Source organism: Corvus hawaiiensis, chromosome 2, assembly GCF_020740725.1.
Source record: "Corvus hawaiiensis isolate bCorHaw1 chromosome 2, bCorHaw1.pri.cur, whole genome shotgun sequence".
NCBI lineage: Eukaryota > Metazoa > Chordata > Aves > Passeriformes > Corvidae > Corvus > Corvus hawaiiensis.
In genome coordinates, this window is record NC_063214.1 from 102,477,789 (window position 1) to 102,549,877 (window position 72,089).

At 39.9% G+C, this 72,089-nt stretch overlaps 1 long non-coding RNA gene across 1 annotated transcript; it reads right to left on the minus strand.

The window, feature by feature from the left end:
- Positions 1-20,113: 20,113 nt before the first annotated feature.
- LOC125321951 lies at positions 20,114-28,911 on the minus strand. The gene is made up of 3 exons (XR_007201781.1): positions 28,817-28,911; positions 27,452-27,667; positions 20,114-20,561 (listed from the first exon to the last, which is right to left on the minus strand). It is a non-coding gene; the product is annotated as an uncharacterized LOC125321951 (long non-coding RNA).
- Positions 28,912-72,089: the final 43,178 nt, after the last annotated feature.

Sequence of the window (72,089 nt, forward strand, 5' to 3'; positions counted from 1 at the left end):
AGCCCTCTTGGGGCTGATGTGCTGCAGCTGAAGGTGGAAAGGCCAGCTGAAGCCAGTGAGGGTAATTCCAGCCTGGTCCCACTCTGAGGGCTCTGGTAAAAATAACTAAAAATGGTTTGGCTGGGGCACACAATCAAGGTTCAAATACTTTACAACATAAATCCACCTATGCCATTCTGAATATTTACCTCCTGAAGTTGGTTGAAATAGATAAAACCATGTGCAGGTTTTGTTTTTAAAAATAAATAAATAAATAAGTTTCCAAAACAGAAAGGGCAAAATCCAGGCATATTTTAGTAGTTTAGGAGCAGAGCCAGGTTCATACCAATATGACTGTGAGTTCCCTGTGTTCTGTTTCAAAGCCTTTCATGCCAATTCATGAACTAAAACAAAAATCTCAACATAACTTTAAGAAATTAATTTGAGAATACCATAACAGTTGTGTTTGCAAGAATTTATTCATCTAATTATTCAGGTCAAAACCATGGGTATCTCCTGTTTTGAAGAAACAAAACTGCAGACTACAGTCTGTCTCCCAGAGGCAATAAGGAAAGCTTTTCTTACATCTGTATTGGAGGAGTTTTTACCTTTTTCAACAAACAAATCAGATCCACTGAGAATACAGATCAGTGGATATGGTGTTTTATTCTAAGCTCACATGTCCTTGACAGATAATCACAAGAAAGATGACATTTCAAACCCAAAGTGTCTGCAAATGAAGAATCTGCCTTATGAGGATGTCTTCAAATTCCCACCAACAGAGCACACATTTGGAGAATAAAGAGTCTTTCAGCTTGTAAGTTGTCATGAGGTCTCCCTTCACAGTTCTGCCAGCCCCTTTGTGTGTTCAATTTTAATGTCTCAAGAAATTTTCCCCATTTAGGACCAGACCCATCAAATACTTTTAGACAAGATTATTGTTATCTTCAGCTGTGACAGGAGGCTACAATGTCATCCCAGAATTAGATTTTATTTTGTCTCATGTCATTGCATAACCTGACACATCAACATGAGTTCATTCAACTTGGTTTATCCTTCACTGGTTTGGAATGGATATTAGCAGGAAGTCAATATATATTTTTCTATTGTTGTCTTTAAACTCTTCGGTTCTATGGTGCTGGTTCTGCCAGTCCGGAAATATGCAGTCCCTTTCAAATTTTTGATCAGTTTCTAAAACCTTTTTTGATTCTTGATGAAGAAATCTGGAATTTCAGGCTTCAGCCCTTAAAATTTCATCAGATGTTGGTATTGAAACGCTTATTAGTTTTTCATTCCATGGAAAATGTCTCATGTGCAGCTGTAATGCTGCTATCACCCTGTATCAGGAGCAATCCAATAAAATCACTCTTGCATTTTATTTTGTAGTAATGCAGTTATCAAAGAAGACAACTTTACAACAGTCCTTACAATTCCCTGTAATCCTTCAAAAACAATTTCCAAATGTATCCAAGAGACAAAATATGAAATAAAACTGTTTGAGCCTGATACTGCCCTGACTGTACATATGCACCTCTCCCTTAGAATCAAGAGTCGGGTACACTTGCATTAGACTTTCTTTCATATTTTTCCCCCCTAAAAAAAGAGAATATTGATGACAGAACTACCATCATCAGGGCATGAGCTTTAATTTTCAAAGGGACCAATAATTTTTTCACATCTATATAAACACATGAATAACTTTTTCAGGTACATGTTCTTTGGTCAGTAGTCCTATAGGAATCATTTTGCTATTATGCAGTTTACAAACCTCCCTGCTGATTTTATAAAGTTAAATAAGGGATAATTTTAAATACCAAGCAATTTCAAGCTAACCCTGTGAGATATCCAGAGTTTAGAGAACTGTATCATACACCATCAGCAGTTTTGGTGGCAGTTTTGCTTTTTGGGGGGATGAAAGGAAGTACAGAAAGGTCAAAGACTAAATCACAGGGTTGCAGAGGGAGGTCAGTGGGGTCAGAAGGATTTGCTGCTTTCACAAAGGACACTACAATCAGTAATCTGCTGTCATGCTGCATGTACTGCTCTTTAAGCACATTTGACACTGATGCATGGGAAGCAATCTGAGTAGGGAGCTAAAAAGGCAGTTACTTCAAACATGAATAATGCACAGGAGTGATGATGCAAAAATAGATTTAAGACCAAAATAAACACCAAATCAAAAAAGAAGAAAACACTAATTACCACTATAGATGGTGAGCCACTTATACAAATTATGCTAGAGCAAACTTACTTCAATTATAAAATTAGTATCATTAGTCTCACCACAATCCAAATGAAAAGTTGGAAAATCAAGGAGCTGCAGACTTTGCCTGACTACTGTCAGACGCTGCCTACCTGAACAAGCACCCACCCATTTCATTTGATTCATTTATCTAAAGACTTTGCCTCCTGCAAGCCACATCAACCCTAAAAATATTAAATATATAGTTAGCAATGGTGTTTGAATAAGTAACTATGAAAGGATATGAGAGTTCAGATTTTGAGCTAATCTATAGAACTAAAAAAATATTGTGGGTTTATGTGGTTGATTTTCAAATGGACAACATTAGACCAGTCACAAGGGCTCAGGCTTCCCCCAGCCCAGCACTAATTGCAGCCCTGCCATTAGGGTTTTAATTGAATGTCAGCGATGGGGGAGGAGGAGTCAATGCCTCCAGGAGTGGCACGCTGAGTACCCTAGCCTGGCTCATCCTTGAGTCCCTATCCAGGTGGGCTTGTATCCTAATGCAGCTGCTTACTTTTTACATCACAGACATAAATACTCACCTGAGCTGAATTCATCTACCCAGATGAAGCCCACTATTTAAACAACAATCTATCTGGGCATAAATGAATCAATTTTACATTCTTCTCCTTTTTTTACCTCCATGAAGTATGAAATATTTTCAGACATTTGCTCAGACTCCCCTGTTGACACATTTCTCTACCACGTGTCACACTAATATCTTGCTGTGTTGATATGACTGTTGTCAGAAGCATGACATGGCATATACAGCTGAGAGATGACAGTCGATCTGAAGAGATGTACATTTGCATCCTTTGAGACGGGAGCCTGAGAGCATTTCCCTTTCATTTAGAAAAATGAAAAAAAAAAAACCCTTTAAGAATGTACACAGAATTCTGTGCTTATATATGAGAATATTACATGAGTTTTTCAACAGAGTATTTATGGGGGTTTTTGTTCCCTTGTAAGAACAGTGAATGTGCCTGAAACCAGCCCAGAGCACAAGCTCAGACTGCTCGAGATGCCCAAAGGTGAGTGCCTGAAAAAAGCCCTGGAGACCTGCCCCTGGGCATGTTTCCCACACGGAGTGTGAAGGATGAAGGCCTAACTCCACAGGAGTCACTGGTTTTATTGGGGATAAGGTTTTCTCCCTGATTTCTGCAAGCAAATTTACCAAGGGTTTATTTTAATCCTTTTATTCTTTTTTGATTGTAGTAAATTTCTGACTTTTCCAAGTCCCCAGGCGTATTTGCTACTACAGACTAGGCTGCAAGCTTTAAAGTCAGCCAAACCAGATCTCTATTTTATGTTGGCAGAAGCATGGATGCCTTGTTTTTCAAGTCACTTTCATGGCTTAATGCTCCCAGTCAAAAGTGACACATCTCACTCTTCCGGTCACACAAACAGATTTAAAAAAAGCTCAAAATTGCAGCAAAGATTTGGGAGGGGGAGGGTCACTCTACCTCATTGTCTCAGAAAAAAGGATATTTGTATTGATTCTGTCCTTAAGAGTAATTGAATTAAAATAATTTCACTCATCCCTATTCCCTCCCTTGTGAGCCCTATCAGGTGAGACATTTGACACTGAGAAATGCACTTTGCCTGTTACTCAGCAGCGCTCAAAATGCCTAAGAGTGCCAGACTTTAGCTGAACATTTCAAGGAGCCATTATTACTAATGGGATTTTTTATTAGAAATCAAATAAAAATGGTAGAAATTTAAAGTGCAAGGAAGAGAGGCGCTGAAGTTTGTTAATAACATTAAAGAATAATATTACAGATTTATGAGATACTTTTGTCAGGTTACAGCTCATCACAGAATAGGCACAGAGAATTTTCAAAAACATCCAAGCATCTCAGAAATACAGTGTAGACTTCCAAACTGAAATATGGCTTTAGCTGTCTAATTTAAAGTATCTGATTAAAATACACTGTCCCACGATGCAGTCTTACTGTTAAGTGTCAGGAGAAAATGTAAAAGGCTGGGAACAGAATCCAGTGAGGCTGCAGCATCCCTTGAAAATATTTATCTGTCAATACCTACATTAGGCCTCTGCTAAGGGATCCCATCTCGGGGTATAGCCTCACCCTCTCAGACACGGCATGAACACCCATGAGGAACCAGCTCTCCTGAAGGGAGGCTGAGGCTGAGGCTGAGGCTGAGGCTGAGGCTGAGGCTGAGGCTGAGGTTGGTATCTGAATGTGCACTGTTCACTTTTGAGTGCCTAAAGAGTTTCAGATACATTATGTGCCTGTAGTCCCAAATCACTAAATACATTTTAAAATTTCATAACAAAAGGCAGAGATGCTTCACTGCAGTGCAAAAAAACAGAGCTGAAAGGCTGTTACAGCTTCACAGTGCTGCCACTCATGGAGCTGTTAAGAACTAAATTATACAGAAACCACTCTAAACCTCCCTAGTACAGATGAGTAAAATAATACTCTCTTCAGTATAGCCACTTGCATATTTCAGCAATACCAAGAAAAACAAGTTCTTTCCTGTCATTTGTTAAAATTTGTAGTGAACCCAGGCAGAAATCCACATTAAACAGCAGGAGTATGTTTACCAGTACACTGTCACTGTTGCTTGGACAATATATGCAAAAAATATTTCCCAAGAATTTACAAGATTTATGTCAACCTGCTGCCTATTTTCCTTCGAAAACAGGAGGGAAAGCTCTACTCTATTATTACAACTTCTTCGTCATAGGTGCAGGTATAATTATTGGAAACAAACTCACATTTTCACAGCCACTCTGCAAATGCACGTCTTCTTGTCATTGTGAATACATATGATATATATCAAGCTGTATTTATATTCTTCTTCCTGAAATTCAACATACCTACATAAAACAGCCTACTGCAAGGATGTGAGGAACTTGTAAAAGTAAAGGAATCAGATCCATCCTGGCTGTTTAGAGACCCATGAACCCTGCTGGTATCTGGAGAAAATCCAGTAAGGGAAGGAATAATGAGACCTTCTGCAATGTACTCTTATTCTCGAGAGCGAATATTTACCCCATCTCTTAACTGGGAATCTCCAACACATAATCTAGGTTTCTTTAGGTCTGTGATTGTCTCAATACTCTTATCAACCCTAAAGCCCTTAAAATCAGTATGTACTTCATTGACCTAATCTTTGACTGGGGGTACTATGTACTTTTTTGATACAGCCACAAAGGTGCACACAGCCAATCTCGTTTAGGTGCTCAATCAATCCCTTCATCCCTTTCACATTATTCTGCTTACAATATATAACTTTGAAAAGCAATTAGAAACTGTACCATGCTTAGACATTTTTAGATGCAAAAGTAGCAATATGATGTCTAATAACAGGAACATTATGTGATCACTAGGTGCAACCAAACAATTTCACAATTAAGAAAATGTCATATCAATCATAAGGCTTTCTCTTATCATTTTGCACTGGTAAGTGAATCTAACAATTCTGTGTTAAAATAAAAAAAAAAAAGAGGAAAATAGCTACTGATTAAATAGCGGAAAATGTAAAAGGCAAAATAGATTTGTCACTTCTAACATTTTCATGGATATGTTCCCATATAATCACCAACTCTGCTACTAAGTTTATTTTCCATAAAAATCAGGTTTTTGTCTTGCAAAGGTGAAAGCTAAAGTATTCCTGAATCTATTTATCCTGCAGATTTTTCAGATGTTCAGGTTTGTTTGTTTGCTTCCTCAGGTGGTGCTGCATTCACCTTCAGTAACTTGGGTACTCGGGAAAATCTAACACAGGCTACAATAATAAATGTTGAAGAGTTGATGCCATGCATCTGTTGGGTTGCTTGGAATGGTTCTGGGCAGCTGATGCTGTGGCTGTAGGATGGCTCTGACTGTACTGATGTACAGGCCACAGGAACAGCTGCAGCAGATGAGCCACGGTGTCACCCAGGCTGGGGACCTGTCTCTGGCAGCAGCAGCAGCAGAGAGTAACTAGGAAAAGTCTGCTACATATGAGAGAGCCCAGAGAGGATGTGGCCTCTCAGCTTGCAGCACCCAGTGTCTAAGGGACTGTGTTGTACATGCTATATTGAACAATTGCTGTAACCTGAGAGTGATTTTGACCTCCACAGATACCATGGAAGAGTTACATGGCATCATTTCATCTGGTCACTAAAAAAGTGTTTTCTTTAGTCATCTCAAGAGACATGGTAGTTCTTCCTCTTCTTTGAAAAAGAGTAAATTGTTACTGCTCATTAACCCTCTTCCTGCCCTGTCATATTCCCTTTGCAGTTGCCTTTTCCCAAGCCCTTCTTCTAGGACTCCCCAAATGCAGGTATGGACAGGGCCTGTTTTTGGTTTGCTCAACAAATAAAATTTCTTTTACACATGCAGACATTAAATTTTATGTCATTGCACTGATCAGTAGAGTATATGTGCACTCACTGCATGCTATCATCTTTCTGTTACTCTCTGAATCATCATCACATTTGATGTATCTTGAGACTGTGGTGACACTTTTTTATTAACAGCAAACTTCATCATCCCACTGTTCATCCCCTCTATGGAAAACAGGGAAATATGTTGAGAGAATACTCCTTCCATTTACAAGACTGGCTGTTTGGTTTCAAGCCAATCTCCTAATATAACTACTCTCCCACACTGACATTTTTGGCAGTATAACTAGCATAGAAATCAAATGTGAAGATCTGTCACCATTATGTTTCTTGTAGCTATACTAGACAGCTAGGAGGCTTTTTGCTTCTTCAAGGAAGGACTCCAGAAAGTCAAGGCCCTTTGGTTAACTTCTTGCAAGTGTAGAGACCTTCTGTTTCCAGCCTTATTGAGTGAGAACAGAAGATGCTCATCAGTATTAGAATATTTGATATTACCTGAAGTCAGCTGTCAAGTCTAAGGCAGTCATTTAGAGGACCTCTATCATCAGGAAGAGAATGGTTTCTTCAGAAGACAATTCATTTCACCCTTGGACAGACATGGTGAATGATCCCATGGAACGACATACCCACCTTCACTGAAATAAAGGGATCCAGATAATTTGATTAGAAGACTAAACTGTAGATGAGTAGTGCAATGATTCTCCCCATATATACTTGCAGTGGAAGAAGTATCACTGGAGATAGATATAGCAGCATCACCTTAAAGCATAATTTGGAGTAAAAGGAAATCATGCTAGGAGCAGCAGCTCTAATACAGGTGAGTGCTGCTCTGTGACCTCACACGTCTTCCCTCCAGTGTTCTTCTGCAATGTACTCTTATTCTCAAGAGAGGGAACATCTACCCCATCTCTTAATTGGGAATCTCCAACATATAATCTAGGTTTCTTTAGGTCTGTGGTTGTCTCAATACTCTTATCAACCCTAAAGCCCTTAAAATCAGTATGTACTTTGTAACTGTTTTCCCCCATCACTCTCTGCCTCTTTTTCCCCGACTGACTGAAATGCAGTCAGGGGAAAAATTGTGGTATCCTATACCACAATCCACACATAGCAACTGGCTGGTCAGTATGAGCATGTTGTCAGGTGACTGGCACAGTGGAGAGAAAGCACTGCTCTTGATCCTAAACTGATGTCTTTCCTTGTTGGAATTTGTTCCTTTTCCTCTACTCCACTGCATAGTTTTGTACATAATTAAAAATAGTAGGGAACTCTTTGTTCCCATTTAGATGAAACTGAAGTTATCAAATGGATTTCAGAGTTACGCACAGTTAAATAGAGTTACACAGTTGAATAAGCCTTATTTCCTTGACTGGAAAGTCAAACAAAAAAAAAGTATGTCTCAAGTGTAATAAACAACATATTTCCAACATTATCTCTCATGTATTCTCCTTCCATCATTTTCCTATTGTGCCCTCTTTTCAGAAAGCCAAGAGGGGTGATTGGCTAGCAAGCCTGTAGAGATTCTATGAAATACATCTCTAAACTGAGAAATAGGGTCAAGTTTGATCTTGAGTTTTTCTGATAGAGACTGAATTATTGAAAGGCTATTGTCTGCTTTAGAGTGACATTCTGTCTGAACATATTGTACTTTGCACAGTTCATAAAGAAAATCAAATAAAAATAGCCCCATCTTTGAAGCTGCTAACCCTGTTCATTTGATAATGTTTTATCCATATTCCATTTTACTGCTTTCACTACATAATTAGTCAGTCAATTCCCTAGTCTATGTTTATGGACATTTCATGCTGCAGCAGAGAATAGAAGATATTTAATATATACTTAAAAAAAAACAAAAAAGCCAATGACAGATGCAGTTGCTGTTAATATAAGTTGTATTTTATAAAAACAATTAGTTTTCAAATAGAAGAGGTCTTAAAGTGGTTTCCTCCTCTTTCCAACTTTTTAAAAGCTCTTCAAAACACAATTAGCCAGCATTATTCTCATGACTGCAAACTATAATATCTTAATAAACCTTTCTAATTGATACAGGTGTAATAAAATAACATGTTACTTGGAAGATAAGTTGATTTCTCTCTCTTCAGAAATTTTTTATATACAAGGAGAGTTTTTTTTGCTTTCTTAGAGTGTCTGACATAATATTTTCACATACATTTAAATAGATTTCTCTGAAGGAGAAGTGAACAGGAGGAAAATATTAATTTGTAGACTTTTCCTCCCATGATGCAGTAGACGGTTTTTGTCACTTTTTAAATATTTTTGCATATACTTTATTTTTCCCTTTACATGTGAAAGTTTATGCAATTTGGATTTCCTCATCAGAAAAGAAATTATTGCGGCATTTCTTGTGTGTGTGTGTGTGTGTGTGTGTATGTACTCTGTGACTGATTGGGGGTTTTGTTACATATTAAAAATCAGGCCCAGATTATTTCTTGCTCTGGAAGAAGATATGTGCATGAGCAATGAAATTCAGAGTTTAGGAGAATGTTCTCCTGAGTCTCAGAATGTCAGGTTCGCACCATTTCTAATGTGGTTTTCTAAAATTCCCCATGCATAGTGGGATTTCATTTCTCCATTATACATGTGTTGTAGTGGCATAGTGGTGTTCTGTCTGTCTTACACACAAAGGAAAACCCCCTGCCTGGCTGACCTACCCTGCTGCTTCAATAACGATGTGCCATCCCAAGGCTTCCCCATAGTTTCAGCGCTGGCAAAGACCTTTTGTCACTCCCTACATTGTCACTGCTCCTGCACTCAGCATCTGCAAACTGCAGGCAGCATAAATGAGGTCTTCTGCAGAGTAAGGATCTCTTTGCCCAGGGAGAAGAAATGAAGGTTCAGAGATTCCTGGGGATATACTGTTATCACAAGGACATTTTTGGAAGCCCTCACTACTGGACTAGCTGCTTGACATCAAAACTACAAATCCAGTTTACAATGCCAGTGCTGAAAAAAAGTTTCAGAGGAAACTGCAGGATCACAAGGAATTATTAGATCATGTGTCAATACCACCACCCTCACATGTGACTCACTGGAACAGGTTGCCCAGAGCAGTGGTGGATGCCCCATCCCTGGAAGTGTTCAAGGTCAGGCTGGATAAAGCAACCTTGTCTATTGGCAGGTCCCATGCCTATAGCAGGGTTTTTGGAACATGAAGAACATTAAATCTCTTTCAACCCAAACCATTCTATGATTCTACAATTTCATGACTATTACAAGGGATTGAGCAGAATTTAGTCCCACAGCAGTAAGAAGCAGACATAGCTTCAGCCTCCAGAACTGGTAGCAGTTCAGGACGTCTAGAAACAGAAAGGAAGAAGTAAAACCTTAAAGCAGTGCAAAAGCCAAGCAGAGACAAGTAGGAAGACCAGGTGCTGCCATGGACACCCAGCCCCTGGAAAACTTGGGCCTCCAATTCTGTAGATACCAGCACTAGCAATTTGCAGATGAGAACTGCTCATCTGAACTCTGTTCATTAAAGTCACAGTGTTTATTTTAAAAAGAAAAAGGTACTGCCTGTTGTGACATTCCCTTGGCTTTATTTATTTTTAAGTGCATGTGAGGTATCATGACATCTAAGGAGCTGCCATATCTGAGTTTCATGCACACTCCCTTCTGGCAAAAATATTGACCACAACGGGTGACTCTGTCTCAGATCAGGTTCCATGTGTGCATTTGAACATTCTCAGCCCTCCACCAGAAACCGTTGCAGCTTCCAGCCCACCTTGCAATCCTTCCCTTTGAACTCAGCCCTGTGACTACCTCAGCCTTTGCACACACATTCACGTTAGAAAACCTTATCATGAAAACCTGTTGGGGGAAGAATGTTACATTTGACAAAGGCCAGATACAGCTTGGCTACTACCTATCTCGTAGGTTTTCCTTTTTTTGGACACCACAGATTTCAGGTCATTTTATTAATTGCCTTTAAAAGCATTCCACCTTCAAATACATGGCATATTTTACAGTTGCATTTTCAAGTACTAAGCACAGGATTTCCATACAATTTAATTTGCCTTTATGGACACACAAGCTGGCTGAATGCCATTAGGAAATAAATAGGTTGCATCACATCAGTAAGTCAGAAATATGAGATATTGTCAGCCTTTCAAGCTGAGAACTTTATGCATGTCTGCAGGAGTAAAAGAAAATAGAAACTGAGCTCAAAATGCCCCATGGGGGTGTTAGCATTCCTGCACAGAGCTGCCATGCCACCCACGCTCTGCATGCACCCCAAAAAAGGAAAGGAGGGCAGTGGGGAGCCTGAAACCAGTGTGTCCTGTGGGACTCACAGGATATTGTCACACCACTCAAACCAATAACCCCCTGCAAGACACTGCAGCAGTGCATTGAGGGATGTGGTGTCAAGAAACACACAAGGCAACATAAAAAAATAATTTATCATCTTTATGGGTTCTCCTAAGAATGGCAGCTTGAAATTGCAGTGGACAGAGCAGGGCACAGAGAAGAGGGATAAAGGACTGGAAGAAACCACACAACTTCTGTGTTGCTCTGTCTCCAGTTTTGCAGGCACTGCTCTTCCAATGGAAATTAAAAATTATTTCTGAGATGCCCTTTTCTTGCTCCAGCCACGTTGCTGTCCCACTATTATAGCTCTCGAGCTTTCTAAAGGATAATTAGGCCCACATTTTTAAAAATCATAGAGTTGAAAGCTTTAAGGCAAAAAACTACATGTATTTTTAACAAAATACTCTAAAGCACAAGAGTTTGAAATTTTAATTTCAAATATTTTCACCGTTGTCTTAATTTTCCTTTAGCCTTAATGTTACTTCTAACATCTTCCTATTCATGATATCACTGAGCTAGAACTTTAGTTAAAAAAATAGCTTTACCCAGTGAAAATATATCTTCTAAAAATTTCCCTAGACAAGCTTGACATAATGAAAAACTTCAGGACTTCAGAACTTCAGAAATTCAGAAAAAGACTTCAAGGATTTTTAAGATTTGATATTTTCAGTACAAAACAATACCACTTGAAACATTGCCTCTGGCTTTAAAATTCATCAGGAAAAGTAATATTAAGACTAAAAAGTATAGTATATTTCATGAGGAGACACATCGTATGTTTAAATGATTGTATGAAATATTTCATTAATTTATTTTCTAGATTTTCTGTTAAAAATGCATGAAAAGCTGCACACAACATAAAACACACACTGCACATAATGTCACAGTAAATATTTAAAAATTATCTCCATTCACCCCATTAGAAGGCATCTCTTATTTAGCAGCCATTCCAGAGCAAGTCTTCTGCTAATGTACAGCAGTGAAAAGAAACATTCTCCAGTCCTTCCCTAAGCTCACTTCCACCTTTCTCATACTCTCTAGCCTTGCTCTCAAAGGTCTACAGCGCAGAAGCCTCCATGGAGTCTCCTTGGCACACACTTAACAAACCCCTTACCTATCACTGGCTGTTGTCAGGACACTAAAGGACCCATTTGTCAGTCCTCTGGGAGACTCTCTCCATTTCTTGGCAGATGGTGTTCTGTGCACACTGTGCAGCTATGATCTGAGGCTGACTCTGCTCAGCAGTCTCCACCTTGTCAGAGAACTTCACCACCTGCTCTCTGATGTCCCCAAAGCACCAGTGTTTCTGCAGCTGCTCTGACTTTAGTGGAAGAGTTCATTCCTTTCTATCCAATTCTTCAGTGAAAGTTTTCACCCATCAAGTGAATTTTTTTTTCTGCAATCCTGCAAACTTTTTTAGCTACCTTGAGGTTCATTACAGTCACTCTGGAACAAAAACAGTATTTTTCATTAGACAGATAAACTTTGCAAGTTCCTATGGTGTTGAACATGATGAAAGTTGAAAAATCTACCAGGGGGGTGAACTGGACATAGGAAAAAGTCTGTTCTTAAATCGAGTAGCCTTTTCTAAGAAGAGCCAAAGAGCCTGGGCTGGGATGGGTTGCACTGCATGGCCAAGGGCAAGGGAGAAAGCCTCATGCATCAGTCTCCAACAGCCTTCCCAGGACAGCAAAAGGTCAGAAATACACCTTTATCTCAATGGCCCAAATAACCTATCTATTTATACTAAAATAACTGCTGAGTGATGACTTTCAGCTGACAATGTCCACGTGTTCCTGCCTGGCATGGAAAAGCTGGAGTGCTGACTTGGCAGGCCTGTGGGACCTTTCACAGCTTCCTAAGAAAGTGCCCATTGTCACCAGCCATGATCAGCCATCCAGCAACTGCATCCCAGTCCTTTCAGCACCCAAGCTGAAGTCTGAAAAGCCTGGAAATGGTACTGCCCTGACTGAAACTGAGCTAGAAAAATGGCTTCATATTCCTTTTCGTTCTTTTCCCCTTCACTATTCTTCTCCCAGTAGGTCTGCTGCAGAGAGACTGGTGGCACTGCTGTTTCAAAAACTGCCTGGTAATGGGGCTGGAATTATTTGCTTGCGTGAACCACAAAGGTGGAAACTGAACCCTGAGAACAACTCAGATCCTGACACCATCAATGCTTCAGTTTGACCTTGCCACATGCTCTGCAATGTACTGAGTGCAGTGACTAAAAATGAAGCACATAACACTGAGGCTGTTCCTGCAATTTGGAAGCACTGACAAAGTTACCATAGAGCAGATGTCAACTGTACTCTACCAGTGTCAGCAGCTTCAGGAGAAAGGGGGCATGTGGTCCTCAGCATTTTATTGAAGAGAACATCTTGTTTTCTGTCCACTAACACTCAAAGTTGTGGCAGCAGAAGAAATACATGGAATAGCCATGGGCCAGGTACAGTCATAAAAAGAATAATCTCCTTCCTATCATCACTAAAAAGAGATCATTAAGACATTTTTAATTTTCTTGGCAAAGGCAAAAGGTTGAGTCCTCTGACAATATATATCATTGGTACTGACCAATTTACAACACCTTAAGAGAAAGTATTTGGCCAGGTCAATAAAATGTACAGCTGTCAAAGATGTAAATTGGGAATTCATGGAGCCAGCGCTGCTGTCAGGGAAGGTAGAGAGTGCGGGAAGTACTTGGCTGGCCAGTGTTTGATTTCCACACAAAGTGAGCTCTGCCATCAATGTGCCCTAACAATAAATAATGGTGTTTGTCGATACACATGAGTAGAACCTAAAAGAAGTATGAAGTCTGAAGTCATTAAGTGATATTGTGTTACAGAGCACAGCAGAGTGCATACGCTTCTGTATTTATATTTCTGTCTACAGTCAATAAATCAGAATCTGTCACACCTGCATTATCCAAGCCATCTGCTTCACCACATTAAAAAAAAAATGAGTAGGTGGGAAAAACTTATGATAGCTTCTTCTTTTTTCCTCTTCCTGTTGCTAGAGAAACCAATTCTTTAAAGTATTTTCTGATGTCTGAAAAGGAAGCTGTCATGCTCCCCTTCCCCCGCAAAAAGCCTGAAATGGTCTGTGTTTTATGATAGTCCAATAGCTGGTGGAAGAAGTGGAGAAGAAATCAAAAGCACTGATTTTTCCACCTCTTCAACTGACTTCTTGACTGACCTTGGGCAAATTGTTAGGGGCTCCTGCGAGCATAAGCTATATTAGGGAATCATAACAAGAGAAGAGCATAATATTGGAAGCAATGATGCCCTTCAGAGGTTGACTGAAGTTGTAAAGCAGGGCATTTATATGTTTTTAAAATGTCCATGCTGTCTTCAGCTGCAGAGCTGGGTGTTGCTATCTTTAGTGGGGTTGGTTCATGTCCATTAAAATATTTTGGTCCAAACAAAATCAAATTAATTAATGTTGAAGAAAACAAACAAATTAAAAACAAAACCAAAAAAAATCAAAAAAACCAAACAGCAAAAAAAAGAACAACAATACAAAAAAACACCACCAAAAAGAAAAAAACCTCAAAACAAACCCACACTTTCCTTCCCTCCTTCCCAGCCTGTGACAGATAAGATTATTTATTCCCTTTGTCTGTTTTTACACAGACAAATAGGGCTAATAGGTGTACTAATGTTGCAGTGCTAGGAGAAGAGTTAGTTGTTGTTGGCAAGTCCTTGGAGCTCCATCCATAAATTTGTATAATTGCAAAATAATATAATTGATAGTGTTCTCTTTGGAGTTTTTTGTCTAACTCCTCCATTAATTTGTAATGATTTTATGTAAGATGGCAGGATGCACTGCTCAAATGACCTGTAAAAGTGGTCACACAAACCCAATTAATATTTCCAACTCTTGACTACTGTAGCTTTTAAAATTTGCTATTCTTAAGTTTCAGCCACTATTTATCCCTCCTCCCATTACTGCAAAGACCATTTTTTAAATGATTAATCAAGTATTATCTTATCTTGCCATTAATCTGAGATACGGTTAACAAAATATATCAATTCTGTGAAACCCTTTTTTTTACTGTCATCTTTACTCCTTTAAGTTAAAAAAAAAAATTAAAAAAATTAAATAACTAAATTTTTAAAAAAAAAGAAAAAAGAAAAAACAACGGAAGATACTTTAGCCAAAAAGACCTGTTTCAGCCTATCCTTGTACAACAATTTACTCACTTATTTCAGGACCATGTGGAGCAAAGTTTTGTATTTAAATTTGTTCTGTTTTGGGAGACAAGATTAGAATCTGCATCATATTAACTTCGCAACCTAAATAGGTGCCATACAGAGAACTGATTTTACCTTCTAACGTCCATGTGATACTCACTAGCTTTTCACCATGCAAGACTTCAGGATTTTTTAAATTCTAAGAAGAATTCTTCACAAGCTTAATGACTCACGATTTTCTTCTGGAAGCTGGGTTAGATGGGATTTTTGTTCCCAGTCCAGATAGATCTTAGCCATATAATATTTTGGCAGAATTTCTAGCTGGAAAAAAGTGAAAGACAATTCATTTGATAATCCTGTTATAGTCTTACTGTAGTTATAGCTTGCTATAAAGCACATGCAAATGAAAGAAAACCCTAACAGAACACAGTGACCAAAGAAAAAGACATACCACTCCTAATATAGCAACACACAATGCTTTACTGCATTTTATTACCATTCATATTTCCTTTTTAATTTTTTTTGTCTTGAGAAAGATTTTAGGGACTAAAATCTGTGCTATATGTGACATTTAGGGATCGGTGAGCGTGAAAATGAGAAAGCTGAGGACTGATTTCTACTAACCTGAATGGCTGCAGAGCCAGTTTATAGGATTGTCATACGGCAGAAGTTTTTTTCTTTATGTCCCATAAATGTGTGAAGGTGCAGCAAACAGGTCAAGGAACTTTATTCCCTGTGCCTTTATTTATTTGCAGTAAAATTAAATGAAAAATTTAAGCACATTCAGAGTTTTCTCTGTGTGTTCATAGGTGTACATGGGTATGTGAATATGTGTTCATACCTGCAGTTTCTAACCAACGCCCAGAGCCAAACAGACAGATTGAAGCATTTCTGAAGAGTGTATTGCAGGGGTTTTTTTACACTTTAAGAATGAACCTACACTAATTATACATCATCTAAGTCATTTGCTATCTGAAAAAGTTTAAATACATATATTATTTAATTCTTAAAATATTTAACATATATTATCCAACATTATAAAGTTCAGTATCCTGAGAACCAAGGCTGACTTCCATAACAGAAAATATTATTGCTTTGGGAATTAAGGAGAAAAAATATCCTTAGTTGTCCCTGAATATGCTTTGCACCACAGTTTGAGATTCTAAGGCCAAGTCTTCTTTCAATTACCCTGAAACAACCTTAATGGAGTCTATGAACATGAAATAGCCTAAAGGGATGCAGATTTTGCCCCTTAATGTCTACATGAACCTCATTTATTAAGATTCCTCACTTTCACCAATATTGTCAATATAATAAGTGAAGTCTGTTAAAAATTGTTGCATATTCTCATTACATAAAATGAAGCTGTCTCTTACCCTTTTGCCCTGTATATATTGGGGGAAATATGTTCAATATTGCTTGAAATTGGTGTTAATCAGAATGAAATTCAGCCTTTGTGGTGTGGATTCAATTTTGACCAAACCTCCTAATAAGAGAAGCACTATACATATTGCTGCACATATTTAACCCAGCTACTACACCTATAAAGTGACACTGTCTGTTCATTTGCAAATCCACTGTTGCTTTCTGAAACACTCCAGCTTGTGACTTTGTAAATTAAGTTGAAGCTTTCAATTTCCATTACATTTTCTAGAACACCTGGCTGAGTGGTGGCATTACATTGAGCATATTTGACAAACTTAACCTCTTTGTCCTGTTAACTAGTCCCTAAGACAAGCAATACTATAAAAATCTATGTTTTTTCACAACTAATCACTGAATAATCCACATGATATTCATTTCAGATGCTACATTGTGAATTATATTGTGTCCATCTGCCTGCATTGCCACTGATTTACTGGTATTAATTTATTACTACTATTCATTATAAGATTCCCCTGGGATATCTTTCGGTTTTATTTGGTGCTGAGGAGCACACACTTTTCCTAAAGACAGCGAAAAAAACCAAAAGTGAACCTTTTATTTCCTATGGAGCTGAGAAAATCTTTTCCCTTTTTGCAAAGGAACTGTACACACATGTGGCTACATGCAGGAATGACACTTTTTAAATCACTCCCTGGTGTTCGGGATGGGCAGGCTCAATTGCTCTGCTCACCACAACCTGCTGTAATCGTGGGCAAGATCCTTATCCCACCATTCCTCCATTTGTCATCTGCTAGACAGGTTTTATGACAACCAAATGCTATGAAGTACTTGATAATCTTATAATTGCAGCCCTCTCTAAGTTCTTAAGATGGAAGGAGAACAAGCGAGTCCCTGACAGAGAGCTCCAAAAACCAGAAAGTATAGGAGCAGTTCTGTATGGAAAGGCAACGGCTGCTTCCCATTCCACCATCTGTTCAATGCATGTGAATTCCACTGTGAGGGGTGATTTAGGGATACCTATGTATTCTCCTTTGGCATAGGTGTCAAAACAAGATATACCTGGTGCTACACATAGCAGTGGCTCATTAGGGTGGATGCCCCCAAGTGCCCATCATCCCAGTAGGCTTTCAACTACAAGGTGGAGACACAGCAAGAGTCTCAAAAAAACTCACATGTAAAGGGAAAATGAGCAAGTGAGTCATCTCTTCTGTTTTGACTTATTCGATGAAGTTAAACTAGTCTCTGTGAAGACTTCTTGGAGATTTTCTTAACTGCTTTTTGTTTCAAAATCTTCAAGTTTTCTACTTGTAGCTAAAAATACATGAGTATTTTCCACAAATGGAAGTGGCTTTGCTTTTTAACACAATTTAACACAGTTTAAATGTGGATTTATTGTTTCACTCTTGCGACTTCATCTAGAAAGTTCTTTTTTTTACATTAAACATTTTCATACAACACATACAAAGGGTTTTTTCCTGGATCTGGAAAAAAATATGCATGTCATTTGAATCTCTTTGCAAGATTTACTTTCCATTTTTAAAAATACTTAACTATTTAATTCAGAACCAGCTCCACTTTTCATCTTCACTGACTCCATTTAAAAATGTTAAAGCTACTTAATACATTCTCCCTTGTAGTATTTGTCTCTACTGAAAAGTATAGTCCTGACTGTTGGCTCATGGTTGCTGAATATATTTCACTCTTTTTTTATTAGTCACTGCTTTGTCGTGAATTGGTCACTGTTTGATTCTGAAATGTAAAGCTAGTTTTTGTGGATACAAATATGCTGCTAGCAAGAATTTCTCTTGCTTCTTTCCAGTCCTGTGAGATATTTTTCTCTCTCACGGAAGATATTAACAGAGTTCTATAAACTATGAACACCTGCGACCTTGCAAAGCCTTGTTTATGGTACAGTAGAAAAATATTTTGACAATGGATGTTTGAGGATTTTAGCCAATCACCCCAAGGGGTGGCTGATCCTTTGGCCAATTAGACTATGAAGAAAAAAATCTATAAAAGAGTTGTAAAATAATTAAATAAATCAGTCTTGCTGCACAATTCCTGCCTGCTGGATCTCTCTTCTCCTCCCTACCACTGCGGGATACCGCGATAAGTTTTATTATTGATACCTTGGGTAGCATTTATTTGGCAAAAAGTTATGCCTCTAGCATTGACTGAACTAGTTAACCTAAGCTCTGTCAATAATCACAGAACAATAGGATCATTAAGTTTTGAAAAGACCTCCAAGGTCATAAATTCCGATCTTTGACAAACTACCACCTTGTCAGCTAAACCATAGCACTAAGGGTCATGTCCAGATGTTTCTTGAACACTTCCAGGGGTGGTGACTCCACAACCTCTCTGGGTAGTTCCTATGATTAACCACACTTTCAGTGAAGAAATTCCTCCTGATATCCAACCTGATTCTCCTCTGGCACAGCTTGAGGCCTTTTCCTCTAATCCTGTCATTGGTTGCCTGGGAGAAGAGGCCAATTCCCACCTGGCTACCACCTCCTTTCAGGTGAAGAAGGAGATAGAGGCCACTTCTTTTCAATGAACATTTTAATGGTGTAATCAGCTGCCCAACAAAGACCTTTACAAGCTGAACTTTGGTCTTGGCACTTAAGATCACTACTAATGCACAAGGCATTGCTATTGTTGCTCTGTACTCCTCAAAGAGCCACATTGCGGAAATAACTAGTTAAGAACAAGGCTATAAAGGCAGATTTAAAAACTTTTCTAGCCTTTCTATAGCATTGTATTTCTTCATCCCTCCCAGTTTTAAAAGGTTTAATGCAAAAGAAGTGGACAAGGTGCAGAACTTCCATGAAATAGTGTACAATATTCTAATGGTGGGATTTTGGTACAAGTTTCCTTAAGTCAAAGGAAGCTAGAAATTTCGGGTATAAAATCAGTCAGCAATTTTCATCTTGTGTGTTGTCATCGATTATGATCCTCTCCTGTGTTTGTTTAATGATTTTCCTTTCCTACTTTCAGCACAGAGCTCTGATGAATGAGGCAGTTTGTTAAACAGGAAAAGTGGCATGAAGAGGACCATATGTAAGATTTATAAGGGACACTCAAATGTAAGTTTCTCCCTCTCTTCCCCTTCTCTTCATAAGTCAGAACTCACCACAGATAATAGAACTATCAGAGAAATTTTTAACAAAAACCTCTACTAATATCACCACTAACTTAGTCTTGACACCCAAAACTCCCTCTTTCTGCGTTCCAGGAAAAAAAAAAAAAATTAGTTCATTTATTCAGTATAATAAAAAAAAACTTCCTGTTCCAAATAACTTCACATTATTTCCTCCCAGAGTCACAGGAATGCCAATTTTAAATATTATACTTTGGAGAGAGAGAATTGACGAGAATAACAGGTTAACTCAACCTTACTTATATTTTGCATGATTGTCTCAAGGTTTTGTTTAAAGTGAGGTTTTCTTTGCTGCTCTGTCAACATAGGCTCTTCTGTAGGGTTTAGTCTTAACCCTTCCTGCCTTTCACTGAATCAAGAATGGGCAAGGTTGGAAGGGACCACAGTGAGGTCATCAGGTCCACCCTCCCTGCTCCAGCAGGGTCCTCCTAGAGCACATTGCACAGGATTGCATCCCGGTGGTTCTTGAATATCTCCAGTGAGGGAGACTTCACAACCTTTCACACAGAAGCAGCTCTGTGCCAGCTTCACCAGCCTTGCACAGTACGTTTTTAGGGCAGGTTAGAGTAGAAAACATGGGCACTTCAGCACAGCATAGACACCAGGACAGTCTCAGTGCTTCCTGCAGAATTCTGGCTTCCCGCTCCAAGGGATGCTGCAAGTCAAATGTCTCAGGAACTCCAGTTTCAGCCAGATCTCCCTCCTGCTGGGGCCTCGATTGAACATGTATCCCAAGCTGTAGTACTTAACACTGCAGAGCAGACTACTGCTATTTTCTAGGTCCCTAAGTGCTGATGGCAATGTCTACATCTGATACAGGGGAGAGAGAAATATCTGCAGCAGAGGCAGGAAAGTGAGCTCAAAATGTCTTCGTACATGATCTGCTTCTTTTTCTTTGAATTCAGATTCCTCTTCCTTCACCTGTAAAGGAAGCAGATTGCAAATGTTAAAACCACTTGCAAACTTCCACTTATTGGAAAACAATTAGATGGTAAACCTTTTTTTAGCAGTTGTTCCTATTAAATTATGCTAAATAAGCATGTCTATTGAAGTAGTGAACAGATTCACAGACACATAATGTGTCAAACTCTCAACTGTTTCTATAGGATAAACTTAAGCACTTCATTTTGCTCTATACTGTGAAAAGCATCCTTTTGGGTATTGAGTTTTAGTGTGACAAGTCCAAGTCTCATAGAACTTCACATCTCTTTGAACACTAAGGAAACTCAAATAGTTTTTCCAGCAGGAAGAAGCAAAAATGGATTTTTCCAGGAAAGGGTATTTTTCCTTCATGTCTCAGTCTGAGTTTTAATAGTATTTTTAATGCTAATAACAAAGAATATATTTTGGCACATGGCGGCTGGAGGGCCTGACTGGCAGTTAATGAAAGATAAGGAGGATTCATTGCATGGAAAAAATTATTATTGAACGACTGAAACAATGCTTGTTACACCTTGCCCTTCCAGTCCTAATGTAAGCCAAATGTGACATCTCAATCCAAAAAGCATGCAGTATTTTACAGATGTCTAAGGAAATAAATTGTCGTGTATATCAATTTTCTTGTGGCATTTGCTCTTACTAGAAATTGATCTGAAACCAAATGCATGTTACAGCAATTAAGCTGACAGAAACAATGTAAATGTCTGGTGCGTTCAGAGATTCCCATTCTTCCAGTGTGGGACAAAAAACCCAGAGTAGTGCAATAAATCAAATTCCAGCTTTCCAAATGCTGCAGACTGGGCATCTGCAGTTTGCTTGACAGCATTGGAGGCTTAAAGTGTTAACAAATACATGAAGGAATGCTCCATCTCTGTTTTATTGAATACCTATCTCATAAATTAAAGTAAGGAGCATCTTGCTAACATAATTATTGTTTGTTAATGTGAATGAACACACGGAAGGGAAGGTGAATGCAGTGGCACATAGCATCCATTCTGTGATCAGCTGCTTGTCAGGTGATTTGTACAGTGTGATTTGCTGGGCTTCTGTGTTTTTGACTGGTGATGAGAGAGAAAAGGAACGGTAAACAATAAAACCTTCAGTATTTCTATAAATGTAAGCAAACCTGCTTCTGTAGGAAAAAAAAAATCTGAATATATACACAATTTATCTAGAGAAAAAAAATGACCAGAACTTAATGAAGTGTCATTGCAAGCAATGGGAATATTTTTCCCCCATCCATGAACCAGGACCAATACTTTCATCCAACATTCTGTTTGCAGCATGAAAAAGGTAAAGACAGTCAGGAATTTCCAAAGGGGTATGAAAGGAATGCTGTAGTCCACATTTCTGTTTCTGCATTTAAATGTTTACTTTACTGTGCTATTGCCAATTTTCGCAGCTCATCTACCTCCAGCTTTTGTCCTCAGTTCTGTAAACACTCCATTCTCATGCTTAAATTTCTACATGTGAGGAACCCCTACTGAAGTCACCATAAGTGCACAGTTATACTTGCAGAGAAACGAGTGGAGGCTCAGGGTCTTGGAATGAAAGACGCAATGAATAAATGAAATACAAGTTTGCAAGAGAAGCAGTCATGCCTACCATGATTGCAGCTGAGCAACTGCTATTCTGCTCATGTATAATGGATGCTGCACTGTAAAAACACATGGTGCCCTGTCTCTGTCTTGCCATCTCACTCAGCCTCTTTTTTTCCCCTGAGAAATTTTAAGATGACATCAGAAAACAAGAAAATATGTCCAATAGCATATCATTGTATTACTTTAATATGGTTTTAAAGAACATTCTCGTAAGCCAGGGACTATTTAGACAACTTACTACATTTTTTTTTTTAAGTTCCCCCTCCAAGATGCTGCCCAGAGTCACTTTAGCATATCAAGCTGTACAGTCAGAATGCCTGCAAACTCCCACATGGTGCACTGTCAGAAGTTAATGTATTTGCCCTATGGATATCACACAAAAAGCAAAGTCAGAAATTATTTTTCTAAAATACAAAAAAACTCCAACACTGTCATTTTGAGACCGCCATTTAGCAGCAGCTTTAGTGTTTTAGCCACCATTCTCTCTTTGAGCCCAATTATGTAATTGCACCTTTAAAGAAGATATCTGTGAGAAGTGTGTCTTTTTGGAACTGGACAGAAGAACTGGACCCAGTGACCCCAAATGCAGCTTCTGAAACACAACAAATTAACATTTGTCAAAGCACCAGGGGATCCTCACTGTGCGGTTTTATTAGATGAGAAAATACTTATTTTGATTTGATCTTCTATAAGAACTAACTTTGGCATTGATATTAGCTTTTCCATTTATATCACCTACATATGACAGTGCAATTTTCTGATATTGGGCTGAAAAGGACCAGGATTTCACCTTGCATCTCATTTGTGGGGAACATGGCAATGAGAGAGACTGCTTTCAGATGGAAAGGGAAGGTTGTCAGTAAAAGATCTGTTTGAATACTCACATGTAAAGCTTTCTTGCAAGTGCATTTGGAAATTTGTTTCTTATTAAAATAATGAAATGGTTTTAAATGTTGGGAAATGCAAAGGTCATAAAAATGACTAGAATATACTCATAATTCTTTCCCTTCCTAGCCAACTGCAAAAAAATAAAAATGCCTTCATTGTTCTGAAATTTTATATCTGTTTTTCAAGACTTTCTAATGGTATTCATTTTCCACTGTTGGCTTCTGAAATTCTAGGTCAAACCTATTAACTTCTGTGAGGTTATGTGTGGCTTAGAGATGGTTTTAGGGAATGCAAAATCAGTGCCTCAGATTGACAGTATTTTTAGAACAGAGCAGATAACTGTACAGTTACATGTAAAGAAGCTGTTCTGAAATAATTTGTCATGGTAAAAAAAGTAAAGCTGAAAAGATTTAATCAAAAAACTAATACCTCTTAGAGAAGCAAATTATAAGTCAGTCAGTGATGAAAGGAACAAGGAAAATGTCTCTCTAAGGGCTGACACTGGCTTTTTCCAATCGATTTTAAAGAAAAGCTTTCTTCATTTCTATTGTGCTTGAAACTGGCACAACATCGGCTTTTATTTCAAAAGGGCTGTTTATCTGCTTTCAAAATAAATGATATTTTTTATTCCTTTATAGAAGTTATACATGTAACACATTCATTTTCATAAATTACAATAAAATCCCAAGAGATTTTAGGCAAGTGTTATACTGAAAGATTGAGTATGCACCCATGCAAGTGTGTGTGCATGCACTTAGGGTTCTTTTGTCACACAAGACATATTATCTAACATTACACCAATTTTTCTATAGCTTAAGTAAGACAAAATGATACAGTAATACTATATGAAAAAAACATGACTCTTGAAATTTATTTCCCTCGAGACAAAAAAAATATAAAATAGTTGCTTAACAGAATTTTTCTATCCCGACTATAGAATCTTGCTTCCATGCTGGATTCCATCAAAATTAATTCATTATGGCACAGATACTAATTCAGATATTATTCAGATATTATGCTCACACATTATTCTGTGGGCATAAGGGGCCCACAGAAATTCAGATGCAAGATCAGTGCTGTAATTCTCTCTTCAGCTCTTTAGGATAACTAAATGATTATCAATTCCACTTGTACTCAATGTTACAGTACTTTTCCACAAGGAAAAGCATTTATTACACAAAAACTGATGGTTTGGTGTTGTTGAAAGGGTTTTTATTTATTTAGGTGCACATATTAGTTGTATTAAAATGGGTCACAATCTATTACAAAGGATAAAATACAACCCAGAATGGAAAGGCAACGTACCAGCTGGCATTTTACTCCATGCTCACAAGGGGCTGACTTGATTCACATTTGATTAGGTCTCTAGAGATTCAATATTCCCCAATTTGTCATCTATTAAGTGTTCTATTTGTCACCACAGAGAATAAAATCAACCTTTCATCCCCTGTCCTAACTACTGCTAGATATATTCACATACAGCATGGTAAGAAGGTAAGCAGAAATGACAGCAGCAGTGGGGAAGGTTAATTTTATTTACCAAGTTTCCTCTATGGGTGATTCTTGTGGGTGTTGTTATTGTCCCAAGTCAGCAGTTCTAGCTTTCTCAAGGCTAATAGGCTTTATTTACAAGTTCAGTCATTCAAAAAATGGACAGAAACACAAGCTGTTAAACAAGCTTCTCACAGAAGAGGGTTATTTTCACAAAACATTCTGTTGGTCACCCACCTTTCCATATATTCACGTTGGCATTCCCACCCAACCTCACTGAAAGCAAAGGAGCTCCTTACCAAAACCCTTTCTCCAAAAGGGGTGTGCACTGAGGCCCAGTGGTCAGTACAGTCCATGCTCCCATTTAAATACTAAGAATTCATTGCTCTTTTGACGTACATGAGCATAGGTGACTGCATCTAAGCCCCAACGCTGCTAAACCTGCACACATCTGCTGGCAAGTGCAAAGGGATTCTCACCTCTCAACATGCACCCCATGTCCAGGGACACTGGAAAGAGTGGTGTTGGTAAATATGACCCTACTGACAGACACAGATTATTTTTCAACAAATTGAAATTATTTGATTTATACATCTATTCTAAAATATTACATATTAAAACTATTTTAACAATTAGTCTAATTCTAATGGCTCTTTCAACAAAGGATAGCTAAGACAAATTCCTTTTTGCCTGGATCTTTTCATTATTTTTTCTCTCATAGGATAATGGATATGCACTTGGTAATTGAAAGCCTGCTGGAGCTGCTACTGTTCTTGTGAAGGTGTGAGAAAAGCATGAAAGAAACCCTCCTTAAAAGCCACTGCGTGTTCCCTAATAATACATCCAACAGGCTACTGCTTGTCTTCCCAATGCTGGGAAGAGGCAGACTGTGTAAGCCACACTCACACTGGACCCTAACGAGTACTGCCAGACTGTGCAGAGGGTTTGCAAGGCCTGCAGCCTGTCTAGAGAGAGCAGCTACTTCAGCTTCAACTTTTCTTCTCCGTCCCTTCACTTAAGGTCAAATTTTAGAACGTTGAGCTCTCCATGCATCAAGTAGATTTGCTCTAATAATACCAACTCCATAGAAGACCAAATACTAAAAGAGCAAACAGCAGAATTTGTCAGCATGATATAAGGCTTTTTTTTCCTTTTTTTTTCAAAGACAATTTGTGAAGTATATTTTAGGGAAGGTAGTGTGGGGGAAAGGAAATTTTATGTTGCTGTGGCAACTCAAGCGAAAAAAAGAGATTCGTGCTGCAACACCTATGTTCAGCACAGTTTAGTTTTAAAATACCATTGATTTCCTCAGTGAAGGAAAGCAATCAGCCAATTTTACAGATGACTTCTGCTTCCCATCCCCATGATGTCAAAAGCTCAAACTAAAACAAAATCTTCTCAAGCAGAAGTAGGTTTTCAAAAGACGAGGTTTGGAGGTTTTCAAAAGAGAAACCAGTGTGCATCTGGCCAATGCACACTGTCTTGGGTATATTACTTGCAACATCTAGCTTTTGGTCCAACCAGTAGTCCATGAAAAATTCTGGGAAATCCCACCACTCTGTTTATACTTGGATGCAGCATGATCCTTTTTAGTCCCTCTGGCTGAACTTCAGCCTGCCAAACACCTCCTCCCCTAAGTAAATTGCAACCAAATCAGTATTAAACCCAGAAACGAAGGAAAAGCCAGTTCTTTCTCCAGAGAATCGTGTTGGTAAGGAGACTGCAATACAAACAGCTGTAACTGGAGAAGTATAAAAAATTCTCAGTTAATTACACAAGGGATTAATTAAAATAAAGACTTCAAGGGGAAGAGATGGTGTCCCACTGATCAGTACCAAAAAAAAAGGGTTTTGATGAGAAAGAAAATCTGAAAACTAAAAGTGGAAAAGGCAGATGCAAGGAGGAGCAGGGTGCAAGCATGAGGATTAAAATGGGAAGTCAGAAATTGAATTTTCAAGCGAATTAGAAGAGAATTGTATCAACCATATCAGAGACAGCCTAGACAATGTGCAGACAGGTTTTTAAATTTGATGAAAAAGATTGAAAAACTACTAAAGGGATTTGGAGAATTGAGAGGTAAAAAGGTTAGGGCGGGAAATACAGAGATCCTTGTCAGCAGCTCTTCCATATATTGAAAAGAAGATAACTAGAAAGTAAACAGGGTATATGGAAAGGACCGCAGTAACTCAAGGAGGGGTAGTGAAGATGGAGACTTGCATGCTTCAATAGTTTCTTGTTTATAACAGCAGACTCTGCAGGCATGCTTGGTATCTGGCTGGAGACTCATCCTCCAGGCACTAAGGATAACAGCTGCAGAGAGGTATGAGCAGGAGCTGCTCTGGCCAAATAAAGCTTGCTTGGCAAAGCCGTGGCCATGTTTTGGTACATTTAAAACATTTAGAAGCATAATTGCATGTTTAACAGATGCTGTAAAAGATACAGACACTCACCTACCATAAAATACGTGCAGTTCTAAAACTGAGCTTCACAATAACAAAAATCAGGCATGCACACTCTGTGGCTTGGAACAAATGTGCCATGGAGAGAAACTCATTGTTTCACTTTCCAAGACTGCCAGAGTTCAGGGTTGCTTTTTGCTTTGCTTTTTTATTTTCTGAGAACTGAGAATGTTGTTCAGTGTAAAGAGCAGGCAGCAGGCAGGCCTCATTCTGCACTGACACTTGAACATGCCATTCCTGAAGCACAAACTGCTTTCCAGAGAGGAAACATTCTCGCAGCTCTCTCACTCTTGCTTTCTCCTCTAAATACATTTCACGGTATTTGGCTTTTTCATGGTATTTAGCTTTTTTTCCTCTCTTTCAAAAACTTGCCTGGAATACTCCATTACATGTAGCTTTATTTCTAAATTGATATTCATTCACAGTTACTTACCTGAGAAAAATTTGGCATTTATTACAGGGAAAAACCTTTTCTCGTGGAATTTCCTTTTCTTTCTTGGCTAGAATGAGTACTGACAAATAATGTGGCCTTTTCTGATGAAGATCAGCTGTTTTTCACTGAACAATGAGCCATTTCCAGTCTGCATAGTTACTGTTTGAATTTCTTCTACTGTTTTGATGATGTTGTTGGTTGCACTTAATTATATCCCTGTGGAAATAAAGAGATAACATCCTCCTTTCTCAATATATTCTCTCTCTCACACTGCTAGGAACCAGCTTCCTAATTACCAAGTAAGGCTACTGCTAATGACAACATAATCAAAATGTAGGAATTCATATTTAAAATGCATGAAAAAACACCATCTGCATGCATCTTTTAAGTGAGACATTAAAAACCTGACTCCGTCTGTTCTGTGGACATTAAAAATGTGTAAAAATTAGGATTTTCCCTGGTGTCTTCAGCGAAAATCTCTCTTTTACCCACAATTGCTCAGTCTGTTCAGTTCAAATTATTCATAACACTACCTCTAATTCTTCTTTCTTTAATTTCATGTGATTACATCTCCTGACATTCCTTCTCAGCACTTAACCCTTTCCAATACAGATTATTATGAAACTCATTTAACTATGATTGAGTTAAGCTTGGTATATTTCATTATCTTTGTTTCAGTTTTTTTCTATTTTTCTTCTTTGTCTTCCAATCACGTTCCAAAAACATCTTTTTGGTAAAAAGATGCTCAGCAATAAATTATAATAACCAAATAGTTTCTGTCTTGTCACACAGGGAGAGGGACTCTCACTTTTCTCTCATATCTCCAGATAGCCTAAAGGTATTTCTCATCCCTTTTATTGCCACATCACATAATATATAAATGAGAGGTAAAGTGATGTCTCATTTGCTATTCAGCGTCACCTCTAGACCTCTCTGTTACCTCCAGTTCTTTCCAAGGCAGCATTCTGGACTTTCCCTTCATCTGAATTTTACTACCTGAACTGTCTCCCTCTTTGTCTATGTACTTATATTTTAAGTTAAATTCTTCATCTATTTTTTCCTCTCTGTATTTTCCACTGAGGCCTTTATTTTTAGCAGTTTTCTCTGGTTTTATTTTAACTTCTTTTTCTCTCACTAATATTTCTATTTATCACAAATTGTTACAATCTGAAAATTACATTAATAAATTTTTAAGACTGGTCCTAATTGCTTGTGCATCTGCCCTTATTCCCTGCTGATTATTTGTGCTATTGCCTAATGCTTTAGTAAGCATTCAGCCTATATGAATATATCTCAGTGAAGATGACTTTGGGGCAGACACTTTTCTGTATATTCAGAATCTGCTTCTATACACACTGAATTCACCTGAAATGTTTGAAGTGACACTGATCTTTTCCAAGTCAAAAGAAGCAGCACAACTTCTGGATTATCACATTTGGGCTGTATGCCTTGGTACTAAAGCTCTGAGCAGAACAGTCAACAGGAAGAGGCAGATAATAGAATCAGAGAATTATAGAATGACCCAGGTTGGAGGGGACCATAAAAATCATCTAGTTCCAACCCTCTGCCATGGGCAGGGACACCTTCCACCAGAGGAAAGACTTGTAGAGCATTGCAGAAGCATTTGGCCGAGCAGCATCAACTCATCATGAGATGAGAGTTCCAGGCTACCCTGGAAATGAAAGAGATTCAACATGAGTATATTTTATTAACAGAAATGCCTAAAGGAATAACACTCCAGCTACCAAAACTTTGACAGTCCTTTTCAATGTTTCTCTTTGAATGGAGCTACATCTGTCTCTCAGAACTTTTTTCAGCCCCTCTAGACTACAAATTGATTTGAAGAATAACCAACAATTTCACACAATACACTCCTAAGAAAATTCTGTACCCAGTGGTGAACACTTCATAATGAAAAGGAAAAACAAATTGGGTTTTTTTTTTTGCTTATATACAAAACCGATCCTTTTTCATGCTGTACTCTGCCTTCTCAGCAGCATACCAATGATTTCTGATTTGCTGTGTTGTGATTCAATTACATTACTAAATATATCCAAGAAAAGACAGATAGTCTAAAATTAGGTAATTAATATGACACTGTATTCTTATTAATAAATACATTTTTTTCATAGCAGCAATTCATTATTCTCACAGCAACAGAATTAGGACATTTCTTAATTGTTTGGAATTGTCAGTGGGAGATTAGCAGTACTGAGATGCTAAGGAACTTCCTGCAGGCTGTAATTCCATCACAAAAGAGGAGAGTTGAAAATAGCAAGGAAAAAACAGCTACTCCTGCACATGAACTCAGTGAGCCAGGGGGCACAAAACCACTTCCAGAAAAAGACAGTTTTCTATACTTTTTGACACTTCAGCAACAGCAGGAATGCCTCCTACCTCATTCAGGGAAAAATTACTGGTCTCGGTATGTGGAGATACTTAACGGCAAAAATAATACCTCCCTGAACTTCAAAGAATCAATTCTGGCAGGGTTTAAATGGCAATATTGGTCAATAAGTGCTGCTGTTGGGAGTTTGTAACATTTTTTAGATCCACTAACTGGGATGCAATTTTGCAGGGCACAATCTATTTTAAATAAGCAGATAGCTTGTGTTTGTGAACAGGCTTACGAGCTGTAAGCCCAGCTCCCCCAGGTGTGTGGCAGCATGTGCTGGCTCATCTGGGATCTGCAACTTCAACTTGTGTCTCAGATTCTCACCATGGAGAAAACAGCAGAGACCAACAGATTTGTCAGCACCACCAAAAAGCAGATTTGGGGTGAACACACAGCCCACTGGGGTCCACTGCTCTCCATGTCTCCAATGCTCACAGTTTTGAGAGACCTATTTGCGTTGAAAAATAAGGGACAGAGAGCAAAAGAGAATATCATTATGTCTGTTTAGTTAAAGGACAGATCCTTTAGTCAAACATGTCAAAAAGTCACCCAGAAAGAAAAAAAAAAAAAAAAAAAGAAGAAGAAGAAGGAAAAAAAAGTGAACTTTTTCAGATGTAAGCCTAACCCTGTATCTAAATATTACTTAAGGCCAATAGAGAACCCAGGGTCATTTGAGAAACTTGAGTCTAACCAAAGTTTGTTATCTGTATAGATTTTCAAAGTAAGCTTGGAAAACTTGTGGTAAAATTTATTCCACTCATCAAAAGAAGCCACTTAAGAACTAGAAAAGATATTGTATTGAGAAGCAGTTGTGAGAAACCATTGAGAGTTGCTTTCTCATGGATCTGTGTCAGGTAGCTGAGGACAAGCCTCAACTGCAGCTTCTCCGCATGCGGTGGCATTCAGAAAACACAGCAGAGACCAGCTTCTCTGGTGCCTTGTAAAAGCTCATGTAGCTTTTCTCTCCAACACAGTGAGAGGTGCTCCTTACTCTATCCAACTACGTATCTTCCAGTAATTCCTAAGGTCTTCAGCCTTACATACTGTTGCTACACGGAACCCGCAGACCCAGTCATAGCAAACCAGCTATAGACAATTGTTTCAACCAGGTTACAAGCAGCACTCAGCACAGCATTCCACTGTGGTTTTTCTTAGGTGAGTGACAGGTGGTATAGTGGGTTGGGGTTTTTGAAGGCACTGAAAGATGTTTTCAGAACTTCTTTTCTTTCCCCAACCACAGAAGAAATGGTAGATAAAAAGGGGAGGTGGGGAGAGGAAATGGAATCATGCTTGCTTCCATTCTGTAAATCACTCTTTCTCTCCTGTCCCACCTGCACTGGCACATATCTAAAGTAATATGCTTCTGCGTATCTGTACATTGTAAGTCCGATTTTCTGTAGAGAAGGAATGTAGCTAATATAAAGATTTTGGATTAAGGTTTTTAAATACTAAGGCTTTCACATCAGGCTTCATTCATTGCTACCCTACACAGTAAAGATTGCTGCATCAGCAGTGGCCTCAGTCCGAGCCATGGGGGATTTCCAGCTAACAGAGGATGAAACACTTAGTTCTTTTCCAGATCTTCTCAAACAACCCTATGATAAGCATGTGCCAAAATCATGTGCCACAAATGAAGGATGCTCTTGACTCTTCTACCTTCAAGTCATATTCTATAAGTCTGGTTTTGCTGTTTGTTTAAATCAATCCACAGTTGACCACCTACCAAAAGAAAGTGTTTCTCACTCTTCTCCTAAGTCCAATCTATAGACTTGAGCCACAGGTTTGTGTCAACACCATCATTCATCCACCAAGCTGCAGCAACTCAGATCTAGCTGAAAATCAAGACTTAACCCATCCCCCTACCAAAAACTTCTCAGCCGGATCAGATCAGATCCCTGATCTACACCTTCATGCAATCACATAACTGCTCTTGTTCAAACAAGCAAGGGCCTGGGAATGTACAGATGAAAGCAGGAGTGAGGGGAATTACTCCATTCAGCAATGCCACTGAATTCAGTAAGCTGGATGAATTCACATTTCAATCACTCTGCACCGGAATGAAATCCTATAAACCAAAAATATAACTCTTATTTGTGTCGGTTTTACTTAAGATGAGAGCTAAGTGACATTCAGAACAATAGATATTATTATGCTGAATGCTAACTTCACCCCAATTTTTGCCTAACCCTAGTATAGCATTACCAATCTCGCAGCTCCTGTGATTGAACTTCTGCTGTGCACAGAGCAGAGTAATCCCTGGAACATATCTGATTCCAAAGGAGTGAGATAAGACGAGCGGTTAATAGCTTTTCTAACTAGCACACTTTTGAAGTGATTAGCAGGAGTTTCCATTTTCCTTTGTCACTTGTCTATAGAAGAAAAGAAAAAGAGCAAAAGAAAAAGTATCTGAAGGCTACAATTTTCCAAGCAGGATTTACAGGCTAAAATAAAACTGAGATGTCTTGGTGGTATTCAGTGACTTTTAGTTGGCTCAAAATGAGGACATGTACTCCACACAAAAAGGTATGTTCTCATTTTGGGCTGCATCAACCAATCTGATTAATTCAGGCTAAAGCAGAAAGATAACTTGGGAGTTAAGTGGGAATAGCAACTGACAGGGAGCCTGAGGGTGAAGCCATGCTGTCCAAATTAAAATCCACATTGCAAGAATAGCACTGCTATTCTACATACCTCTTCTCTTGAATTTTGGAGGAAAACTGAGATATGTCTACTGCAGGCAGCCCTTTGTCTTAGACAGAATCATATCAAAGACTTCACAACTGTTGCTATAGTCGTGTATCTTTGCTTATATGATTTTCCATCTGAAAGTCTTTTTTTCACCTTAATCCAATATGTGCCACATTGACCTATTGCAATAAAGAGACTGAACTGTAATATGTTTGTTTTAAAATTTTGTTTAAGCAGTTTGGGGAGGAGCCTTGGAGGGCAGGGGGGAAGTGTTGCAGACAGTGAGCACACATATGCTTTCTTTTCACACCGTACCTAGCTGGCTAGGCAGCTGCAGCATCCTTCTGGAGTGACAGGGCAGCAGGAGGCAGGGGTGAGGCATTCTCCTGCTTCAGCTGAGTGCCCTCATGGGCTCTGCATCTCCTAACAGGAAAGCCACGTTCCCACCTCGTTAAAACAGCCTCCTATAGTCACCAGTAGTTTTTCATCAGTGGGCAGAGAACTCTGTAACACTCACCAGCACATCAGAATATCCAAATACATTTGTTCCAATATTTCCATTTCAGTATGTCAGTAATAGCTCAGTGGGACTTTCATTGCTCTTGAAAGAGCACCAACGCTGGTAGTTACATCCCACTCCCATTGTGTCTGAGAGGGTACCAAACCCAGTGAATAGTTCATATTTTGAAGATTAATTACCAGCAGGGCAGCTACAAGAATGCTCTTAAATGCATGGTCATTACGTGCCGTTGATCAGTTTTGCTCAGCGCTTTGCCAAGAACTGGGAGAAACACACAGGAAAACGTTTTATCAGTTTTTGATAATCAGAAGCTAAGTAAGAGTTCCCTGAAAGGAGTGGGTAGAAATATGGATCTTTATATACAAATTTACTGCTTATAATACTGCAAGAAATGAAAACAAAAAGAAATTTTTGCTAAAGTGGTGTTAACTTCAAATTCGCCAAGAACTGTTCAAAAAGATCTCAAGAAAAAAAGGTGGGTTTGCATGACTAAATGTGGGCATTTAATGCCTAGGCTAAGAGATGTTGTCAATATAATCAATCTTCATAGATTAGATGCCTGTGATCTCATTCCTGTAGCAGGCATCTACATTTGGTCAGATTAATCACTCTGTTGACCATGTTAACCAGATTTCCCCTAATAGAGAGTCAAAAAATGTAGACATCAACATGATTAAAGTTTGCAAGGTATTCTTTTTTTTTTCCAAGCTTGAACTGCCAAAGGATTTTTTTTTTACCTTTTAGGATTTTTCCTACTGTACCACTGCTCCATCAAAGAGGACTAGCTAACATGCACTCTCACTGTTGCAATCCTAGTTCAGCTTTATACTCATCTGCCCATTCAAGACAACGAATGGGAAAGATTACACAGGAACTCTTAATGTCAAGGTCAAACGTCCCTTCAGTCCAAAAGAAACTTCTTTTAATGCTTTGGGAAAGACCATAAAGAGAACATGAAATGCAAAACATACAGTTCAAAGAGAGCACCATTAAAAATTATGCTCCTCTTTGGATTTCTTTTGTCCTACAAAACAGATGAGTTACAATCCATCTGCAATGCCTGTCCTCACTTATTGAAGCTAAAATCTACATTCATGCACAGCAATACAGGCAAGGAGATGCTCCTACAGTCTAAGGCATAAAGTCAATAACAACAGAAGAAAACATGGGAAAGAAACCAATCTATGTAAATAAGCAAGAACACTATAATGGCAGATAGGTAGAAAATCAAAATTCAGAATTTGGATCAGCTGATTTTACTAAATACTTCAAGTATGTCACAGGTTTTAATTACTTCTAAAATCATCATCAGTCTTACAGTGTCACTTTGGAGCAGGGGGAATTATTTACAAACTGTTTGTGGAGTATCTAGCAGCTGGGTGCAATAAATATGAGGCTTTTAACTTTTGGTCCTACTGCAGTGCAAACATTAAATAATGGTAGCTCAAAACATGAAATCTTGCACGCAGGATACAGGAATGGCCCATGCACACAGGTGATCCTTCCTGCTCACCAGTTTGGTTCTTTGGGTGAGTCTATTAAACAACACATGATGGACCATTGAGCTCTCAGTAACTTAACATCTTTGCTCAGCAAGGTTACTCACAGAGGCTGATGCACTTTGTATACTTTAAAGACAGACTAAGTATTTTTATTTTTGCTGGGAGACTTATCAAACCACAGGGTTCCCCGTCCACTTTTAAATTTTGTTCTTGCTTTAAATGCTCCTCTGCAGTATTGCCCCAGAGTATTCCAGACACTCCCATATCCAGGGAGAAGCAATTCTGGCTGATATTTTACTTTCCTGAGTAGCTTTACTGGGTGGATCATTTGTTTCTCTTAATCCATCCTTATACAGTTTGCCAGCCGCAGGATCAAGAAATGCACATGATAAATGGAAGTCACCCCATCAGAAACCAAGCCCTTTAATCCACTAGACAAATGGTTAAATTTAAATCAAAAGAAGTGGGTCTGGGATAATTTCAAATCCACTTGAAAGCTGTTCAGACTAATTGCAGGCAGAGAGGGCTAGCTGAAAATAAAATTGATTAGACTGAAATTCAGGTCCCAGAATTTGGATAAACAAAAAACAAACAAAAAAAAAAAAGGACTTTTTTATTCATGATAGAATTAGAATTTACTTGTCTATTTTTCTTTTTGATTTGCAGTATCTGAAACTGAATGGCTGTACATTATAAAAATAATTTCTGGAACGATTTCTTTATAGCTTTCAAATCTTGCCAGTGTCATAAACAGTGACATTTGTAAGCTGCTGAAGGAAAACCTCAAGAACAGAAAACTCTGAATTTCTCAGACTAGTCTTATTCAGACAGTTCTGAAGCCAGAGCCAAATTCAGAATTATACTCTCAGTAAATTCGGGCCACTGTTTCTCAATAGCTACTGCCTACTTAATTAGGACTTTCAAATGAGGATGAAGCCAGAAACAAGTCTCCATTAAATGGCTCAGAGTAGTAATGTGTTTAAAGTCAAGAACGTGTGGTGTATATCTGCTTTATCCTTATTACCAGTAGCTTGAAAATAAGCCAATTATCATTTTAAATAACTTACGGTCTTATCCACCTCTTTTCAGCTTCTATGATGCAAAGAGAGGGAGAGAAAGCAGGGGTTGGGAATAGAGAGCAATAAAGTGACTGTTCCCTTTGATTCAGAAAATAAAGCTGTAAGAGGCACCTTTCATCTAAGAGATGAAGCAGGAGGAACTTCCACCTAAGCAGAGCCAAAGGTTTGGGTGAGGGCTTTCCAATCTATTGCTGCCAGCAAAAGCCACAGGAGGAGTAACTTTTCTCTGAAATTAAAAAAGAAACATACAAGAGAGAGAAAATGCTCTGTATCTGTCTTCACATATGCACAAACCCTCTCCATTTCATAGCTGAGTGTGGCTTCTTTCCAGAGTTGTCTTTTATCATTGCTTTAGAGAAACTGTAAACCATAAAGCCACGTGCATTCTGGCCATGTCCACTGAATAGCTAAAAACTGTTACAGATCATGTTACACTGAATATTTCTTTAAAAATATGAATCTGACAAATCTTCTTTCCTTGTCAACTTCACTTTCTCTCGCCCTCCCCACAGGTACATTTCTGAACACCACATTTTAGGCAGCTAATGGTTTGTCTCACTTCTGTAAACACCAAGTTTATCTGGAACACTCTGTTGGGAGTCCTTCTGCTTCGAAAACACCACCACCTATTACCTGGACATGAGAAAACAAAGCACTGATTTATCTGTTTCTGTGCATGTCCTGCACCTACTCACAATTTCCAGTTGGGAGGAGAGGAGAGGAAGAGAGGGAAGAAATGCCAAAGTACAGCTTAGGCTACAAAACACATGTGGCAGCATGCCTGCCACACATCTCATGTACAGAGAGGAACTGGGTTTGTTTGGGGAAGAAAAATTTAGGAGAAACCAAACCACCATACACATACCAACTTATAAATCCAGGCAAAGAATTTTTCACAGTTCCAGGAACACATGTAAATAAATGCAGCTGTACAGTAAAACCATATCCACACCATGTCTTGGGGTGACTTTATGATATGTATCCCATATCGCTGCCCTATGCCCAGAAATTAATTCTTGTGCCTTTCTATGCCTTTAAACTGAGCCTGAGAGGGGGAAGGAAAAACTGAGCAAAACTTTTTCAAAGCAGTTTGCAGCTTGTTCAAGGTCACACAAAGATAGAGACTTTTTTCAGCTGCAGCAGGAGAGCGGGAGGGAAGGGAAGCACCCGGCTTGCTTTTCTTTCCAGCCAGCTTTCGGCAGTTTTTTTTTCCTCAGCTCCTTTCCTCCGGAGAGTTGAACTTTTGTTTTCCTGGGATTTCATTTTTTTCCTTTTCTCTCTGCTGGACTGTTTCAACATCAGAATACATTGGGAGGATTCCACCAAGGCCTTGGCCCTGGAGGTGTGCCCACCATCCCATCCCAGCTGCAAGGAGGGAGAGAGAGATCTACGGACGGACTCTGAATTTTCGCCCAGGTTTCTCTCAGCAGAGTGGGAGGTTTTCTCATTTAGCATTATTATCCTTTTCCTGTGTGTTTGTTAAATAAATAGTTTTTATCTCTTTCACTTTCCTCCGAGGAAAATTTATTTTTTCCCAAACCTGGTGGGGGAGGAATGGTTGTAGCCTGCCTTCTCTCAGAGGATGTATTTCTAAATTTGGCCAAACCAGAACACACCAGGAGGGAAAAAGTTTGGAGAACCAAAATATGTAATTCTATCTTTAAAGTATAGTACCTGCTCTATTCCTAGAATTTATAACAAGGCAGAAATTTGTTTCTTGTACTCAACAAGGGACTGCAGTAGCTTTGGTTCTGGGAAAAGGAAGGGCGATAGCTGCTTTTGTTTTACCTACATTCGGATTATTATGTGTGTGAATTTTTACATCATATTAGTGATGCCCATTTCCTGCCTCCCACCTCTGCCCAGCTCCTTTCAGTCCACAGAGCTTGGGAGAGCATTCTAAAATAACCATCTCAAACGAAACTTCCAGGCCTCTGTGTATGTTCTAAAATTCCACCCTGCAAAACAAGAAAAAGATTTTTTTAAAAGAAAAAAAGGATTAAAAAAACCCAAACCCAGAAGTTTCATATAACACTGTTGCTTTCTATCTTGGAAAAAAATCTGATTCCTTAATCTCCCTGACTGCACCAAGAGGGCCCACTGCATCTGTTAAACTCATTGACTGTGACTACCGCCTCCATATGAAGCAAAATTTCGGTTTTATGATCTTTAGCTTGTGTGAAGCACAGCAATAGCGTCATCGGAGCCCTGTGGGTATGGCAGGGAGGGCTGACAACAACATGCTGTAGAGTTTGTGGGACCAGCTCCAACAGGGCTATGCGCTTCATCTGGAACATTGCTGAGCCTCAGCATGATCCAAAATACTTGAGCTGCCAACCACTGGTAAATTTATTGACTGTCAGGCAAAAAAAATACAGAGAAGTCAGACATTTATTTTATTATACTTTTAGACATCCATTATGATGGCAAAATATAGTAGTAGAAAAAAAATACCTTCCCTCCTCTGTTGAGAGATATTTCCAGATTACTAGAATGGCTTGACCGCACTTACTTGGATAATTTTCATAGTGTAAATGGAGCCATGTAGTATAACATATATGAAAACACAGCATGGATTTATGGATTTTTGCATTGGAGGTCTGCTTCAAAAACTCCCCTTGGCCTTCACACAAAAATACAGGGAAAATAAATAAATTCTGCTGTGCTTTTACTGCCCCAAGCACAAGAGACAACTAATAATAGTTAATGCATAATTACAGAATCCTACCAAGAAAAAAGATGATCCTCTGAGACCCTGATTTTAATTATGCTTCAGCCAATTACTGTTTTCAGCACTGACCTCAAGTGGAGAAGACACATGACTTTCAGACTGCATTACCCATACCAACTTTGGGACCAAGATGGGACCTGGAGTGTAGTTAAAGTTCTACTCTTTATTCTTCCAATTAATTCACAGTTGTGAATACTTACCTGGTGGTACATCAGATAGGTTTATTCTAAATGGCATTTGGGTTTTTTCACTATTTCCATGAATGAAATTCCAGCAATAAAAGTGATTATCACCTTAAAACTTTTGTGGAGAGAATGCACTGCTTGGCACATCAAATTGTAAAATCTCTAATTATATATCTCAATAAAGAGCCAAATGCTGCTGTAGCAATGCACCACTAAATACAGCCTCCATTTTGAAAGGTGTAAATATAAACAACAGACTTTTGCCACAGCTGTACTTGGTGGTTGTAAGTAACCAATGCATTGGGGGTTTTTTTCTCTAAATCTGTTCACCCACAGAGCCCAGTTCTCCAGTGATTGACACCACCACAACTTAGCCAACTTCAAGAGTTCAGGTCCCCTTATCCACAAATGAGAGCACAACCCAAACAACAGAGGGGGTAGGGCTTTCCACACAGAACATATCTCTCCCTCATCATAAGGAGAAGTTTCAGCAGATCTCTTTCTAACCACACTCCAGAAAAGCTTGATCTGCTTCTGGTGTACTTTTTCAGCTTGGTCAGAAAGCTGTCCAGTTTACCAAGGTCAATGAGGTCAATCAAAGCCATTGCTTTTTTGTGGGCTGTAAGCAGGAAATCAGAACCCTGAGCTTTAAAAAACATATTCAGGGAAGAATAAAATTCATAGATGAGCAAATTCACACTCCTCCTTTCACTGTTTTTAGATGAGGCAAACCTGAGGCACATTTTAGGCTCACAGAATTATTTCCCAGAATAACTTCAGCTAAAAAATTCTGACAAGTCTTACGTTCAGGAAGACAGTAGAAAACACCTCCTATCTTGGGACCAGACAAAAAAATTATCTACAAGGCTAATTTTCTTCAGGGTTGCGCTACATGGAGCCAAATTTTCTGAAGATTTCTCTTTCCTTCTTGGCATTGTAAGAACTGAACTTTCTAAAGAGTTTATTGGTTTTTATTCCTTTATGAGTTATCCATCTTGCTGCCGAACTTTCCAGACATTGCATATAAAAATGCCTTTCAGAATCTCTCATGTAGCCCTGGTCCTTTTATCTGTTTTCTTGCTTTTGCTTTCCCTCTCCTTGTTCAGTGTTCCACGTAGTTTCACATTTGTGACACTTGGGCTTCTCTGGGAATCCTTATAATCATATCTATATTGTGCAAAAAAAGAAGTTACCTGCGAGGAAGACAGGCAGTGCATTGGGTTTGTGTGGCCAGGTCTTGGTAGCAGGGTGGCCACAGGGGTGGCTTCTGTGAGAAGCTGCCAGAAAGTTCTCCCATGCCCAGCAGAGCCAACGCCAGCTGGCTCCAAGACCGATGTGTCCCCGGCCAAGTCTGGACCAGTCAGGAATGATGGTAACACCTCTGTAATAATACACTAAAGAAGGAAAGAAAAGTTATTGCTCAGAGGCAATTGCACTCACAGAAGAGAGGAGTGAGAATGTGAGAGGAACAGCTCTGCAGACACCAAGATCAGTGGAGAAGGAGCGGCAGGAGATGCTTCAGACACCAGAGCAGAGACTCCCTGTGCCCCTGCAGCCCATGGAGGACCATGGGGATGCAGAGATCCACCTGCAGCCCATAAAGGACACCCATGCCGAAGAGGTGGCTGTGACCCCGCGGGAAGCCTTTACTGGAGGAGGCTCCTGGCAGGACCCACAGACCTCCATAAGGAGAGAAGCCCATGCTGGAGCAGGTTTCCTGGTAGCACTTGTGACCCCATGGGAGACCCACACTAGACCAGCCTGTTCCTGAAGGACTGCACCCCGTGGAAAAGACCCATGTTGGAGCAGTTGGTGAGGAAGTGCAGCCTGTGAGAAGGCCCCATGTTGGAGAAGTTCACGGAGAACTGTCTCCTGTGGGATGGACCTAGCAGGAGGGGAAGGATTCTTCTCCCTGAGCAGCAGCAGAAAGAGTTTGTGATGAACTGACCATAATCTCCATTTCCCATCTCCCTGCACTGCTGGGGAGAGGAGGTAGAGCTGGGAAGGAGGAAGGGGTGTAGGGAAAAAGAGTCTGTTTGACTTCTCATTATCCTGCTTTGATTTTGTTAGTAATAAATTCAATTAATATCCCCAAGTTGAGTCTGTTTTGTGACGAGAATTCACTGCTCGCTCAGTCAGCAGACTCACCGTTCTATGCCCTGGAATGCCTCGAGCTGCCTGGAGAGACAGCACGGGCGATCCCACAGCTCGGCGGCTCCGAAACGGCAAGTGATAGCTGTTTGGCTATCGTCATGAGCAGAAGCAAAGAGGCAGAAATACAGCCCTGACTCCGTGCCTGTATTCCTGTTTTCTTTATTCTTCCCGCCCCTGGAGACATGAGAGAAGCTGTTCACAAAAGGGAGAAGCAGGAGAAAAAAGGGATGGGCGAGGTGCGATCGGCCACCTTTATTTGGGGGAGGGGAAAGGGGAGAGCAGGGGTGGGCCCAGGGTGACCAGCCAATCGGACTCTGCTTGGGGGGAGTCCGGGCTACCTTCAAATTCTACCCGCGCTGGGAAAAAAGGGGAGTCAGAGCACATGGCACGGACAAGTCCGGATATGCCTGGGCAGTCCCGGGGCCGGGCAGCCCTTTGGGCAGACAGCAACAGTTTTGTCTGTGATGGTGTTTGGTGAGTGAGCTCTCCTCGTCCTTAACTCGTGAGCCTTTAATTACATTTTTTTCTCCCCTGTTCAGTTATGGAGGGGAGTGATAGAGTGGCTTTGGTGAGCACCCAGCATCCAGCCAGGGTCAACCCCCCTTCAGACAGGGATATCTGTACAAATCCTGCAAGTTATTCACAGAATCTGGTTGAAAATTTGGCCCCACAACTCTCTTGACTGTGCTTATAATTGCAGTCTCCTGAAACTGGAAATCAAGTAGCAAATGGGTGCTGGCTGATGATCCCTTTCCTGCGGTATGATCTTGGGTAATACATGGTTGTCAGACCCAAAAAATCTTACATATATGTCTTATTGATTAATATTTTAAAAACCACAGATGCCTAAATACTGACTCTTGAATTTTAAGATATTTAGACACACTTTTCAAGCTTGTACTTACAAGAAGTTTTACTCTGTTTTGATGTGAAAAACTAGAACTACAGCAACTGTGAAATCTCAATAAAATGCACACTTTTCTGTTTTCTTTATAACAGTTACATTCTGTATTCTAAATTGTAAAATTCAAAGCAAGAGAAATATATTGCCTAAGCAGACAAATGCATGTATTTTCAGCTCTCAGCCTTCAGACACTGACCTCTTGACTTGGGCCATACAGACATAAAGAAGTACAAAATCTGTGCCTAGAAATTGTATATGTCTCTTCCCTTGCTTAAATTAATGTTCCAAGATGTTTTTCAGGCAAACTTCTGCATTTTATATGTGTTATTATGCCACTGGATTTGGTACACTTCATGCAGGATCACTTAGGTTCACTGCAAGTTTTGCCAGTAGTTAAGGTAATGCTGCAGTTGCAGAGCTCATGAAAGATGTAAGTAGTAACAGTGAAGCATGGATTTCTTCACCTAACACAAGAGAAAAGAGAAAGAAACAGCACTAGGGTCTCTGCCCTAGAATACGGTCTGAAACATTTGTCTTTGAAAACAAAAATGTGATTTGGTTTCCACACTCATCTGTTTTGGGTCGTTTTAGTGATATCTCCTGAGGTTGTTCCTCAGAAGTCTTTATTCATTTCCAAGAAATTGCAACAGAGAGAATAAATGCTCTGAAATGTGTTAAGTCAATACACAAAAGTGAAACTGGCTCCAGCGTCATTAACTAAAAGATTCAGGACTCTGCAAACTCATTTCTTGTGAAGTAACTAGTATGTCCTCCAACAGCTATGCATTGATTGAAAAAAATGGAGCTGAAATTGATACCTAACAAGGGAAGCCTCAAAACTTAACCAGGACCTGTACAAGGAAGCATGCCACTGCAAAGAATAAGAATCAGCCACTTCTAAACTTGGCATAATTCATTAGTCTTGCTTTGGCCTTATACCTTCTCATTCCCACTCACTGCAGCTAATCCAAGCATTTGTCTTGTCAGAAGAAAGAAGTAATACTACATGCATTTCAAAGCTTTTAGAAGACATACTGGTGTGAAATATCAATTGGAAAGTTTGGAGGAAAAGCTCATGTCTCTTGAGCAAGAAAGGCTCAGTTACCATAAGCAGAGGTTGTCAAACTGTCTCTACAGCCATTTAGATACCAGGTTCTCTACCATTACTGTGGTAAAGGATGAAAGTTAAATAATTTAGTATTGAAAAGTTCAATATCCTATTATCAAACTCCTTAGACAGCCTACACCCTCTGACATGGGATTATCCTAAATTCCTCAGCAAATATATTGCTGCCTTTGTCTGAAAATACTAAAAAGTAAGGAACACAAGAGATGGTTTATATTTAAAAGAGAAAATCAGCTGATAAGTCTCAAATATGACTGGCTGAGTTGCATGGTGTTAAGGACCTGACAATCTTTCATTCTCTTTTAAGGCAAACGCCATTTGAATACACATAGCAGTTAAACTGCCTAACAAGATTTATGTTCAAAGCAAATGTGAAGTAATTGCTACTGGTTTGTGGAGCAAAGTGCTCCATACAAATAAAGGCAACAATATCAATAGAAACTAATTTGGTTCAAAGTGTAAGGAAACAGACCTCATGGGGAGGGGGGAGAGGGATGGAATAAAAACTGTATATATTCATGTTATTAGATCACAGTTATTTTTAAACTTCCACTGTGGAGTGACAGCACCAGCAGAAATGAGCTTTCCTGAACAGTATGCTGCTCACAAATGTGAACGGTGTAATCAGGATTTCAGATTCTCTTGGACATTTCCACAGTCCTATACATGAGTCCTTAGTACAGGACCTGGGGAGGGGTGAGGCTGGGGGCCAGACATGAATAACCAAGAACAGAACAGGGAAGTTCACCTCTGGAAGTTAATGTTTAAATTAAAATAAATCACCTAATTCATCTTAAGTGGCATCACCATTTCTATAAGTTTCTGCTATTGTGATTAAAATGTCTATCTGTTCAAGAACAAGGCATGGCAGGAACTGAATCACCTTATAGTCAGACCTCAGACATCAGAAAGGATAAGGTTCTTTCCTTGACCAAAATTCTTGCCCTCCAGCAAATTCCATATAAAGAGTGGTAATAGTGAACATTATTCTATCTACAGAATGAGGGTGGAAGAAATTGTGATTCATCATCACTGACCACTGAACATTCACAGCTTGGCTAATAAAAAGATGGTTCCTCATTACTGACTACATACTTTTTAGTTCTCTGATATTCTATGCAGGAAGAATGATGACCACTGAAATGCTGACAGTACTTGAAACACTCAACACAGACAAAAAGAAGCAAAACAGATTTTTAAAGCCCTGTTTCATACCCAAAGAGGACAGTCATGTTAGCTTTGCTGTACTGAAAAGTTCACACTTGCTAGCAACTGATAGCCATTCTATACACATCCACTGAAATTTATGGTATTACTAAATTTCACAGCATTAATTCACCATTACAAAAACTCTAAGACTTAACTCAATCTATGCATTTTCTAACCTGTGAAAGACAGCTTGGAATAACTCCAAACCACATACTTCAATCCCTGAGAAACCACTTCTGGACACCATCTCCCTCCCCTCCAACCTGACATACCATTCCTGAGTAAGCTTGTAGCATAACTAAACAAAGGCCAGCTACAACCTCATCTAACTGATGCTCATATTCTAAACTTGGAACAGTCTGAAATCATGCCAGAACACAGAATGGAGCCTTTTTAGCAGCACAGATGAGCCCCCATCCACGGAGGGAACACAGAAGATGGTTTCTCATCTGGGGCATATCTGCAGCATTTGACTGTGGGTTACATGGTCTTATGGAGATTATGAGACATTTGCTAAAAGAGATGACAGGAGCAAAAGGTAATTTACTAAAATGTTTTGAGTCTTTCTGGAACATATCCATCAAAACCTGATGGGAAAACCTCACTTTCATCTGGCACCCATTACTTTGGTGTACCATATGATGGGTTCTCTTTACTACCTATTGTATGGACAGTTTAAATGCCAGTAATTTAATGCCCATAATCTATAATGACACACAGAGATATCATTCACACATACAGCCATGCTCTTTTGTATAGCGTAAGGTGAAGTGCTTCAAGGGTGAAGCATGTAGCTGAAGATGAGCCTCAGCACAAAAGAAATACATCGTAAACAAAAAATAAAGGACATTTTGAAGATTTTTTGAGTCTTCTTTAGCCAGTCAGTGAACAAATATAAGTGGGATTCATCCACCCTAATGCAGGCACAGAAAAGAATGACAGATGTTATTTAAGGATGAGTGTCACTCTAGATTCCCTTTATTTATCAATAGTGAGAGGTTCTCACCTCCTGAAAGCAATTTATGTGATCTACAGATCAGATAAATTACTTTGTGGAACGTGCATCTCTCTTCACAGATCATATACAAAGAACTTAATTATTAGCTCTGGCCACGATTTACGACATCCAGACATTTATAATTCAGTAATTCAAGATTTCTCACTAATACTGAAGAGTGTGGTGATGGCATGCTCAAGCAAGAGTATTGCATCAAGTTGTCAAGAAAACTGTAGATCTTTCTGGTGGATGAGACAATTGCAGTAACTGAGCAATACATAACACAGCACAGAACACCAGTGCCTATGGAAATCCATCTAAAACAAAGTGCTGGAACATGTCTTCAACCACTTATGACACCATAAACATATAAAACTTTATTCTTCTGTCTATTTTAGCTACCCAGAATATTTGGAATCACAGCTGTCTTTATAGTTGTTATTGTAAGGATTCTCCAGGTTGCAGATAACCTGGAGGAAAAAAAAAAAAAACAACTAAAGTTTCAGGATAATTATTTAATATTTGCTTCTTTTCCGTAGAAGAATTATCTGTAGCAGAGGCACACAACCCCAGATCTGCGCTACTGGTTAGGTTTACAGCAGATTTGACATGTTCCTGTGGCAGTACTGCTCACCATTCTCCTGGTCACTGGCAAGAACTAATCCCTTGCTTCCAGAGAAAAGTGCTGCCTCTGTAAAGACGGAAGCAATTGTTGAGTTTCTGCTCTGTGGCTCTCATGAAAATCACTAAGCAGACCGCTACAAAAGCCAGTGAACCTCAGAAAGTAACCAATTATTTGCAAAAAAAAAATTTAGTAGCTGTGCTCTACAGGGAGGGCAAAGACCATTGCAGGACCTGATCTATAGTTGTGGATATCTAAGAAATTATGAACATTCACAACCTCCAGTGCCTTGCAAGCACAAGGCACGTTTCTTTGACCTTGCCCTCACTAACAGTAATGCATAACATATGTGTTAAAAAAACACCAGAAATTTTACCACAAGTGCTTCTCTGCCCCACCCAAGGAGCAGATGAGTGTGTGACAGATGTTAGCCTGGTTCTTAAAATGCTACTGGGAAGCACTCACATGCCATAGTAATGAGTATGGTAGTAGTCTTACTCAGAATAATAAAGCTACACCAATTTCAATGCATGTTTTCCACAGAAAAGAGCTTTCTACCTCTCATTTCTCATGTCTTGATGGGAGAGGAACAGTTAAGAAGGGTTCTCAAAGCTCATTGTGTTTAGGCAGCAACAGGTGAAGTAAAAAGAGTAAGGTTCTTACTGAGAGGCCAAGACCTGCATCACCCCTTAAGGCTTTCTTGTAAGATACATGAATCACAAAGGTAAATAAATTAGTCCTTGTGTTTCAAGGAGCCACAGATCCATGCCTACTCCCTAGATGTCCTTCTCTACCAGAAAAGAATGAATTTTGGGTGAAATTATACAATGAGAAAACTACTAGGTTTTTCATATCTTCCACTTTTGGACCACAAGAAAGGGTCCAGGTTTAGAGAGCAGAAAAAAAAAATAAGTATAAGGCTAAGCTGAGTAACAGCACATAGAAACTTGGAGAAAGACTCTCTACAAGGGCACATAGTGACAGGACAAGGGAAATGGCTTCAAACTGAAAGAGAGTAGGTTTAGATTAGATATAAGGAAGAAATTCTTCACTGTGAGACTCTGGAACAGGTTGCTCAGAGAAGCTGTGGATGTCCCACCTCTGGGGGGGTTCAAGGCCAGGCTGGATGGAGCTCTGAATAACCTGGTCTAGTGGAAGGTGTCCCTGTCCACAGCAGGTGTGGTGGAAATTGATGGTCTTTAAGGTTCCTTCCAATCAAAACCATTCTGTTATTCTATGATGAAATTATGCCATTTAAAAGTTACAGTACTATATGTTAGGGGGAAAAAGCAACAGAAATAAAGTTTTAAGGCTTCTAGGAATTAATTTGAGAAAAGTAACATTGAACTCTCCAGTTCTGGAAGGAAAAAGACAATATTGATAATGCTCTGAAGAGGGAGTGGGACTAGATTATCTCCAGAGATTGCTTCCAACCTGAGTGATCCCACAATTTTACATAACAAACTATAAGACAATCCTAACTAAAGTGAAGGTTATGTTCTTGGTGGTGAGGCACCTCTGGAAATCCCCACATAAACCTGTAATTTCGTTGTTGTCATGCTAGTTTTTTGGGTTTCTTTTAATAAGAACTTACATTTTCCCAAATTTGTAACAGCCAAGATATTTATTTGAGTTGTCAAGTAACTGTGCACCTCTCTATAGTGTGCACGTGTGGTTTTGTTTGAGCATTAAAACACTCCAAGTTGTTTTACCATCCTTAAATTCTGCATATATAAATGTCCAGATTTTCACCATGACCTGAAGCCCCAAAATACAGTGTAACACAATGCAATGTAACATAAGATTTTGTTTTCTTTCCATCCTGGTAGGAAGCCAAATACCATTGCTGCTGAATCCAAAGAGAGCAAGACAGTCTTTCCAGCAAAACCAACATAACCTGAAAAGCAGGTTGCCTGTCGGTTAAAAGCTTTATTAAACTAACCTGATGCACTATCATGCATTATAAATTTGACAGCATTTATGTGTAATTTTTAAAGGAATCTCCTGAATTTAGGGGTTTGTGCTTTTCCTCTCCACTCAGTACTAGTGTAAAAATGTGTTAGCAAAGTGTCACTTTTAACATTGCCATAATGGAACTTTTTTTTTATTTTATCACTAAGCTACTATGTTGAGGAAAGGTGCTAAAGTCCTGTGAAAAATGTATGCAATAGCTTAAAAAAAATCTGACATACAAACTTGTAGTGGTAGCTTCTAGTGAATAGATAAGAGTTCACTTTATCTTTGTCTCAAGGGCTCAGAAATATTTATCTTTGGACCTGCTAGCCTTAATGTTAAAATTTGGACAAAGCAATTGGAATGGTCTATAATTTCTCTGACTTAGATCATTGCATTTTCTCAGCTTTCTGCTCCAAACAACGTTCTATCCTCTCCTTGAAAGGACTTCAGCATAGCTATCTTATATGCACATAAACCTTACCTGGACCTCTGTAAAAAGCATTATCAGTAATAATAGACGCTTCCTTATTCAGAAGACTGATTTATGTTATAGTTAATTTCAGATTTTTGTATTCTCTTCCTTGCTCATCTCTAGTAATTAAATTGTTTCCAAACAAAGTGGGCTGCAGTCTCAAAGACATTATTAAAAAAAGTAGTTATCTATGGAGTAAACTCAAATTCCATATGGTGATTTTTTTTCAGACCCAGAGGTTATTGATCCACAGCAACCCAAGCCTCTGGAACAGTGTGTGCTCATGGCTGCACTGCAGAATGACAAACCGGTCCTCTTCAGTTTAGTCTTCTATGTCTCGAATCCTAAGCAGCACCAAATCTGCAAGTTTTTTATGTAACCATCACTTGCCACAGATTCAAAAATCAGCTGTAAAACAGCACTACTCCTGTTGTGCAGAATTTTTATGCTGGTGTGTCTCAGCTCAGAGACCTGTTAGAGAATCCAACAATAAATAAACATGATAATAAGCTGAGATCTCTGTAAATGTTTCTGAACCAGCACACTGAGAGCTGTGTCTATGAAGTCTGTCATCTTATACACATCACTCCAGACTGATCAAAGAAAAACATTTTGGCCTGTAAATTTTAAAGTACTGCAAAATGTTTAAAACTGAGATCATGTTTAGCACTTTGCAAAGAGTGTTACACAAGATGGTAATGCTTTGAGTCCTTTCACATTGCAATGTACGGAACTTTTCAGAAATGTGAATTTGACACCAGCCATAATTTAGGTGTTTCCTTCTATTTCATACAAACAGCAGAGTGGTTATGCATCTGGAAGAGGGTTGGTTTGAAAAGATTCCATTTGTTTGCAAAGATTTTTTTTTCATTCGCATCCCTCTGACATGAAGCCTCTGGTTACTTGCTGTCTGATTTCTGGAAAGTACATTCACTGTTGTGTTTTCCCATTTCTTTGACACAGACTTTACATTCACTTGGCTTTTAATTTCTTTGAAGTAGACTGGTGGGAGGTTTTATTCTGTAGTACAGGAAGGTGCCTGGGTGTCCCTCAGGTATTTTCAGATTTGCTTTAATCGTCTGCGTTACAAAATACATGGTTTTTATCTGGAAACAACACAATTACTTTTTCAGAGAGCATTTTATCTCCTTTTTGATCCTAGGAGGAAAAAGGGGGGATTTTATCTACTCTGTAGGTAGAGGTCTCCATGATTGTGCCAATCTTGAGAATTTCAGAGGACCAAACACAGCAGAAGAAGTTCACAAACAACACTGAGATGCCATGCTGTGAGACACACACATGGTCTCTCTGTTCCGCCACCAACCCAGCAGCTGGGTATTTATATATGAACATATATCTACATATATGCATGCACATGTGTATATGTGTGAATATATGCACATTAGCATGTAGTCTGCTTCCATGTTCTGGGGACAACTTTAGTACAGGCAGATCTGATTGTGAGGCACTAATCTTCCAGCAATTAGCTACACAAGGGCATGTTTTAGCTGATGTGTGGTCATTTCTAGCGAAACTTCTGGCATTTAGCTGTCTCTCTCCCAAGCCACTGACAAATAGAGATGCTGTGACAATTCTTTTTTGATCTGAAGAACAGAGACAGCCTTCATGTCACCCATCACCAGTGACATCTGCTGATCGTTCAGAAGCACAATAACAGAAGGGAGACTTGCAACTAAACATTCTGTGCAATTGCCATCCTCATCCATATCATTGCAAGCAAATCTGTGCTTTCGTCTCTATTTAATTCCTCTTTGCTCTCATGTAAATTTATTCCAGAAGCAACTCCAATGTATTTTCCACCAAATGACACTGTAAGACTGCCAGATTTCTTCCTGCTGTCACAGTGCCTAATACAGATCTCTAGCCCTGCCATTAATGTCTAAGAGAGCTCTAGAGAAGGAGGTCAGCATTATAGAGAGCCATTCATTTAAGATTACAATTATGGCTTTACCAGAATTTCCTAAAAACCTCTGTTTTGGGGGTGGGCAACTGAATAGCAAATCTAAACAAGTACATGAGCTGGTTTTTACATACTTTTCTGAGCTAAAATTGCATATCTTTTACCAAATATTTCACTATGGCTAAGGAGTATCTAATGTAGCTCAGAATATAGATGTCCCAAATTTTCCACAGTTGGATTCTGCATTAAAAAATGCTGGACCACACTTCCTTGCACAAACGGCATGGGGGAGGAGCAGTAAGAGGTAATAAGATGTGCCATGGCTGGCTGCTTTGTGCTGGTCATTTGATGCAGAGTCATTTGCCCTACAGCATAGGATTGGGCTCTGTTATTATGAATGGGTTTGAAACGCTCATATGTCCCAGGAGACCAGAAGGGAGTATTTCAGTCAATAATGCAGCCTCAGTCCTGTGCGCCCCTGGAAACAGACCCAGATCAGCAACTGGCTTAGCTGAACTGAAAGGAGGACAACACAAGGGGTTTCAGTATACAAACATATACAAGCAGAGGGGGTATTTTATATACATGTGTAACTGTTGTTCTGCATATATCACTTTGCTCTGTACTTTTCACTGAAACAATGCAAGGTGGGGCTTTTTCCCTCATCTCAGAAGCCAAGCCTGTACTATATTTTTTATTGCCACTGACTAGGTCTTTTCTGCTATTACAAGGCACATTGAATCTTTGCCAGACATTTACTTAATTAGGGGCAACTGTTTTAGGTAATAGGGGTTAATTCTGGTAGGAATGGCCACTGGAACTTTTACCAGCATTTGAATATAAACTTCTGTCACCACCAGCCCAGACCTTTAACTACAATGGTTGGATTGATGGGACTTTTAAGTCTAAATCATGTCTTTGCACAGGCCATTTGAAAACAAATGAAAAAGTGTTTGAACTTCTCTTCAAATAGGTAAACAACTCGACTGAAAATTTTAAAAGAGAATTGCTTTTTGTCTCCATTTGCATTTTCATCCTATCACATTTGCACATATTGTACATGCAATAAGATAAGAGCTGTCACTTACACTTTCCCAAAAAGGACTAATTATTTCCCAAAATGTGTTTAATTATTTAAACGCAAAGTAGTTCCTCTTTCTATTGAATTTGTCCCCTGCCTCACAGAAATTTAGGAGCACAAATTCTGCAAATGAGTTGTCTTCAATGCCTGTCTCCTTTTTCCCTGCAGACTGTTGATGGATGGACTCCAGTATTGACAACTCAACTCTGCTGCACCAGCACTTCCTGCTGAGGGCATGATGGTATCACAGAAAATGACCTTGTCTTATTTTCTGTCGCATACGTGGTTCACACTGTTACTTTCCATTATATCGCAGCAAGTCAACATGACATCACCTAAGCATTTACTTATCAGACAGCATGTCAACAGTTTAAAGGAAACATTTCTGTCTGCCAATCCACCATCTGAATCAAATTGTGGTAGGTTGCTGGTGTATCACGCATATCTACAGAAGCAAGTAATTGAAATGATCTGTGGGTCAATACACAGACATCTGTAATTTGAAATTGCAGTGGCTTGTAGCACATTTTATAAATCAGACTTTTTTTCCACCTTTGCATGATAAGATTATCATCAAGATGCAGCAGCAGTGTCGACATAGTTAAGGATATCCCCAGAGCTTTTTATTTCGGATTGAAAGTAGCTTTTGAATTTTATTAATATCTCAAGTGGAAGATAGAAAGACCACATTTTGAAGATAACACAGTGTCAGTGCTAATGTTAAGCCCCATTCTTGTCTAGTGCTATACGACTAAGACAGTCTGTGTGCAGGAGGGTGTTAGGAAAAATGTGAAGAAAACTCTCTCATAAAACTCTAAGTACAAAGTGAACAAAAAATGGGAGCTGCAAATTTAGATGAGTTGAATGCAACAGTTGAACTCCAGTCAAGATTACTCTCTCTTCCTAAACAGAGAAATTCTTCTGCTTCTGCAGTTGCAAGAAATAACAAAAGAACTCTTCACCTCTATTCATTTTGTTTATAACTCCACTGGGAAGCAACAGTTCTGTATAATAATAACCATACACAAAGAAAATCTTCTTTTTTCCCCCCGATACATTGTCTCATTTAAGACAAGGAGACAAGGAGAGTTCAGTTGTCTGTGTTACGCGTATTTCCAAGTATGTACATACATTTGTTTTATACTTTCAGAGAATTCCAGAAAAGCCTACATTTTGGCCATAAGCCTGCAAGCAAATTCCAGCATTTTCTATGTCCAAACTGCTGTCACTGAATTCCTAATTTTAAATTAAGTCTTTGGGGCTTTTTAGTCAAGACAGAGATGACTTTTTAGTTGCTCAACAATTCTCCCAGTTTCTCAGGTGGATTTGCAGCCCAAGATATATCCCACAAAGCAGGTCTAATAGCATTTGACCAGCTTACTGGGAAAGGACCACTGGAGAAAGAAAATCATTAGACAAGTATCCCAGGCACTATGCCATAGCTTAGTACTCTGTCTGAGACTTATAAACTACATAAAGCCAACCAAGAAAATCCATCTTGTTTTCAATTCACTTACACACACATGCCAAGGATGCCATTGGGAAATGAATGACAATCCCTTCTACAGCATTCTATACTTCTCCCTCACTTTCACTGATGATCCTCCTCTGCTCCCAAGGAAAAGAATAGCAAAGAAAAAGCTCAGTTCACTGTTCTCATGACAACCACTCTGCCTTTCCCTCCCCTTTTCCAGAGACCAGACATGAACCTGAAGGCACACACATTTATCTGGTTATAAGGAGGTGGCCATGCTGCTCACAAAGCTATACCCACCATTGCAGTGAACTATGTGATGTAAAGGCAACAGCATGAAAGTATCTTCCAGTATCTTCCCTGTTTCTTCCAGTCACTAGGGTTAGCAAAGGGTGCCTTGGCATTTGGAGACAGCTAAAAAGAATGAATACAACCAAAATGTTTGCATGAAAAGGACGATTCTAACCATATGGAGCTACAGTCTCTCTAGACCTCTCCTGCTACACCCACACATTTCAATTTCTAAACTTTTCTACTCCAGTTCTAAACCAACTCTGGCTTCTTGCTTGTAGGAGCATGAGAACTTGCATGCCAAGAGCATTTCCCCACAGGACACTCACAGTCAGGTACAACCCATTTTGTGCCAACAAAACTCTTCTTCTCCAGACGCTTTTCAGAGGTACTTTGAATTTGTTGCAATTTCTGTGATTTGGCTATCATACCATCAATTACTCTCTGCTGTGTATCTGTGATTTAATTTCATCCTCCTAAATAGAGCTTTTGAGGACTTTACCTAACTCCATTGCAGTGATTTGAGCCATCTCTCCTATTTTCCAGATATGGTTTAAAATCTGTTCTTTCTTCTAAACTTATAATTTAATCTAAGAAGTTTACACATTTTAAATACATGAATTGTTCAATAGTGTATGTTATTAATGAACTTCTTCTTAAAAGAATGTAGTCCAGAGCAAACTCTGGCAAGATGCCATTCTAAGCATTGATCAGTATTTGTGATAGGACTTTGAAAACCCTGCATTAAGGCTTTTCCAGCCTACACTGTCTCTTCAAGACCAAACTTCATTAAATCATATACAAAAAATTTCAAGCTGGATAGTATCAATAGTCTTCCTGAAGACGTGAACCAAACAGATCTATCACAGAATGAAACCAGATTCAACAGACAGGTTCAGATCAGTATCCTGAACATGTTAAAAATCAGGTCTACGTGATAACATTCAATTGCACTGCCAAGATAGGAATCTTTACCTTTCCTTGGTTCCCTGTCTCATTCATAACACTTTATCTAATACAATAAATGGGGCACTGGCCAGAAGTGTCCTTCAACTCCTTCCCACTCTTGTTCTCATCTCTCTGTCTCTTCTTTCTCTCACTGTTCATGACAGGTTACCTGGGTATCTTTACCTGATTTCATAAGTTCATAAATTGTCTCTAATTGCAACCAACAGAGTAACACCAAAAGGCTTTGTTGTTCTTATCAGGGCTGAAGGGAAGCACTTTTTTTTCTTTTTTTTCTAATTCCTTCAGCTTTAGTGTCTGCCTAAGTCTGGATCTTACTCTGACTGGATCATTAATCCACCTAATGCTGCACGGGGGATCTGTTGTTTCCCAGCTGTCTTTAGCTATGCCCATTTCTCCACTCTGTCCTTACAAATAAATGAACCACAGTGAGCAAGACAAGACCGGGCACTGCAAGCCCTGTATCAATATATTGAGATGAGAATATATTCAAAGATGAAACTAAATAAATATGAACATGTTGGGGTCCCTCTCCTGCCATGTAGCCTGGGAGATGGGCCCTGGGGGACAGACACGGGGTTTCCCTGCCCCTGGTCGGCCTCATTCCCCATTGGTTGGTTTGGGTTCCCCAGGGTGGCCAAGGACCCTCAGGTCCCGTGACTGCAGAGCTCCTGAGCTGAGCCCCGGCCATGCGGCTGGAGAAATAAACATCTCTGAAACATCTACCACGAATCTGTCCATATATACTTCATTTCCATGGGACTCCTGGTTTGAAATATGCTTGTTGCAGTAATCCTCGCTGCAACAAACTGGTGGAGGAATGCGGGCAAGACACCGATCCCTGAGGAAGATTCGTGAGTAAAATAATCACTCTAGACCTCTCTTCTCATCTTGGTTTGGATATTCTCTCTGGACTATGGAAGAATCGTGGGAAATGGGGCTCTCTGAGCCACAGAAAAAAATGTATCTAGAAGTAAAAGGAATCCTTGAACAACAAAACAAAAAAGTAATGCAACCAGGAGATCTAGAACATTTCTTCATCTGGCTTTTCAAAAGGTTCTCCTATATTTCTTGAGACTTACTTTTTGATATCGAACCTCCTGTATCTTGTGAGGGGTGTTTCTGGGACGAGATATGGGATAAAGTATGGGATCAAAGAGAAGCTTTCCGTGCATACCTTATAATCAGGGAAGCTCTTGAGGAGCATTTGTATGGTCCCATTACCCCTAAAGCAGAGGATCATACTTATCCCGTGGCCGAGGCCGCGCGGCCGCCATCCCAGGAGCACATGACTGCAGCCGTGCCCATGGAGGTGCCTGCGCTGGATGCGCCCTGCCCCCTCGGGAGCGCACGCCTTACCGCGGACCCCATCCCTGTCTCGGGGTCCCCGGCCACGCGGCCGCGAGTGAGGGAGCGACGCCGCAGGCGCTGCGGGTGCCGTGGGCCACGAGCAGCCAGGAACCGGGCATTGGCGTGGCAGGCCGCTCTGAGCACACGGCTCGGAGAGCCCTGCAGAGGGAGAAGCGGCGGTTTCCACAGCGACACGAGAAGCCGCGCAGCGCAGCGCCGAGCCGGAACGGGGCCGCAACCAAAGCAGCGTGGAGTTGGCGGAGCGGAACCGCTCACAGGGCACGGGGCCAGCGGCGATGGCAACGCGGGGCCACGCAGAGCCCAGACACGCGCCGGAGCAGCGCCGCTCGGAGAGCGAGGAGCAGCCACAAGGCGGGGGCCCGGCCAAGACGTCGGAGCCGGCGAGGCGGCGGCCACGCGGGACCAGCAGCCACGATGAACACGCAAGCACGTGATAGGAGGAGTTGTAGCCACGAAAGTCACAGGAACTGTGAAATGGTACAATGTAAAAAACAACTATGGATTTATAACACGAGATGATACAGGGGGAGATCTATTCATCCATAGAACTGCCATTAAAAGGAATAACCCTAAAAATTACCTGCAAAGTGTAGGAGATGGGGAAGTTGTACAATTTGATATAGTGCAAGGAAAGAAGGGTTTACAAGCAGCGAATGTTACTGGGCCTGGAGGTATTCCAGTCAAAGGCAGCTGTTATGCACAGAATTATAAACAATATCCATCCCAGCAATTTCCCTACTCACAGCCTACTTTCCCCTTTTACCCTATACCCAATATGAACCCCTTCCTAAGTTTACCCTATCCCCAGTTTATTCCTAATCCATTTTTCACCCTATGGCTTCCCTATACAATTCCATTTCCCTACAATTCCTCTCCGATGCCGAGGGGGGGATAAAAAGAGGGAGGGAAGAAATTAAACCCTCTCCTGCCTCAGTTTCCCCACAAAGCATGCCCGGAGAGTTCTGTCTCCCTTCTGTCAGCCCTAAGATGTTCCAGAGAATCTGTTTGGACATTTAAAGACTCAGGAGGGTGGCTTGTTTTGTCTTGAAACTGTTCTTGTTATGTTTATCCAGTTGTTTTCATTCTCCTTTTATTAAAATAAAACGGGTGAGATGTTGGGGTCCCTCCCCTGCCATGGAGCCCTGGGAGAGGGGCCCTGGGGGGGAGACACGGGATTTCCCTGCCCCTGGTCAGTCTCATTTCCCCATTGGTTGTTTTGTGTTCCCCGGTGTGGCCAAGGACCCTCGGGTCCCGTGACTGCGGAGTTCCTGAGCTGAGCCCCGGCCATGCGGCTGGAGAAATAAACATCTCTGAAACATCTACCACGAATCTGTCCATATATACTTCGCTTCCACGGGACTCCTGGTTTGAAATATGCTTGTTGCAGTAATCCCCGCTGCGACATGGACAAGTACAACAGATTTTTTTATGCTAAACTCAAAACAATGAGAAACTTTAAGGACGTTATGGCAGAAAAAGACCTAACCTGGTTTACCAGAGGGTAACGTGCTAATTACAGTACTGATTTACAAGGACCCCTTATTATAAATTATGTTTGCTTTGTAAAAATGACAAATAAAGAACTCACATACAGGCACACAAGCACATGCATACAAAGGTCTCCTAAAGCCATTCTGAAGACTGAAAATTAACACTTAAAAAATGATGATAAATACATGGTGAGAAGTTAGCCCAAATATACACATAATGTATTTGCTATACTCTGAGAGAAAAAACCTTCCCAAATCAGTTGTGAAAGCCAAGTCTAAACAATATGAAAGCCTCCAGCAAAGAGGCATTCATCCAAAATCAATCAAATCAAAACACACACAGTTTAAAAAAGTAAGTTAAGAATTTGTCTATCCCAAGATTACCTTATTGTGTGGTTCCTTAAAGAAAATTCATTATTTAATCCATCAAAAGAACACTTAGGATTTCATTCCTTCCCTGTCTCCCCACACATTTCCTTGCTACAAGGTAAATTCCTTCTCAAAACAAAATCTCCACGGTACAAAGCAACCTCACAACTCAATTTCCAGATGAGTCAGTTCAGACAAAAACAGTCTAAGTTAAAAACAAAAAATCCAACACAGGAAAAAAAAAAGGTGTTAGGACTCAAAACCCTCCTGCTGCTGAAAAAGGTTTTTTTCCAATGCAATAAACAGTCTCAGCTCAAAGAAGCCATTAATTCATAGAGCTATTTAATGCTCTCCAGTGTCAGAAGATTAATCAGTCTCTCTGCACACTTATTCCAAAGCCAGCTCTCCAATTTTGAATATCTTCCAAAACAGTTCCTTACTTGAACTGTACTTGCAATAAACATTTCCCCTTCCAGGGTGCACTTCCAACAGATCACTAGGAAATAATCACTGATGTCATTCCAGCAGCTTTGCCACATTGGAGGCCAAATGGATCTTGTACAAACTCGTCAATTCACTAGTGTGAAGCCCTAGGTAATTCAGAAGCAGTGTAATGATCCCTTCATAGCATGTGAGGTAAACTGCTGAGCCCCAATTCCTGCACAAAACAGGCATGGGCACACTGCTGCCAGGCCTTTACCTACTTGGCAGGTAAGAGCTGATCAGGTGCTGTCCATGCAGATTAAAACCAGCTCATGAGTTAGAAAATATGTCATGTCTCCTAAGACTTTTTAACTATTCCCTGACCCTGGAACTACCTCCGTGTGAATATAAAAAAGGCAAATATTTTAAACTAACCTTCTTTTTGTTTCCTATAGGAAGCACTTCAATGTAGCAGCAGAATTCCACCCCAGCCATATTCAGACGTAAGAGTTTTGCACATGTTGTAAGATTTAAAAAAACTAAAATTGTTGTCTATTACAGTTAGTATCAATATACCTTTTCTAATATACATAATAGAGACACACCAAAAAAATGGAGCTTCAACAGTTAAAGTCTAAGCAGCCTAGCTAACCAGCTGGCAAATTGTTAATGATTCTGCCCATTTGTAAACATCTTTATGCTTTGATGAGGTGATGTGAAATGGTAGCCAGTATGTGCTTGTCAGGAGGAATTATATCAGATTAAATTAATTCATTTCCTTAAGACCAAAAATAGATTTGTGCTCTCTTCCTCTTTTCACAGTAATTCATTCCCACTCACTTAGCAGCATGATGGAAATCAAATGAATACTTAGGTGAATCTGCAGAGAAATAGAAAGCAATGAGACTACTTTCTTCATGAAATCTGTACAGTAGGAGTCAGGGTTATGGGGTGGATCTTTATGAAGGGCTGGAACTGTAAGGAATTTAATGGGTCAGAGTGGACAGAGTCCCCTTTGCTAACCACACAGCACATTGTTATTTTCTTACACACAAAGACTTTTTCTATGAGAGCGTGTGCAGGGTCCACAGCTCCACAGAGCTGAGATAACCCCAGGAAACTCACTGCAAGCACCAGTCTCTGCCTTCTGCACTGCATGGAATCATCCAGCTCTGCCACAACAAGGAATATGGACTGCTTGGCTCAGGAGGAAGCTTTTCCAAACCAGATGATTCTCTGATTGTGCCTAAAAATACCTCAAACTGTCATCAAAACACTTCAAGGAATTCCATCATGATATTTCATGTAATTTCATTATAACTTCATGTAAACTCCTTTTCTCTTGAGTCATTCTGATTATTTGTACACCAAAAGAACATTCAGTGAGCAATACTCCAGTGAGCATATAATTGCAAATCTTGAACTAGAACTATCCTTGCTAAGATATAAGTATCCTTCAGGAATACTTCAATACTGTGAAGTTTTCAGTCTCAGGAAAATGAAAATGGGCCTGTTTTCCTAAACTGTCTCCTCTAAGTGCAAGTAGGCTCATCATGGAATAAATAGTCCTCAGGTCTGGATTTCAAAGTCGAGGTCCACATCTCGATTTTAAACGCCCATTTCCAAAAACTAAATTTTTGGGTGATGTTTAAATAAAAGGGTTCAATTTTTTTCTTGAATGACAGAATTATTCAAATAAGAGAGAATGCTGTATCAAACTGGATTATTGTTGAGCTATATTGTAAGTAGCTCTAAATTATCCTGAATGCATATCTGACTGATTTGTGTTGGTAAATCTACCTATTTATTGTTACCAATCTCTGACATACTGCTGCTTCCTGAGGGCAAGTCCAATACTACACAAACAGGAGTAACCAAGAAGAAACATATTGTAAGACAATGCAGGACAGCTAAATACACGAGGTGAAAAAGGAAATTGAATTTTCCTGTTATCAAAACATGAAACTCCCATCAGCACTCAGAGGATACAGCCACCTGATAGAGAAAGCTGTTCCCAAGTCAGCATATAGGAAAGATAACACAGATGTAGCCTTCATCATCCTGCAGCAAAATACAGCAACATAATTGGGAAAGGGAACCCTGCAAAACTACAGCCATGTATGAACAGGTTGTGGATTTCAAGACACTAGAGTCATGTTCTGATAGAACATTTTCAAAAATCTCTAACAATTTCTAAGATACCACACTGTAACTACAATGAAACAACAGATAAAATTATAATATCCAGATTTCCTTTGAAATGTTTAAGTATTTTTTCTTAGCTTGCCTTGAAGACAGTGTTGATAAGTCTTCCTGAACACCCTTTAATCCCAGTTACGTTTTTTTCACTACCCAGAAAATGTGCATTCACATCTTCATGTATATTTGGTCCTTGGCTCAGAAAAGAAAGGCAGCATCATTCATGTTGCAATAAATCTTCCAGCCTGTACAACAGAGCTGATGTGCACAAATGCATAGGATCACCACTTCCTCTAAAACTCCGGGAAAACAGACATAGAAGCACAGCCAAAGAAAATGAGGCCATGGTTCCATGGCACAGAAAATCCCATTTAAGGGTTTCCACATATGTGACATGAAAAGCTCCAACTCTGCAAGACAGAGCTGCAGACTCATGCAGGTTGGCAGTCACCTGGTCCAAGTCCCTGCTCCGAGCAGAGCCAGTTACAGAGTCACCCTTCACTGGACTCACTCCATTGTACCAGTGTCCATTGTACCAGTACAGCCAAACAGGGACACCGCTCTCCAAGGGCAGTTTCAAAAACGTTGAATAGAGGGGAAAAAGCACTTGACCTGCTGGCTAAAGCCCTGCAGCCTACGGTGGGGCTGCTCACCTTCTTTCACAAAGTGAACTTGTCCAGTTCAAATGAACTTGAATCCACCAGGACCATCAAGTCATTTTTTGCAAAGCTGCTCTCAACCAAACAGTCCCCAGCCAGTACTAGTGCATGGGATTGCTCCATCCCAGACACAGGATTTTCCACTTGGCTTTGTGCAACTTCATTCAGTTGCTCTCAGATCAGCCTGACAAGATGTCTCTGAATGCCAACTCCCACTCTCCAGTGTACCAGTGTTAGGAAGTGTTTTCATCCCATCATATGAAGAAAAGGAGGCTTATAATTTTTAGTACAGAAGACAGGCAGAATAATACACCAAAATAATGAGAAATGAAGAAATGTAAGTTTTCATACAAGTGCTACAGCTATCAGCTATTCCAGTTGGCTTTGTTATGATCAGCTATCCATCACAGAAAAACAAGCCAAGATTTTCAAAAAGACCAACATATTTCCAGAAAACCATGGATTTCTGCCAATTTTATTACTGGACAAAACATCATTGATAATGATCATATTTTATTCTTCAATGATTATTTAATGCAAAGTCCTGGAAACCACATTATCCTGGAAATAGCTCTTCTTCTGTATGCTACGTCATTCTGTGTGCCACAGGGTCCCAGTTTTTATGGTGACTGAGTTAAACCCAACATACCCGATTTGTCTCTAATGTAACATAGCCTCCTTTAACAGAGCCTGTGTTCTGTAAAACTGAGTGGGTCTGAGGTCAGAATTCCTATGGAAGTCTTCTCATTTGTTTAAAGTACTTTTTCTCTCCCCAATAAACAGAGAAAGAGTTCGCAGCACAATTTATATGCTGTTTTATAAACAACACAAAAAATCCTTTGTTTATGCCAACCTCATCCAAAGTTGCTTTCTGTGATATGGCTTGACACACTGGCAGATTCTTTGGAATATCATTTTTTCTTCAATTTTTCCTTTACTGTGTCATGTCTAAATCTATTTCAATAGGTTTTCCCATTTATTGATTTTTTTTCATTTTCAGTAGAGCACATTACTAATATTTTTCTACTTGCTGGTTTTTTCCTTTGGATTCAATGGATAATATTTTTATTCAGCTTTGCAGGTAATTTTATTGTGTGTTTTTGTCTTAAAAATGAAAAGAGAAAGAGAGAAATGTCTCTTTTTCAGCTGGCATGCCCAAGAAACTGAAGTCTTCCAGACTGCCAGTAGCACTAACATCAGAAAAGTATTTCGTGTTTATTAATAATTCATCATATTCTGCCTTAAGAGAGTTCAAAAATTCACCAAGTCACAGTTCAGTAAGCTTGTTCCCAAAGCTTCTGGGAAGATTAAAATGCTTATCATAATTATATGAATATAATGTGTAAAAAGGCTGCATGAAGTTGCACAGAATGTTAAATGTGCTAACATCTTTACACTAAGACATTAACATCTGTATGTTTATACATTGACACATTGCCTTGTACCAAATGATGCAAAGTTTGTAAAGTCTCAGACTTCAGCCCAGGTCTTGCAGCAGGATCTTGTGAATCTTCTGTAAGTACCACTCTAAAACATGTCACATTCTGTTCCTAGAATCAGACTGGATAGCCCATTACAGAGTAAGAGTAATAACAATGTATTTCTACTTGCATTTCGTATGCATTTTCCTAACATACACATTTGAACAATTTGCTTTGATCTATTTTTCTGTTTTTCTATCAGAGAAGTATGCTTCTGCTCACACTCTCTTCAGATAGGTGAGGGAGTGTTTTGGAATTGCCACTGCTGAGGAAGACCATGCTACAAATCCCACAGATTGCACGAGTTTTATCATAACAAAACCCACCGGCTTTGACCCTCCATGCATGCCTTCCCTCTTCCAGGCTGTCTGGGGCTTTCTCCGGCAGCAGGCCTGCAGACAGAGCTGGCTCTGTGGCAGTGGTGACCTCATCTGCACACCACACAGCTGCAGAGGCAAGCTGTGTGCCTCGCGTTCCAAACAACAGCTTTCCGGGGAATTTATTTGTTCACACATGAACAGTAAATCAGTGTTCAGCATTTCTAAGTTGCAGAGGGGTTTTGCTTTGTGGGAAATGCCTAAGTGTGAGGTTTGTATTTCACTGTTAGGAATGAGATATAAAATGTATAATCCATCTAACAAAGATATGTCAGAAACAGCTTAGAGAATCCTGGAATATAAACAGCTCTGCCTGCAGAGTCAGATACTCCACACAGCAGATCTACACATTACAGTTAAAGGGCCAAACTTCAGTTCATATAAATAAATGATTTAACTAAAATTACTAAATGACAGAGACAGAAGTCATTCTAATATAGAAGTCATTCTATATTAAAAGCCTTCTGAGATGTGCTGTTTGGTCTGTCTCTCTGCTACCCCAAGCCTATCGCTAGATCAGCTACAGGATACAACCACATCTTCCCACCTGCCTGTTTTCCATCATGCCCCTGCATGCAACACCAGCCCCCCAAGGCTCACCCCACTCTGCCCAGGACCCCACACCAGCCCCCGTGGCCATCAGCTCCTGTCCCAGCTCCCCACAGCAGGTGATGGCAGGGCCGGGTGGCCAGGGCCCGTCCCAGCCCAGCCAGGAACAGGGCAGCTGGGGGCACCAGGGCAGCCCCAGCCCCAGCATCAGGCACCTCTCTGGGGACAGGGACAGGCCAAGCCCAGGCTGGGATGGGCTAAAATTTTTCCTAGGATTAAAGGCAGCGACATATTCTAGAGGCTGTGTGGTCCTCCAGAGCTGATTGTGGGGACAGGGCACATGTGGTGTGCCTGCAATGGAAGCTCCCACAGGCCCTGGTCCTCTGGTCTGATGTGCCAGCTTCGGCATGCCCGGGCAGCACAGGCAGCCTCAAATTGCCCTTTTTCTGAAGAAACCTCCAAACAGAGGTTTTGGCTCTCTGCATAGGAGACATGTCTGAGAGGAAAAAGCTGTTGTAACCTGGCTTTTGTTGATATAAAAAGCCAATTTTCCAATTCAGGCAACAGCCCCATATCAGAATTGCAGCACACGAGAGTGAACAAACTACAGTTGACCCCCTCATCTGGAGCCAGTCCATGCTCCTGCTGCATGTTAGCCCTTACACAGTGTTTTATCAACTCCTCTTCCACATCTGTATTGAAATTTGCTCTTGCTGGAGTGTGAGGTTTGGGATCTAGACTGCCACTTTGAGTCTCTGCTAGTGATGAAATTCCAGAGATGAAAATAAGCAGTGTCCTACAACACTCAGTGAACTAGCACCGCTTTCCAGGGAGTAGGTTCTGAGCCTTTCACATCATGAAGCTGTAATGAATCACCTTTTGTGGAGTTTAATGCATGTACAAAGAACCCCTTTCCTGCATTTTTTCATAATCGTAAACTGCTTTTGATTGCAAAATGGCTCTGCTGGGTGGCACAGCCATGCAGGGGACCTGCAGCAGACCTGTCTTGCTCTGTTGAACCACTGAGCTGCAATTGTTACACATGCTGTGCAGAAATGGGGATCAGGGCTACAGTATCTCCAACCCCTGACACTGCCCCTCATCTCTGTAACAGCTCTGAGCAAGCCCCACTTTGGGGGGATGGGAAGAGAAAGAAAATAGTCCTTGAACTACGAAATAAGTTTCAAACACTGACTGGAAAGAGCCCTCTGATATTCTGGAGGCACCATCCCAGCATTGCTGACTTTATGAAATGTGGGGAAATTTGCCAAGAAACAGCAGAGTTCACAGCAGGCAGTAGCCTTGAGAAGGTAGAGTAAAAAACCTAAACTGAAGAAAATTAGTTATTCCAACAGAGTTTTCTCCAACTCTGCCACTTGATATAGAGTAAGGGTACAGGCACCTCAGTGTTATGGAGGTAAAACAGATGACTGGCAATCATGAAAATTTTGAAAATCAATGTTTGAGAAGCGTGGGATAGCTGTAGAAATGGCACAGTGCAAAGGGAAAGAGCTGTGAAATAGAGTAGTCAGACACAGATCTACAAATATGATGGATATTTTTAGTTGATGGCAAATCCGCTGTGGGAGGAGAAGGGAACGAGGACAGAAAAAGCACTTGTCACTGAACTGAAAATCCTGTCACTGTTGCACACATCATTTCAATTTTGACTGGGTTTTTTTATTGAAAGCAGAGTTCTAGTCAAGAAATACATTTGAAATAAAAAACTGGGAGTTTCATTTTGAAAGTTGAGGCAAAGTATTCAGATTATTTTGGCGTGTGTTGGATTTTCTTCAACATGAAATTCAACAAAGTCTCGCAAGTCCATAGACTATTTTCATGCCACTGAATCTGCATCTTTCCATGGAAAATGTTTCCATTTTAAATATTTATCCAACATCATCAGTAAGAGAGATTTTTGTCATGACAGGAATTACAGCAGAAAATGTTTGGTATTCTTAGTGTGCACCCTTCACAACATATTTTGCATAATACAGATTTTCTTCTGCTATATTCCACTACAGTACCATGTGTCTTCACCACAATATGATCAATTTCAAAATAAAGATTACTTGCTGGATCTAACACAGAATTATTTTATTTTTTACCATTCTAGATAAATCAATAGAGAGGACCTAAAATATAGTGTAGAAAGCATTTTAAAATTAAAGGTTAGATTCCCTCTGGAGATGCATGCAACTCCAACTGTATCTCAATAGCAACACTGCATTTTTAAACAAAGGCAAATATTAACTCATTTTATTGGAACCACATACTTCCTAACTCTGCATATTGTTGCAGCAATTGCAAAATATGCTGTCTATTTGACAATATATAAAGCAGGTATGTGAATACAGATAAATTTCACTGAAATTGTAATGGATTTTTACAGCTTCACCTGCTCTAAATAAAGACACTTACAGGAGAATAGAAAACCAGGGATGCAATGCAGCCAGAGCAGCCCAGTAAGAGGCCTTTGATCTCATTCCTCACAGACCCTGGGCAAGAAAAAACTGTCACACTCAACTATCAAAAAATAACATCCCAAAGTGCTCTGGGATTACCTGGATGCCCAGGAAGGTGTTGACATGAAAGAAACATGGCCTGGCCTTTGACATGCTGAAGCAGGGTCCTGTAACTGGGAGCATAGCTCATGAGCTGCTTTGGACCTATGGCAAGACCCTGCCACAGGCAAGTGACAGCAAAAGGTGCCTGGCTACCACAGCCTTCCACAGACACCCAACAAAATTCCAAGTCCATTACTACTGGTAGGAGTGTGTCCTACACAGCGGCCAGCTGCACCTCTGTACTGCACATGTATAGGTGCTCCAGCCCTCGCTGCAAATCCAGGTGAAAGCACACAGACAGGCAGAACAGAGGGAAACCTGCCCCCAGTGAGAAATTTCGTACAGCTCTGGTGGTGCACGTGCATATATGCACAGGCACATCCTTGGTTCCTCCAGCCTTGACCCTTTCCTCGAAGAAACTTCCAAAAGTCAATCTCATGGGCCTGACCCTCCTAATTTCAAAAAGGTCTAAGCAGGTTGAGGAAGGGTCTTTCCAAATGACTTCCTTATGAATTTAATGAACAATTATCTCAGTCTCCACAAATTCCCAACCTAAAAAGGAGGAAGCAAAAATCTGTCTGGCAGGTGGATACACCTCTGTACGCAAAGGCACCCGCATATGCACACATGCAAATATTCACGAGGGGATTTTTGGAAGTCTTTCCAAGGAGATTTTTCCTCCAGCAAAAATGGAGCAAAAGACAAATACAGATAAGGAGTTTTACTCCCAATCATCTTTTTCTTTGAGCTTGCATTTAATACGCAAGCTGCAAATGTTGATCCACTGACATTAAAAAATGCCTATGCCAACGCTTGTTCATAAAAGTTGTAAAAGCCAAAAAGCCTTTACAAACCTATATCAGCCACCCCCCCACCACCACCAGTGACAAAGCAACATCAGTACTGGCAAAAACATGAAGCTTCTTTAGAAGACAAACAAACACAAACAAACAAACCCCCCCACACACACACATAATCCTCTTCTTCATCACCGCTTATTAATGATTTTAACATGCTGCTATGTGGATGATCATTGCCCGGCATTCAACTCTCTTTGCTGAGCCCAGTGATTCAGAAAATGTGGCAAAATTCACTGACCATAATTCACTGCACTGCTGCCTTTTCTGCTAATTGCCAGCCGGCCCCCAACTTGCAGGACAAAGTGCAAATGGGGACCAGCCACTGGAGGAGTCCTGTTGGCCCACCTCTGAACACCTCTAAGACCTGAGGGGAAGCTGATGTGTGCTAAATGTGACAGACGCCACTGCCACCAAGCCATCCATTTGGATCAACCTCCAGATCTGTGGGCACGATGATCAAGAGGCAGCAATGGGTTGGTGAGGGCTGACCTGCTCCTGACAGCACAAGAGCAGTAAAACGTGTTGCTCTACTTCTACCTCTGCTCACTTATGTCTCCCATTTATGGACTTATCCTAAGATCTGTCAGTGGAGCCATGTTTAACCAATTTTGTGCCTGAGCTGTGGATGATTTGCAGAAAACAAGGCAAAGCCTTCCCTCAAAACCAGCCTTGCATCATGCTGAGTGCTGGATGACTACAGGAAAAAAATCCCCCTTCTATCAACTTCATCTCATGAGCACTAAGCATAAAGAAGAAAAAACATGGTGTCATTCAAAGTGCTTCCTCTTTACAAGCATAACAAACTCTCTGTGGAGAAAAATTACCAAATTGGTTGATTTGTTCAGAGGGCCATTAGGCATATAGAAATGTAAAAAAATGTGTGTGTGTGCTATTTTCTGCATTCTTTTCTCAAAGCTGCTGATTGTTCGTGTGTGTGTAAATAAAGTTTTCACATTCATAATCAACCACCTCCTTTTCCTCCCCTCCCCTCCTGCCTTATTCTTTTCATACTGCTTCAATCATTTCTTAGTAGTAGTAATCACACAATGAGATTTGCCTGAGAAATTTCAGGGGAATCAAAATGAAAAAAAATCTTTTCTTCACATTTTCATGAAAATATAACATTTCAGGCTCTTTTTCCCCTATGCCTGAACACAAATTCAGTGCTTTGAAAAATATACCTTTAAAATTTTTGGGCAAAGGAAATTGGAATGTTTTCCCTAACTATATGAAAATTATACTGATAGTGCAAAAAACAGGTTGTAAAACCTCCAAAAGAGACAGCATAGCAATAAAATACTTCCTTTGTATCACCAAAAGATCTGGGTAATGAACAATCGGAATACAGAAAATAGTCGAAGTCAATCATTTTGAAACATACATCGCTATTAAAGTATCACATGCCTTTTTATTTCATTTTTCCCTAAGGAAAGATGGTTTAAGAATGGAAAGAGTCCCCAGCTCACTCAATCCTCAGCTGGTGGAATTCACTGCAGGAATGGCTTGACTCTGATCCTTCCCCTGTCATCTGTTCACCCTCCATCTATATTGTATCCACTAATATTACAGAAACTAACTCAGACAATCTTTTTCTCATCTTGATTTAGGTCAGGGAGGAAGAAGGATATACTACTTTTTACATAAAAAGCAGCTTTTTCACTCTTGGTGAAGAATGACAGAAACAAGAAACAGGAAAGGAAAATGGGAAGGGGAAGGGGAAAAGGAAGAAAAAATGGAAGGAAGAGACAGAAAATGGAGAGTTCCTTTTGTTTTTTTTTTTTTTTTTGTTCAGTGATACTTCAGATTGGCTTTAAGACTGAAAGAAGGCAGAGCTTTCTTATAAAATATAAGTCTTTCCATCAAGCTTTATCAGTGTCTTTCAAACTCTAAATCATACTGCAGCCCTCATAACTCACAGTAATTTATGCTCATAAGGTCATAAGGCATTTTTCAGGATATTTAACTTTAACCTGGCTTGAGACTGACAGATTGCAAGTACATAATTGTTCTTTAGTTGCCCATCAAAGCTGACATCAAATCAACAATTTTTTATATGATAGCTTGATCTGTTTTCTCAGGCTGCCTAATAAATTTTGAATTAAACTGTGGCATGCAATACATTAAGCATCTCTAGACCTAGAAAATTCTCTAATGCACTGGTTAGAAGTAAATCAGCCTGATTTTCACTAAAGACTAAAGCCATGAATAAGATTGCATTTTCAGGCAAAATTAAAAAGTGGCATATTTTCTCCCCACTCAAGCAAAGCTATTTAGATTCATCAATCCCAAATTCATGAGGAATTCTGGAACTGTGGTTTGGGCAAAAACAGTGTGAAGTTTTCTGAAACATGATTGGATTACATGCCATTTATAAAACAAAAGAATCCAGATGTCATTGATCTGGACAACTCACTACGAATACTGCACACAACTGAAGTACATTTGTGAAGCCTTCCTGGTAGAACAGTGTGTTTGTGTTTATTGCTAGAACAGCTTGTAATTATCCCTTAGGCATTTTCATCCATGACTTTCCAAACAGTTTTATAGCGTAAAAAATCAAAACTAAACCTTTCTCTTGTAATGGTTTCATAACTACTGCAAGATTTATACATTACCTTAACTTAAAGTGCAACAGATGGATTGCTAGCAGGAAACCACGAAATTGTCAGGAAGACAGTAAGAAAAAGAAAAAAAAGGAAAAAATTTCAAGAGCTCTATATATAGCCTTTGAACTACCACACTACTCATCTGTCATCCTTGTGAATGCCTTTCTCCTGGAAAAGTATATTCTTATCCTAGCAGGAAAGTATAAGGGCCCACAGGGCTTCTTTTCCAAATTATGAATAATGGACCAGCTGCATAGCATTGACTGTGATGTGCCCTAATTTTTATTATAGTGCATTAACATTAACTGAGTTACATCATTATGACCAGAGTAAAAGACAAGCAAGGTAATATTTCTGTAATAATTTTTTTATTTCCTATTTTTCCATCTTTAGATATGCAGGAAAATGTCTGCATTGTGCCATGACGTAAATATTTAGCACATTTCCCACTGTATGTCCAAGGATTTCTGACCAACTTTCAAGACCCAGACTTACTCTTTCTATACGATTCAGCTAAATCATTCCATTGATGGTACTGATTCTGTGGAAAACAAAACAACATACTGGCTAAAATTTTTTTTAAACCCTTCCTGCCTATACTGCTACAAAATAGTAACAAGTAATTACTCTTACAAAGCATCAACACCAGGTATGGAGAATACCATTCATTACGAAAAAGTCCAGACATATAGGGAGGCCATATAAGGGAACAGTGAGTAAGTAAAAGATGAATCATTAAAAAAAAAAGAAAAATGAGAGAGCTGACAAGAAGAATTTACAGAAAGAACACACTGCTTTTTAGAAACATATTCAAAGGTGGAGACAGAGAAATTATTTGTAATTGCTAGACATGTAAGGGGATTTTTTTTTAAGAGAATTAATGGTTTGCATGTTTTATACTGATGGCAAAATATTTTAGTGCATAGTAAAAATCTTCTAACCATTCTGGAGGCCTGGTGTTCCCATCAGCGGTACTAGAGGCTTCCACATCAGGTTATAAACAGCTTCTTCTCTCCCAGGATTAAGCATTTGGATGCTTTGTAGGTATAAAAACATATGGCATCTGTGACAGCAGCTACCACAATTGGGCAGTTATGGCAAAATCTCCTCCAGGGCTCCTCAACCTCCCTGACCACGTTCAGGAAGGAAGTTGAAGAAAAGCAGAAGAGATGGAAGGAGGAAAGGTCAGAGGCACACAGACACCATGACTGTGTTGAGCAAGAGCAGAACAAGTTGCAGAAAGTCAAGGATGATGCGCACTGGCAGTGCCTCCTGACTGCGACAGGAGCCACGGGAGAAAGCCGCAAGCAGGCACGGTGCTTTATGAAAAACACAAATGACAAAAGCTCTGCTCCAAAAAGAGCTCAATCTCCTGATTCCTACCGAGCCAGCCAGCCCCAGCTCCTGGAGCCAGATCAGACACCACGCCACATCTCACTGCACCACCTCGGTGTGCCATTTTCCAAGAGGTAATCTATTTGCCAATTTCTATTTTTGTCAGACCAACCTGTTCCCTGAAGCATAATGAAAACTCCTCGCCAGATCAATTTGTTTCTGAAGTTTCCTGGTTGCCAGCTCCACTCTGAGCTATTTCACTTTGTCTGCATGTCAGAACCATTAGTCTGGCGACTGCTTAAATCTTTCCTTATTGTCACAGGGTAGGGGGGAGGTGCTGGATACTCACAAAATGAAGCAAAATGCCTGCCCTGCGGCGACAGCGCTCCAAGTGATGTGGCAGCATAGAAAAGTACTAGCAGTAGGTGCTGCCACCACCCAGCAGGAGTGGTGAAGGGGTTTGGAGCATTCCTCTGCAGCCGTGCAGGTGGCACAATGCCGAAGGGAGCGGGAAGGAGCTTTCAAGCAAGGGCTGGAGCGCCGCCCAGCAGGCAGCTTTCATGGAGGGCCCTGGGAGACACGGCCGGGAGGTACCAGCTCCTGGCGTGGCTGAAAAATTAGCTGAGTAATCCTACACCATTCATGGCCTAGAGTGGAATTTTTTTTTTTTTTTTTTTTTTTTTTTTTTTTTTTTTTTTGGACTCATTGTGAAACTTTGTTCTGTCAAGAAGCGAGTGGCAAAGGCCAGTGTTCAAGAAGGGATGAGTCAGGTTACGTGGACAGACAAAGGTATCAGATCAGCAGCCCTGCAAGAGGAGTGTGAGGCTGTCAGCGTGTTCGAGAGGCACAGGGGTTTTATGAAAGGCGGTGCTGAGTCATGAATGACACCGAGGAGACAAAGGGAGATTGAAGGTGAAACAGAGTATACACCGAGAGGATTACCAGGAAAAAGCCTGCGTTTCATATTATCCTTTCCATTCTTTAGGGCTTCACAGGAAATTATGTGCTTTGGTTTTTGAAAATAGCTTGTTGCAGAAGCTGTGTGTGCTCTGCTCTTGTTCTTTCTGCATGCATTGCTGTGAACTAGGGCAGTGCTGATTAGATAGACAGCTCATAACCCTATTCAAGATTTTTCCCCTTAGGAAGGGGAAAAAAAAATCTGATGTAATTCCCCAGGGCTTCTTCTTCGGCTTTGCAATTGCATAGCTACGCAGTCTCCCAGAGTAATTGTCTTGAACAACATCCCAGCCCCCCTCTACACTGAGGGACCTTCTGGCTGCTTTTCCTTGCCTGTGTTTTCTGCTTTATGTAAGGAATGAAACGGGGAGAGTGAAATCAGAAGAATGAAAAAGGTGATGAAATTTTCAGTTCAGACACAGAAGGTACATTCAGTACTGGATGTCAGAGGGAAATCTGAGAAAGAGGCTTCTGCGTTCCAGACTCTGGCTTCTCTGAGGATGGGGTGACACTGAAGTGGGAGGCAGCGAACACAGACAGACTGCTGATCCTCTGCAGCAGAGGCCCTTTCCAAACGGTATCAGCCATGCAGACTCCTCGCCGATCTCTGCCACCCTTTCCAGCACACCACGGCATCAGTTAATTGATTCTGAAAACCTGCTCCTCGATCACACCCACAGGTCTCATAAATGTGCTGCAGTTAAAATCATCTTGGCCTGAAGGCTGAAGGTTATCACATATATATCCAAGCCCTTGTCTGACCCCCCCAAAATATGAGTCCAGAGAAACAACAAAAAATCCACTTTCAAATAAGCAGGAAAAAACAGACACGCTGAAGGTCTGTTTTAAAGGAGCAAATGCTGCGCTCCCCTAAATCTGTGACCACTCCTTCTAAAAATCAACATCTGAGGAATCAAAGAGGATTCTCAGATTTGGAAGGCCAGTCACATTTGAATGTAAATAAGTGTTTATGTACTTGTGGAGGAAAATAGTTTTACAGTATATTGCAAACCAGCCTGCTGCCTCCGTGTCTCTTTTTCCCACCTGAAAAGTAGGTCAACAGTCCTTATGGCTTTGAAAAGCTGAAATGAGGAATGCTTGTTGAAAACAAGCAGGTTTTGA